This window comes from Phoenix dactylifera, chromosome 1 (assembly GCF_051530095.1).
Source record: "Phoenix dactylifera cultivar Ajwa chromosome 1, Ajwa_hap1_PhDact_Kaust_v1.1, whole genome shotgun sequence".
In the NCBI taxonomy this organism is placed as follows: Eukaryota; Viridiplantae; Streptophyta; class Magnoliopsida; order Arecales; family Arecaceae; genus Phoenix; species Phoenix dactylifera.
In genome coordinates this window covers 55,426,230-55,498,007 of record NC_143190.1, presented here as the reverse complement: position 1 = coordinate 55,498,007, position 71,778 = coordinate 55,426,230, and the positions used below count along the sequence as shown (strand labels likewise).

At 44.9% G+C, this 71,778-nt stretch overlaps 2 protein-coding genes and 1 pseudogene across 3 annotated transcripts; 1 reads left to right on the top strand and 2 right to left on the bottom strand.

The window, feature by feature from the left end:
• The first annotated feature begins 24,374 nt into the window (after positions 1-24,374).
• Positions 24,375-47,108, top strand: LOC103721814 (RGG repeats nuclear RNA binding protein A-like). The gene is made up of 6 exons (XM_008812160.6): positions 24,375-24,809; positions 25,060-25,459; positions 25,579-25,723; positions 46,269-46,427; positions 46,539-46,601; positions 46,687-47,108. The coding sequence occupies exons 1-6, from the start codon at positions 24,653-24,655 to the stop codon at positions 46,879-46,881; spliced, it is 1,119 nt and encodes a 372-aa protein (XP_008810382.4). The 5' UTR covers positions 24,375-24,652; the 3' UTR covers positions 46,882-47,108.
• LOC149768762 (uncharacterized) lies at positions 37,493-39,355 on the bottom strand. Its single transcript, XM_089925869.1, has 2 exons — positions 38,788-39,355; positions 37,493-38,705 (listed from the first exon to the last, which is right to left on the bottom strand). The coding sequence occupies exons 1-2, from the start codon at positions 39,256-39,258 to the stop codon at positions 37,791-37,793; spliced, it is 1,386 nt and encodes a 461-aa protein (XP_089781995.1). The 5' UTR covers positions 39,259-39,355; the 3' UTR covers positions 37,493-37,790.
• Positions 47,109-57,098: 9,990 nt separating the features above from the next.
• LOC103721815 (inactive protein kinase SELMODRAFT_444075-like) lies at positions 57,099-66,812 on the bottom strand (annotated as a pseudogene). Its single transcript, XR_015971245.2, has 9 exons — positions 65,221-66,812; positions 64,341-64,492; positions 64,160-64,254; positions 62,875-63,914; positions 62,022-62,182; positions 58,359-58,435; positions 58,129-58,276; positions 57,700-57,849; positions 57,099-57,592 (listed from the first exon to the last, which is right to left on the bottom strand). The product of XR_015971245.2 is annotated as an inactive protein kinase SELMODRAFT_444075-like (transcript).
• Positions 66,813-71,778: the final 4,966 nt, after the last annotated feature.

The following is a 71,778-nucleotide window of genomic DNA, read 5'->3' as shown; positions in this document are numbered from 1 at the left end:
TCTCGGCCTGGACGAGACGAGCTCGGCCTTCTGAGCTCGGCTCAGCCTGCATGAGCTCGGTTTGGATGAGACTGCTGCAGGTCATTGCTGCAGCATGTGGATGACGAGCTCGACCTTCTGAGCTCGGCAGCCTGCATGAGCTCGGTAGCTTTCTGAGCTCGGCGGTCTGCATGAGCTCGGCGGGGGCTTCGGTGATGGCGACGCTCTGAAGGAGAGCAACGTCGCGGGCGCCGTCCTGAGGACTTACACCCATGAGGAGGGAGTACATGCTGATTTCTTACTTGCTGCCGGAAGATAGAAGAGTTTGAAGGGCAATGGGATTTAATGGGACTGTACCCTTTACAACAGAGGCTTACAATTCCATTTTAAAGCTCTATAACTCTCCTCTTCCAGACCTCAGCTTTTATTTTTATTCCCCTCCAACTCGTTGGCGTGAAACTCGGGCTACTACTTCTTACTGGTTCTCCCCACGTTCCACGTCGTTGCAGCGGGAGCCGTGCCTGATTTGAGATGGCATGGGTGAAAGTTTCTTCCTCTGCTTGACGTGAACCCGTGGAGGTGGCACAGGAGGGGCCTCCACTTGTTGCAGGCTTTGGACTGCAATGGGTAGTGCTTGGACTTGCTACACTAGCGCGTCGAAGTGCTCGGGTTGGACTTGTGGAACTTGATCTACCGGAGATCTTGGTGGTGAATTCTGGACTGAGCGTTCGGGACTTGGAGCATGATGCCGAGAGGCATTAAAAACTCCTCTGGTCTGTTGGGGTATATGGAGACCATTGGTGATGAAGAGAATTGAAGGAGAATCAATTCTGCATAATTCTGTCTGGCGGACTGTCGGAGTCGACTCGAGCTACAGTCGAGTCGACTCGGGAACAGTCGAGTCGACCCGGGAGGAGAAAGACCAAAAGACCGAGAAAACCATGTTTCTGTCTGGACTGTCAGAGTCGACTCGAGCTACAGTGTTGCCCAGTAGATACAACCCAAGAGGGGGGTGAATTGGGTATTTTAAAAACTTTTTGTCTGATTAAAAGAAAACACACAAGTGTATGTGCAAAAGTGAAACTAAAGTTGTAACCACAGTCAATCGCAAACACAAAAGTTTATAGTGGTTCGGAGCTTCCACTGCTCCTACATCCACTCCCCAAACACCTTTGGGAATTTCCACTATAATCAGCGATTACAGTCCGGTAGTTTTGCGAGTGCACTACCCAACTCGTTGTTTTACACCGGGCTAACAACGAACCCTATAATCCGGTAGTTTTTCGAGTGAACTATCCAACTCGTTGTTTTGCCCCGGGCTAACAACGAACCCTACAATCCGGTAGTTTTTCGAGTGAACTACCCAACTCGTTGTTTTACCCCGGGCTAACAACGAACCCTACAATCCCCCAATTTTAACTTAGGCTTGGGACGCCTATCCCTTGTTCCAAGTCCCTTGACTGGAACAATCACAATATTGAAAAAGTTTTACAAGGATTTAAAAGCTCTAAATAAGCAAATATAACAATGATAAGCAATAGAACCCGGAAGAACCCTTTTAGCCGTTGGAAGCGTGGGAGATGATGGTTCTTCCGATGTGGATCGCGTTGGCTTGAGTGTGAGCTTTGAATCCCGAGCGGAAGAGAGTAGTTGAGCTTGAAATCAGTTGGAAAGCTTGAAGGCACTTGATTTCTTCACTTGAATGCACTAACTCCCTTGAACCTCTCTCTCTTGCTTCTCTCTTGAATGATCTTGTGTTGGGTTGGTGAGAAGTTGTTGAGAAGCACTTAAGAGGTCTCTTTTATAGCCCAAAAAGCAAATATAGCCGTTAGAGATAAAGTTAAAGAGATTTGAAATTCAAAACATCCTGCAAAAAGGTGTCAGTCGCGTCCCAGGCGCTCCGGAGACGTCTCCGCTTCAACGCGAGACGTCTCGGCTGTATGATTTTACTTTTGACGTTGTTTGGGGTCGACTCGGCGCTTTATGGGGACGTCTCGGGATGTTTGCGCTTTTTGCATGGGGACGACTCCGCGACGTCGGGGACGACTCCGCAATTTTATCACCGAAAAACAAGTCCTCTGGAATCTCCTGAGAGAGTCAACTCCGCGCTTTCTGGGGACGTCTCGGGAAGTTTGCTTTTTATGCGTGGGGACGACTCCGCGTCCTTCGGAGACGACTCGCGCGCATCTCTTGAAATCAGCCTTTCTGCCGCCACTGAGAGAGTCGACTCCGCTACTGAGAGAGTCGACTCCGACCCTGCGAGACGCCTCGCCAGGTGCCGGGGACGTCTCCAAACATGCCAATTCTTCCTATTCGTGCCGGAGACGTCTCTGGGATAAACCGGAGACGTCTCGGCTGTCCCTGATCTATTTTCTTCATCTCAAAAATCTTCAATAAATCCTCCGAAAAATATGGGAACATGCCTTGACAATTCTTAACAATATTCTTAGATAAACACCTAAAATGCTCAAGTAAATTGTTAATATAAGGGGAATTATACTCTAGTGTTTTGTATTCATCAAAATCCATTAGGAGGTCAACAATCTCCCCCTTTTTGATGATGACAAAACACTGAGTATATGCAAAATTTAAAATTTAGACATATACACAGTATTTGATCAGATGTACAAGTATTGTATTTTGGTTAGAGCTAGATATAGTATGCATAATTCAATATAGTCAACTGTCAGTTCTATCCTTATGCATAAGTATTGATCTTAGTAGCTCTTTGAGCAATTTTGGCATATCATCTATCACTTTTAGATTTGAATCAAGTTAAAGTGTAAATTGATGAAATATTGATGCTAACAACAATTAAAAAACCAAATACTTTTGACTCCCCCTTTCTTTTCCAGAAGGACAATTGTCTTAAAGCCAATATTATTTAATTTTATCTTTTTATTTTGTTGATTCTAATTAAAATTTCAAGTATTTTGCATTCCATATTGGTTCTACTCCCCCTTTTTGACAAAACTTGGAGTGCAACACATAAAGCATTATGAGCATATACTCAGATATTTCTCCCCCTTTTTGACAACATCAAAAAGATAGTGAAACATTAAGCACAAAGATAAGAATGCTCAAGGCAATAATGTTAGAAAAAGATAAATGAGCATAGATCAGAGCCATTTCGGATAATTTCAGAGCAAATTATGATGAGAGCACATCTAATGTGATTCCAAGGATAGTTTTCAACTCAAGTGTAGATGGAATCTTTCTTAAATTAATTCAAGAAGTACCACAAATGATATTCAAGAAAAGCACGAATGGAAATCTAACCTCTCTTCAATAATAAGTATGAAAGCTTGTTCATTTAAGATCTTTTGCCCAATATATTAAGTATTTTATCAACATGAGAGCAATTTAACTAATTTTCAGAGTATAAGAGCAGTATATTAAGTATGATTGCAAAGTTCTTTTATGGTGTAAAAATATTGTGGCATAAATGCCAAAAACATGAATTCATGCAATTTATGATATATCTTAGAGCATACATAAAATTCAAAGCTTTGAAAGTTCTTATAAAGACTTTAATCCTTTAAAAAGGAAACACATTTTGGTACATATAATAATGAATTGGCATAAAAATTGAAGTTCTAGAGAACAAGCCAATAAGAACTCATCAGTAAATTCTAAAAATTGGTTTTCTAAGAGATACTCAAGAAAATTCAACACATTATTCTCCCCCTTTTTCATTAAGTTAGAGGCTCTTAAGATCAACTGTTTGAATTGCAATTTGGTTCATGATTTATACATAAGATATATTAACCAAATAATAAGCCTCAAGGTGTATCATAAAGATTTTCAGATTTAAATTTCAGATGATACATATTGGAGAGCATTAGGATCACTTTTCGTTTAGTATGCTTTCTCTCTCCTTTAGTTATAGATTTATGCAATTAAGTTCCATAAGATCTCTCCTTTTGAGATTTTCTTTCTTCCCCTCAATTGATCATTCCATTTAAGAGTTTAAAATTTGAAGATAATGTTCAATAAAATTGTCAATCTCAAAAAAAAAATATTTTCTATAAGTTTCAGCTTATTTTCATAAGACTCAATGTTTGAGATAAGACAACCTTTATAGAACTCATCACAAGGTATAAACTTATTATATAATTAAGGCAAGTCTTGCAATATAAGGAGGTTCATCAAAATCAATCCATAAAAATCAAGGTATGAGATACTGAATATCTAAAGCTCCCCCTCAAAAGATGCATTCTTCTTTAATCATTCTTTTCTATGATATCGAGAATGTAGAGTAATCTAATATTATTCAAAATTTGTAGCAATTACTCTTTCTAATCCTTCAAGAACAAGTTATGCTTTCTCTTAATCTTAGAGAAAATGTATAGAAATATTAATCAGAAAATGATTCATTTGAAGCTCAGTTTCTTTCAAAAGCATTTACATTTTCTTTCTTTTAGAATCGTTTGAGTGAGCTGAAATATTTGTAGCTTTAAGATCATTCACTCTATATATATTCTGATGGAAGTCTTTAAGAATGTAGGAGAGAAAAACATATAGATTACCATTGAGGTATATATATATTTATAGAGCTCAAATTCTTAATCATAGTTTTTCAGCAATGTATACATGAAGCACAATAAATCTTTTAATATCAAAATAAAATCATATATTTAGAAAAAAAAAATTTTTTGTTTGCAATCAAGATCATCGAAAGACACATCATTTGGACCAATATTATCAAGGCATCAGAATTTCTCTATTTTTCTTAAACTGTAGTTTTTATCTATAAATCATATTGAGTTTAAGCTTTTATACAAAATCAGATTCTGAATTTCATAAAGATTTTCAATAGAGGCTTTCAAAATCATAATTTGAGATATGTATCTTCCACATTGTAGCTCATCTTAAATCATTACTATTGAAAACACATATTTTAAACATATAAGAGCATATTCAGAATATTTGTATTTATGTTGAGTTTTGGTATGAATTAGAACATTATATACCAAGGTTAGGCAAGTTGAAAGATAAAACAAAATCAATTCATTTTGCCTAATTAGAGATATACTTCTCTTCTCCTTTTTACAAATTTATTCAACTTTCAGATTTCAAAGATGATTGTGAACGACAAATTTAAAATTTCTTTTCAATAATACCATAAAATAACTTCATATAGTATTTCAAACATTCAATCAAATTATCCAAGCATGGAGCATTACAAAATATTGAGAACTCATAATTCAAGACATCATGCTACATGCAAAATATATTATGTGTTAAGTCATGCATTAAAATAATAAGAAAAAGAATGTCAAGGATCAAAATCAATTCTTTTCAAATAAACTCTTCCTATTTAAATATAATTTTGCACTGATTTCATCTTTGAAATGTGTTTTCAAGTGATTAAAGCTTGACTTGATTCTTCTTATATACTTTCATTTACTTTGTCATTCATTTTTACTTTCTTATGCTCTATACTCTATTTGCTCCCTATCCGGTGGAGTTGGAAGGGGCACGAGGTACTACCACTAGCCTCCCTCTTGTGCCGTCCCTAATATGCCCTACACCAAATAGTTGGATCAAATAGTGCCGGGTACTACCACTAGCCTCCCCATTGGCACTATCCCTATGATGAGCAATATAGAAAGGTTAAAATATTTACTTTAAACTCTCCCTCTATTTAAGTATAATTCATTACGGATTTTATCCTTCCAAAAGAATGCTCATACAAGTCTTACAAATATGCTGAATATATTACGCTTGTTTTGCTTTTTCTTAAGATTGGAGTATTTGCCTTTACTTAGATTTTACTTCTCTTGAATAATATCCATTATCTTTTCTTTATCTCTCTTTCTTTTTGTTATTCTCAAGTAATTTACTTGAAAGAGCAGAATAAAGAAATAATCAAATGTATCATATAGAGGTATATCATGCAAACACATTTTCATTATGCTCAAGAATTCATAGCTTCTCACAAGTCATTTTAAATCAAAATTTTAAGCATAAACTTGTGTAGTTCATGGTTATGACATAGGTAAAGATATATTTTAGTTTGGGCAAACCATGAAACAATTTCTAAAAGCACAAGTCAATCAATACATATATAGACATGATATCAAGAAATTAATAATTAAAGACTTTAATCATGCCATAGTAAGATTTAAGTTAATGACTTTGCTCAGCTAATTTATGAGAGAGGTATCTAAAATTACCGAATCATTCTGCATTCTTCAAGTCAAATACCTACTAGATTTCTTATGTGTAACCTTTTGGCTGAAGAAAGTCCTCTCTCTTGTTTGCATGTGAATGTTGATTGTACCTTTTATGGAGGTGTCCTTTAAGTTGAAATCTCTCATTTTCTTGCTCAAGGATCCTGCAAACTCCTTTTCTTTCTTGAAAGAAAGTCATTAGTTTCTTCAAGATACAAAACATTCATCTACCATATTTTTAACTAGATGACTCAATACAAGATATGACACTAGTTGAATGTTGAGTCACTTTACTCAAGAGATTGCCTAAGTATAAGCAAGCACATATCACTTGAACTAAAGAGATAGTTTCATTAACCAAGATGGTTCAAGGACAAGCATGTGAGGCAATAGGAAGATTTATCAAGGTCAAATCAATTTCTTATTTTCAAAATCAATTTAGTTTAGATTTTATTTGCTTAAGATAATTATCAATAAGACACGCTAGCTAAGTTTTAATCAACTTATCTTAAACAGTTGTTTCTATCAAAATTCAGATTATGATTTATTTGTTATCAATAAATTATGATTCATTAGAGTTAGATTGAAATCTTGCACATAATGAGCATACAATCTGGTCTACTAGCTGTATGATAAAATAAGTATTCTATCATGCTTCAATACAGCTTTAAAAACAATAGATCTACCTTGCTCATTCTTTTGAAATTCTACAAGATGAGGTCATAGAATACCTTCTTCATGCCAATCTTCTATAAGAGTTTTCTTGTGGACTAACTTTGGTCAATGAAGATCCTCTTTCTTGTTTCTCTTAATTTGGAGTTTGAGAGAAGATGTTAATTCATTCATCATATATTTTTCAAACTCACCTTGCATGAGCTTAGTAAAATCTTCATATAAATCCTCGTTTGTAGAACCAAAAAGTGATATCATCAATGTATACTTTGAGCAAATAAGATATCACAAATTCTTCTTTTTAATGCATAGATTTATCACTATTACTTTCTATCAAAAAGTTACTCAAACTTTTATGTCATGTATATTGGTGCATGTTCCAAATCACATATTGCTTTATCATATTTGTAATGAGTGTTTTCTACACATTCATTTGACAGACTATAAAGCTCATGAAGCAAGCAAATGATAATGGTGATCTTTACTTCTAATCATGCAAGAATTTCATCAAGATCTAATTCATCTTTTCTTGATTGAATCTTTTAGTAGTCACCAATTTTTCTTCATTAAGTGCATTTTTGAAAACTCAATTTGGTTCTAATTATTAACAAGTTTTCAGATTTTATCGACAAGATTTCAAATTCTCTTTCTTTTAAAAATGATTTAGTTTAACTTGACCAATTCTAATCTTGTTCATTCTTCTTAAGGTATTTTAGTTTTAGATTGTTATATGTAAGAAAAAAGATCAACATATACATATATAATCTGATTTTAGTGACTTGATGAAAGATCATTAGTCTCATAAAATGAATTGATATTTCTACAACTAGGATCTTTTCATTGAATATTCTATATGCATTGCTTGATGAATGATACCCAAAGATAGAAGTATCTTTATCAGATTTGGCATTATTTTCATAAGAACATATCAAGCATAACATGTACGACTGAAAAATATGAAAGATATGCAATAGTTCATTTTCTATTTTTCACAAGATCAAATGGAGTTTTCATCAAAAATAGACCTAATAGAAACCATATATATGACAAGCAATGATGATAGCTTTTAACAAAAAAAAAGTTTTAAGTAGATGACTATCATACAATATTGCCTTTTTCATTTCTTCAAGGATTCTATTAATCCTATTTTACTTATGGTGTTCTTGGTACAGAAGCAATTGTATTCAATATTATTTTCTATGCACAACTTAATAAAAAATTGGTTTTCAAAACTATGCCATGATACTTCGTTATTTTCATAGTTTGCAAACCTTTTTCATTTGAACCCTTTTTGTGAGTTTGTGCCAATGTAGAAAATATTTCAATTTGAGTGCCAAGAACAAAGCCAATGTAAGCTTTTGAAAACTTAGTGTTGGAAACAACATCTTTAGATTTAGAGATTGGTTTTTGTTTGTTTCCTTAGTTAATATGCATAGCAAACTTTGACCTTGCAAAAGATAATCTAAGTAAACCAATGACAAGATCTTTTGAGATTAAGTACATACTAGCATGAGTTGATTTTATATCCCAAGGATGGTTTCTTTAATCTTGGTATTCATAGTGCATATATTCAAAGGCATACCAAGTGCACATTTTCATATTTATGATCGATAAACAACAATGCCATGGATAAAAACTCTCAATCAAGCATATAGAGAATTCATAGAGTTATTCTTAGCAACTTATCCAATAGTGAGTAAATCATACTATAAAATGAAGTGATTTGATTATATTTCCAAAAGTATTTTCCATATCACAAAGTTGATCAATACTTGCAATTCATATTTTAATCAAATACTAAAGCAAAAATAATGATGAGATGCAAGGGTTACTGATTTCATTATTATTATTTTTAATTACTTTTCATAAGTATATTTTAAGTTTCAATTTTTTTGACGTGTGTCTAGAACACCCATTTGTATGAAAGTTCTATTTGTTCCATGGGTATCTTGGCACACCTACATCTATATCCTCATATTTTCATTTTGGGTACCCAAGCTTGCTTGGGTCCTTGAGAGTTAGGACATATGGTTCCTTTTGGAACCCAAATTTGTTTAATTGTAATAACTTTACCACTTGATTTAATTATGTTAGAATGATAGGTAAAGTTGTTATGTCCATTCTTTTCATGTTTGAAATAAGTTATCTTATTTAATGGTTTGCTTGATGCATTGATAACCTTTTTCTCTAGAGATTTATTGTTAAGTAAAGGAGTCAAGCCAAGTTTTGGTTTATCATAAGCAACATATTGGCTTTCAAACATCATTTTTAATCGTTCTGAACTTACAGTAAATTTGTTAATAAAAGATTTTAATTGATTAATTTCTTTACTTAAGTTTTGATTTGTTTTGATTAAGCTATGATTTTTCTGAATCAATTCTTCTGAAATTAACCCTAAGCTTTTATATTCAGAGTTTAGTTTGTCATGTATTTCAGCAATAGAATTTTTTTCTTTTGAAATTTTCAGATTAAGTTTTTTAAGATTTTTATTTTTCATAGCTAATTCTTTACATTCACCATACAAATCATGAAAAGCATTTAAAAGTTCATCATAAGAAAATTCTTCTTGAAAATCATTTGATGCAAAAGTAGATTCAAATTTTACCTTATCTTGTTGTGCCATAAAGCAAAAGTTAGACACCTCTTGTAGTTCTTTGGAGCTAAAATCATCGTTGTTGCTCCTAGCTTTCATTTTCTTGCTTGACTCTTCCTTGGTCAAAACTTTATTCCTTTTTATCTCTTTCTTTCTTTCTTCTTGCTTCCTCTTCTTCTTTGTCTTTAGGAAGCTTTTGAATCTTTCGGTGTTTGGAAATGGATCCTTGTTTCCATTACCAAACTCTTTGTTTTTTGAACTGATCTGCCTTTCAGACTGTTCTTCTCTAGGAGTCGACTCGTACAAATTGGGAGTCGACTCGGCTAATGTGGAAGATTCTGCAATCTCATTGTTAGTACGCAATTGAAGCACATGTGAGCTAATCTGAGATTTATCATAAATAATTGTTAAAGTATCCCAGATTTCTTTAGCAGATAAGCATGCAGAAATCTTATGAAATATAGATTCATGGATAGCACAATATAGAAAGTTTATAGCGTTAGCATTCAATTGTGCTAACTCTTTTTCATTGACATTTTGAGAGAGTGTGTGAGGTCCATCTATAATGATATTCCATATTTTATAGTTTTGTGATTGAACAAAAATTTTCATTCTAGCTTTCCATTGAATATAATATGTTCCATCAAACAGTGGAGGTCTGTTTATGGAAAGTCCCTCGGCAAATAATATGTTATGTGGGGTTGTCATAATCTTTAGCTCTAGTCGGTTAAGACTATAATTTATAGAAGAGCACCTGCTCTGATACCAGTTGTCAGGATCAAGCGCTACCATTACACCAAAACCGACCGATGTTAGTGAAGGTGCAACTCTATTTCCTTAAACTCCACCAAAGGCAGCGCCACGAGTCGACTCCGACCAAGGCCTCGCCCAACCTCGGACTCCGACCTGGCCTCGCCATGGGTTCAGGGACCCCTCAGGTATAACCCACCTACTAACCAGGCCATCGCCGTTGGCAGGCGGCAGGACATGCTGACAGTGACCCTCCCTGTGCTGCTCAGGGACCCCGCGGGTATGGCCCGCACAGCGGCCGAGTATGTCCAACATTTGTTGTCAGGATCAAGCGCTACCATTACACCAAAACCGACCGGTGTTAGTGAAGGTGCAACTCTATTTTCTTAAACCCCACCAAAGGCAGCGCCACGAGTCGACTCCGACCAAGGCCTCGCCCAACCTCGGACTCCGACCTGGCCTCGCCATGGGTTCAGGGACCCCTCAGGTATAACCCACCTACTAACCAGGCCATCGCCGTTGGCAGGCGGCAGGACATGCTGACAGTGACTCTCCCTGTGCTGCTCAGGGACCCCGCGGGTATGGCCCGCACAGCGGCCGAGTATGTCCAACATTCCCCCCCCCCAACGCGATGCCTGGGTTTCGAACTCGAGACCTCTGGCTCTGATACCACTTGTTGCCCAGTAGATACAACCCAAGAGGGGGGTGAATTGGGTGTTTTAAAAACTTTTTGTCTGATTAAAAGAAAAGACACAAGTGTATGTGCAAAAATGAAACTAAAGTTGTAACCACAGTCAATCGCAAACACAAAAGTTTATAGTGGTTCGGAGCTTCCACTGCTCCTACATCCACTCCCCAAACATCTTTGGGAATTTCCACTATAATCAGCGATTACAGTCCAGTAGTTTTGCGAGTGCACTACCCAACTCGTTGTTTTACACCGGGCTAACAACGAACCCTATAATCCGGTAGTTTTTCGAGTGAACTACCCAACTCGTTGTTTTGCCCCGGGCTAACAACGAACCCTACAATCCGGTAGTTTTTCGAGTGAACTACCCAACTCGTTGTTTTACCCCTGGCTAACAACGAACCCTACAATCCTCCAATTTTAACTTAGGCTTGGGACGCCTATCCCTTGTTCCAAGTCCCTTGACTGGAACAATCACAATATTGAAAAAGTTTTACAAGAATTTAAAAGCTCTAAATAAGCAAATATAACAATGATAAGCAATAGAACCCGGAAGAACCCTTTTAGCCGTTGGAAGCGTGGGAGATGATGGTTCTTCCGATGTGGATCGCGTTGGCTTGAGTGTGAGCTTTGAATCCCAAGCAGAAGAGAGTAGTTGAGCTTGAAATCAGTTGGGAAGCTTGAAGGCACTTGATTTCTTCACTTGAATGCACTAACTCCCTTGAACCTCTCTCTCTTGCTTCTCTCTTGAATGATCTTGTGTTGGGTTGGTGAGAAGTTGTTGAGAAGCACTTAAGAGGTCCCTTTTATAGCCCAAAAAGCAAATATAGCCGTTAGAGATAAAGTTAAAGAGATTTGAAATTCAAAACATCCTGCAAAAAGGTGTCAGTCGCGTCCCAGGCGCTCCGGAGACGTCTCCGCTTCAACGCGAGACGTCTCGGCTGTATGATTTTACTTTTGACGTTGTTTGGGGTCGACTCGGCGCTTTATGGGGACGTCTCGGGATGTTTGCGCTTTTTGCATGGAGACGACTCCGCGACGTCGGGGACGACTCCGCAGTTTTATCACCGAAAAACAAGTCCTCTGGAATCTCCTGAGAGAGTCGACTCCGCGCTTTCTGGGGACGTCTCGGAAAGTTTGCTTTTTATGCGTAGGGACGACTCCGCGTCCTTCGGAGACGACTCGCGCGCATCTCTTGAAATCAGCCTTTCTGCCGCCACTGAGAGAGTCGACTCCGACCCTGCGAGACGCCTCGCCAGGTGCCGGGGACGTCTCCAAACGTGCCAATTCTTCCTATTCGTGCCGGAGACGTCTCTGGGATAAACCGGAGACGTCTCGGCTGTCCCTGATCTGTTTTCTTCATCTCAAAAATCTTCAATAAATCCTCTGAAAAATATGGGAACATGCCTTGACAATTCTTAACAATATTCTTAGATAAACACCTGAAATGCTCAAGTAAATTGTTAATATAAGGAGAATTATACTCTAGTGTTTTGTATTCATCAAAATCCATTAGGAGGTCAACATACAGTCGAGTCGACTCGAAGCATCGTCGAGTCGACTCGAGCTACAGTCGAGTCGACTCTAGATCGTGCCAGTTTTGTCCAGACGTGCCAGAGTCGACTCGAACCACAGCCGAGTCGACTCGGGCTCGCGAAAAATCGTACGGACGATTTTCTTTTGGTGTTTTTGGTGGCGTTTCGACGGCTATGATCATCTGAAGGTTTTGAGACTATATATAGGACTCATGAGAGCCCTAGGAGGTGAGATATTCAAGGATAATTTTTGAGAGAGACTCTTGTTTTGTGCGGCTAGGGTTCTAGAGAAGAAGAGGATTGGGATCCTACTTCTTGTGCAAAGGGAATTCTGTGTGAATCTCTTGTAGAGCGATCGCGTGTGATCGTTCAGGTGTGTGCTATCTCTGTAATCTGTTCATCCTAATTGAGATTTGGAGCGGTGGAGGACGTAGGCTACTTGTAGCCGAACCTCATTACATCTTTGTGTTTGCTTTGCTATTTTCTTCCTATTTCTTCTTCTTTTGGTTTGATAATCCGCTGCGGTGCTCAAGTGTTTTACCCTATTGATACCACGGGGTAATCTTTTGCCCTTCGTAGCGGAAGCGAAGCGGTGATCCTTGAGTCCGGTGTCGAGGGAGCGAGAGAGTGCTTATCCGTTTGCTTCTCTCTTTGCTTGTCCGACGTTGGTGGTTGTACCGGTGTGAGTGGGTTCCAGTGCGGGTCGCTGCCAACAAGTGGTATCAGAGCTATTGGTATTCTGCAATGGCGGATGAAGGGAAGTTGCGAATTGAGAAGTTCAATGGCACGAACTTCGGATTTTGGAAGATGCAAATAGAGGATTATCTTTACCAGAAGGATCTCTATTTACCTCTTGGAGGTAGAGCGAAGAAACCAGAGAAGATGTCCGATGAAGACTGGGAGGTCCTCGATCGGAAGACGCTCGACACCATTAGATTGTCACTTGCATCCCAAGTGGCATTCAACATCAAAAACGAGAAGACGACGATGGAGTTGATGGCAACATTGTCGCGGATGTACGAGAAACCCTCAGCATCAAACAAGGTATTTCTCATGAAGAGGTTGTTTAATCTTCGTATGAAAAATGGCGGCAGCGTAGCAGAATACTTCAACGAGTTCAACGGACTCACGGCCCAGTTGGAGTCAGTGGAGATTAGTTTTGACGATGAGATTCGGGCATTGCTAATCCTCTCCGGACTGCCTGATAGCTGGGAGGGCCTGGTGATGGCGGTGAGCAACTCTTCGGCGATGGAAAAGTTGATCTTTGATGACGTTGTGGGAGTGCTTCTGAGTGAAGAAGCAAGAAGGAAATCTTCTGGAGCTACGGAGTCGTCTGGAAGTGCACTAAACATCTCTAATCGGGGAAGACAAAAGAAGGACGGTCGATTTCGAAGCGACTCGAAGTCGAGATCCAGCAGGTCTCGAGCACCTCAGAACAAGGGAGCGAAGTGCTGGAACTGCGGGAAGATGGGGCACTTTAGGAGGGACTGCAAATCTCCTAAAGGGAAGCAAGGCGACCACACCGAAGGAGTCAGCAAGGATCTGGCAAATCTTGCTGAAAACGGTGACATGGATGCCCTCGTTCTATCTTTATCTACCGGTGACGAGTCTTGGGTGATAGACTCAGGCGCGTCTTTCCATGCTACATCCCAACGGAAGCTTCTTGGAGGATATGAGAAGGGAGGCTTCGGCAAAGTCTACTTAGGGGATGGAGAGCCTTGCACCATACAAGGAAGGGGAAGCGCGGAAGTGAAGTTGATTTCTGGATCTTCACTTGAGCTTGAGGACGTACGGCACGTGCCTCAACTGCAGAGGAATCTGATTTCTGTTGGACAGTTGGCGAGCCAGGGGTACAAGACTATTTTCACAGCTGATCAGTGGAAGATATCCAGGGGTTCGTTGATGGTGGCTAGTGGCAAGAAGGTTGGGACACTTTATATCGCCAACGGCACGAAAAACTCTATTGGAGTTGCTGCAGCAGATGTGGACGCCAAGTTATGGCATTGCAGACTTGGGCACATGAGTTATCAGGGACTGGAGGTGATGCACCAGTTGGGAAAGCTGCAGGGTCTCAGGAGTGTTGAGATGGACTTCTGTGAGGATTGTATTCTCGGAAAGCAGAAGCGTGTTTCATTCAACAAAGAAGGTAAACCTCGGAAGCAAGAAAAGCTAGATCTCGTGCACACGGATGTGTGGGGGCCTGCACCGGTTTCTTCCATTGGTGGATCTCAGTACTATGTTACTTTTATTGATGATGCTACCAGGAAGCTTTGGGTGTTCTTCTTGAAGCACAAGTCAGAGGTATTTGGGGTCTTCAGGAGATGGCAGGCAATGGTAGAACTCGAGACAAGAAGGAGGTTAAAATGCCTGAGATCAGACAACGGTGGTGAGTATTGTAGCAGAGAGTTTGAGGACTACTGTGCAGAAGCTGGAATCGTCAGGCAGAGGACAGTTCCAGGGACACCACAACAAAATGGAGTTGCTGAAAGGATGAACAGAACAATTAATGAGCGTGCCAGGAGTATGAGGATACATGCTGGATTGCCACAGCAGTTTTGGGCAGAAGCAGTTAACACTGCTGCCTACTTGATCAACAGAGGGCCATCAAAGAAACTTGAATTTGGAATTCCTGAGGAAGCATGGACAGCGAAGAAGATTGATTTGGCGCACTTACGAGTATTCGGTTGTACCAGTTATGTCCATGTTGATTCCAATCAAAGAAGCAAATTAGACGCCAAATCAAAGAAGTGCATTTTCGTTGGATACGGAGGTCAACAGTTTGGGTATCGTTTTTGGAATCCCGAACACAGGAAGATCATTCGTAGTAATGATGTGGTATTTAATGAGAAAATGCAGCAGAGCACTGAATCAGAAACAAAACCTGTTGAGCCGTGTTTTATGGATCCTGAAGAGGAGTCTACAAATTCTGGTCAGAAGACTCAGTCAGAGCAAGAACCTGAAGTATTGGCACCCTCTCCACAACAAAGAAGGTCCACTCGTAGTACTCATGGGAAGCCTCCTCAAAGGTATGATGGGACTCTTAGTTATTTGCTGCTCACAGATAATGGCGAACCTGAATGCTTCACGGAGGCATTGGAGGTTGATACCAGGAAGGAGTGGGAGTTGGCCATGGATGATGAGATGGAGTCATTGGAGCAGAATCAAACGTGGGATTTGGTGGATCTGCCCAAGGGGAAGAAAGCACTGTCAAACAAATGGGTTTACAGGCTGAAGGAAGAGCAGAATGGGAAGAAACGGTACAAGGCCAGGCTGGTTGTAAAAGAATTTCAGCAGAGAGCAGGTATCGACTTCACGGAGATCTTTTCTCCTGTAGTCAAGATGAGTTCTATTCGGGCGGTGCTGAGCATGGTGGCAGTAGAGAATCTTCACTTAGAGCAGCTTGATGTGAAGACAGCTTTTCTTCACGGAGATCTCGATGAGGAGATATATATGCAGCAGCCGGAGGGATACATTGCAGCTGGCACGGGTGACTTGGTTTGCAAATTGAAGAAAAGCCTCTATGGTTTGAAACAGGCGCCCAGGCAATGGTATCTCAAGTTCGATAGTTACATGCTTGAGATAGGATACAGGAGATGTCAGGAGGATCACTGTTGCTACTTCCGGGACTTCGGTACATCTTATATTATCTTGCTATTATATGTTGATGACATGTTAGTTGCAGGAGCTAGCATGCATGAGATTGCAAAATTGAAGCTGAAGCTGTCAAGAAAATTTGCAATGAAGGATCTAGGAGCAGCGAAACAGATCCTTGGGATGCGGATCAGCAGAGATAGGTCTAAACATATCCTTAGACTATCTCAGGCGGAGTACATCAGCCGAGTACTCAAGAGATTCTGCATGGAGGGTGCCAAACCTGTTGGCACACCACTAGGTGCCCACTTAAAGCTTTCAAAAGGACAAAGTCCGAAGACGCGGGTGGAGGAGCTCAATATGTCAAAAATCCCGTATGCATCGGCGGTGGGGAGCTTGATGTACGCTATGGTCTGTACGAGACCTGACATTGCTCAAGCAGTGGGAGTTGTGAGTCGCTTTATGAGCTGCCCAGGCTTGGAGCATTGGCGTGCGATCAAATGGATACTAAGGTATCTGAGAGGCACGGAGCACATATCAATGTGCTATGGAGGTTCTGAGATCCGGTTACAGGGCTTTGTGGACTCAGACATGGCAGGGGACTTAGACGGCAGGAGGAGCACGACAGGGTACTTGTTCACCCTGGGCAGTGAAGCCGTCAGTTGGATTTCCAGGTTGCAACCAGTTGTTGCACTGTCGACTACGGAGGCGGAGTATGTGGCAGCCACAGAGGCGTGCAAGGAACTAATATGGCTTCAGGGCTTGATGAAGGAGCTTGGAAAGGAGCAGAAGGATTGCATGTTATATTCAGATAGTCAAAGTGCAATTCATCTGGCAAAGAATTCAGCTTTCCATTCAAGGACGAAGCATATTGACATACGGTACCACTTCGTGAGGTCATTGCCCGAGCAGGGACTCGTCAAGTTGGAGAAGATTCATACAAGTCAGAATCCTGCAGATATGTTGACGAAGGTCGTCACGGTGGAGAAGCTGAGGAGTTGTTCAGCTTCTGCTGGTCTTCATGCTTGAAGACGTTGAGGAGGCATCGTACCTATCTCACTAGGATGATTCAGTTTCAGTGGGAGCACAGAGGAGAGCCAAGTAACAAGAGGATATACCCAAGGTCTCCAAGTGGGAGGTTGTTGGGGTATGTGGAGACCATTGGTGATGAAGAGAATTGAAGGAGAATCAATTCTGCATAATTCTGTCTGGCGGACTGTCGGAGTCGACTCGAGCTACAGTCGAGTCGACTCGGGAACAGTCGAGTCGACTCGGGAACAGTCGAGTCGACCCGGGAGGAGAAAGACCAGAAGACCGAGAAAACCATGTTTTTGTCTGGACTGTCAGAGTCGACTCGAGCTACAGTCGAGTCGACTCGAAGCATCGTCGAGTCGACTCGAGCTACAGTCGAGTCGACTCTAGATCGTGCCAGTTTTGTCCAGACGTGCCAGAGTCGACTCGAACCACAGCCGAGTCGACTCGGGCTCGCGAAAAATCGTACGGACGATTTTCTTTTGGTGTTTTTGGTGGCGTTTCGACGGCTATGATCATCTGAAGGTCTTGAGACTATATATAGGACTCATGAGAGCCCTAGGAGGTGAGATATTCAAGGATAATTTTTTAGAAAGACTCTTGTTTTGTGCGGCTAGGGTTCTAGAGAAGAAGAGGATTGGGATCCTACTTCTTGTGCAAAGGGAATTCTGTGTGAATCTCTTGTAGAGCGATCGCGTGTGATCGTTCAGGTGTGTGCTATCTCTGTAATCTGTTCATCTTAATTGAGATTTGGAGCGGTGGAGGACGTAGGCTACTTGTAGCCGAACCTCGTTACATCTTTGTGTTTGCTTTGCTATTTTCTTCCTATTTCTTCTTCTTTTGGTTTGATAATCCGCTGCGGTGCTCAAGTGTTTTACCCTATTGATACCACGGGGTAAACTTTTGCCCTTCGTAGCGGAAGCGAAGCGGTGATCCTTGAGTCCGGTGTCGAGGGAGCGAGAGAGTGCTTATCCGTTTGCTTCTCTCTTTGCTTGTCCGACGTTGGTGGTTGTACCGGTGTGAGTGGGTTCCGGTGCGGGTCGCTGCCAACATGGTCCTTAGTTTTATGGCCGCAACTCGGTCCCTTCCTCTAGCGCCAACTGTTGCTGGAAATTGGACCCGAGGGCGACCGTCAGCTGAGAAGGAGGAGCTCCGGTGTTGGAACGGCAGGAGGAGGTGGTTCGTCGGTGGATGACGTCCTCCGGGAGACCTGCAAGAAGCCGGTGGCCGGGGTTTCCGGCGCCAGCCCTCCGATGCTTAAGTCAGAGGGAGCAAATATGTGGAGGGAGAGAAGAATATCTTAAGAGTTGCCGAGTTTTTCCAACCCCTTTCCCAGAGGAGGGGTTTTCAAAGAGGGGCTTAATTTTGGAGAAGGAGATGGACTGTAAGTAAAAGTCCCAAGCCTCCCTTGGGAGGAAGAAGCCCCTTTTTAGAGGGAGAAGCTCCCCTTTTATAGGGGGAGTGCCAGAATTTCCTGTGATGTGACTGGACGAATTAATGGGTTACCGTCACGATTCGACGTGGGCGTGGAAGTAATGAGTTACCGTGGATGGCCCGTTTCCATCGTGGGAGGAGATGGCGTGCAGCCAGAGCTTGCTTGTGGCGCGCAGTACAGTCCAATCTTGGAAATGGTGAGGCGTTGACAGTTGTGGCAGGGTATGGTCCCTGATTGATATATCGTAGCGTGGCCGGCAAGTAAATCATGGTGCGGTGAGGCTACTACAGGGCATGGCCGCAGCATGTGGACGACGAGCTCGGCCTTTTGGGCTCGGCCTGCTGTGCTCGGCCTTCTATGCTCGGCTTTCTGTGCTCGGCCTTTTGAGCTCGGCAGCCTGCATGAGCTCGGCCTGAATGAGCTCGGCAGCCTTCTGAGCTCGGTAGCTTTCTATGCTTGGCCTTCTGATCTCGGTCTTCTGAGCTCGGCAGCCTGCATGAGCTTTACAGCTTTCTGAGCTCGGCAGCTTTCTGTGCCTGGCCTTCGGAGCTCAGCAGCCTTTTGAGCTCGGCCTTCTGGTCTCGGCCTTCTGATCTCGGCCTTCTGAGCTTGGCAGCTTTCTGAGTTCAGCAGCCTGTATGAGCTCGGCCTGAATGAGCTCGGTAGCCTTCTGAGCTCAGCAGCCTTTTGAGCTCGGCCTTCTGGTCTCGTCCTTCTGAGCTCGGCAGCCTTCTGTGCTCGGCCTTCGGAGCTCGATAGCCTGCATGAGCTCGGCAGCCTTCTGAGCTCGGCAGCCTTCTGTGCTCGGCCTTCTGTGCTTGGCCTTCTGATCTCGGCCTTCTGTGCTCGGCCTTCTGAGCTCGGCAGCCTGTATGAGCTCGGCAGCATTCTGGTCTCGGCCTTCTGAGCTCGGCTCGGCCTGGATGAGACTGCTGCAGGTCGTGGCTGCAGCATGTGGATGACGAGCTCGGCCTTTTAAGCTCGGCTCGGCCTGCATGAGCTCGGCCTTTCTGTCGGATTTGGGTGCTTTAATTGTATTTGTGGGATGATCCATTTTTCCCCCAACAAGTATAATATTATTGTAATGTAAAATAATATTATTATAACATAGCAATATGACATTGTATAGTATAGCATAATAGTAATATAATTATTAGAGTAAATTAATTTTTTATAATATGACATAATATTAAATTATTTAACATAACATATTAATGTATTATGATATAATGTAATATATATTATATTTATAACATAATACAATAATAAAGGTATAAAATATTATAATTATTAGTATAAATTAATTTCTCATAATATAACATAATATTAAATTATTTAAAATAACATATTAATGTATTATGATATAATGTAATATAATATAATATTTATAGTATAATACAATAATAAAAGTATAAAATATTATAATTATTAGTATAAATTAATTTCTCATAATATAACATAATATTAAATTATTTAACATAATATATTAATGTATTATGATATAATATATTATAATATTATATTTATAGTATAATACAATAATAAAGGTATAAAATATTATAATTATTAGTATAAATTAATTTCTCATAATATAACATTATATTAAATTATTTAACATAACATATTAATGTATTATGATATAATATAATATAATATTATATTTATGGTATAATATAACAATAAATATATATAATATTATAATTATTAGTATAAATTAAATTTTTACCCTTCTAATGATATTTACCTCTTTAACAAATTATCTCTTTACTTTAACTATTTGTAATGGTGACAAATTCACTGTACCTATCAATATCATAAAGATCATATTATTTGCCACTCACTCATTATTTTTCTTTTTATCTATTTATTTCTTTATACATTTATCATATATATATAATTATTTATTTATTAGCTTATTCATTGAAATATATTTATTTATTATTTTATTTATTTATTCATTCATTCATTCATTCATATACATATTTACTTATGCATTTATTAATTAATTAATTTATTTTTTCTTTTCTTTTCTTCTCTTTTTTTTCCTTTTCTTCTTTTTTTTTCCTTTTCTTTTTCTTTTCTTTTTTCTTCTCTTCTTCTCCTTCCTTCCTCTCCCCCTTCTCCTTTCTTCTCCTCCCGTGCGGCCAGCGGCGCCGGAAGGGGGCCAGGCTGCAGTGGCCGAGGGAGGGAGCCGGGCCGTGGCCGGCGACGCCTGCGGCAGTCTCGGTGGCCGCGGCTGGCCCCTTGCGAAGTGTTCTCCTCCCGTGAAGCTGACGGCGTCGGAAAGGGGCCGAGCCATGGCGGATGCGGGAGGGGGCGGGGCATGGCCGACGACGGCCGCAAGAAGCGGGAGGGCGCGTCCTTTTTCTTCCTCTTCTTTGGCACCTCCCCACCATGGGGGCGGGGACATCCGCGGCAACTGACCACCTTCTTCTTCGGCACCTCTCCATCCGTGATGGGGACATTGTGGCCAACGGCGGCTACGAAAAGAGGAAGACCGACCCTTTTTCCTCTTCTTCGGCATCTCCCCACCGTAGGGGCGGGGGCATGAGGGGCGGCAGCGGGGGAGAGGGAGGGGGTGGGTGGGAGAGGAAGAGGGAGTGAGATGAGTATTTTGGGAGGAAAAAAGATTTTTAAATGGGGGTATTTTGGTCAAAAATAAAGTTTTCTGACAAAACTCAAAACAGCGTTTTCAGAAAGCTCCAAAATGGAGTTTCTGCCAAAATGTTATTTTCAGCTTTCTAAAAACGTTGAAATAGTTTTCCGAAATTTTTACCAAACGCCATTTTTTTATGTAAAAGTGCTTTTGAAGGGCCAAAAAGTGCTTTTTGGCACTCCAAAGCTCCCCCAAATGGGGCCTTAGTGCTAAGCGTTGATTAAAATCCTAGTAATTGATCATTTTGTTATCATCGATACGATGGCCATTTGCACCAGGGCAGCATCCAATTAAACTCATCGAGCACAGCTAACTTTTCTAGCTATGCAGTTATACAATGAGATATTTTTTTCCTTCACTTGTTTTTTTTTTCAAGCTAGAAAGAAATATGCAATATATAAAGAATAGGCTAGATATCCCTCCTCACAGACCCAGGACTCATAATATATGTCTCCAGTGTAACCACCAAAGAAACGAGAGATGGATTCATTGGATGGTTGGCGGTGCAGACGTGTGCCATCCTCTAGTTTGAGACATTCGAGCTTTGGTCTGTGATGGGGTGATCTTTCACCATGCATGTCTATAGAGAGGCTAACGGGACATCGAACTGGATAGAGTACGTGGCCAACGACTCCGATGACACTCTTTAAATTGGAGAGAGAGAACTGCCTAATGCACTTCGAGATATGCCGTATTTTAACTTTTTTAGATGTATCTGTATTAGATCTGCATGAATGATCCATTTCAGAAAAAAAAGAAGAAGCAAGAGGCAAATCTACACCCTCAAAACACTACATTTCCTCTTGAAATTTGTTATATAATTAGTATTAGGAAATTGCATTTTCTTCTTTATCTATAAGCAAAAGGGGAGAAATGAAAAATAAGAAATAGTGTATTTATTAAGTTACAGTTAAACAATAATTTTGTTTTGTTAGAGTGGATGATACATATAATTCTAGTATGGATACATCCAATAAGATCAGAAAAAAAACAAATTCTGGAGCGCTCTAGGCAACTCCCTTCCCCAATTCATAAAGTGCTCCTAGAGTGACTAGCTACATACAAAGCCACCCATTCTGCGGTCTCGTTCGTCTCTTTAAAGACATGCTTTGTCTGGAAAGCCACACCACCACTCAATATAGTCCGAATGTCCTGAAGCAGGGGATGACCCCCTCCAATGCCTAGGCTTGTTAATGAGCCGAGCCGAGCCAAGCCCGAGCCTCATTTCACAGAAGCTCGGGCTTGGTACTGAGCTCTGTATTGGGCTCGGGCTTGAGCTTGTAAAGCTCGTTTTAATTACGAGCTCAAGTTGGGCTCGGGCTCGATAATAAGGATATAGTATACATTAAACACCACAAAAAATTAACAAAAAAAAATCACAGCCTCTATAGTAAAAATAACAAAAAAAAAAACTGAAACTTTGAACCAAATAAAAATACCCTAAAAATCACAGCTTTTCTTCTTCTAAGGAGTTTCTGAGAGTCCAACGACGCCGGTGAAGCAATCGCAGCGGTGCACCACCACCGGAAGATATGGCTAGTGGGAAGGGAGAGGGGGAGGGAGAGCTCGGAGCGGGAGATATGCAGGGGCTCCCATCCAGTGGCGGCGGCGGCGGCAAGCGGAGAAGAGAGGGGGCGAGGGACCACTGTGTTTTGGTCTGGGAAGCTATCAACTTAGGATTAGGGTTAGGGCTAGGGTTTTGCTTTGGTAGTGTTGCCTGTGAAGGAGGAGAAGGAGGAGTTGAGGCAGCCAGCGGTGGCGGAGGTTTTAGCCGCCGCCGCTTGGTCATAGCTTCGGCAAGAGGGTTTCGCACTCCGAAGACGAAGAGGAAAAGAGATGGAAAAAATAAATGGGATACCATCTAGTTGGCATGAAGAGCCTTCCCAAGCGGGCCCGAGAGAGGAGAGGGGGGGCTCAAAAAGGCTCTAGGCGGTAGGCAGTGTTAAGTCACGAGACCAAACCGGCTCGTGAGCTTCTCGGGCTTGAGCTTGGGCTCGAGCTCGAGTTTAAACGGGCCTTATTTTAAGCTTGGCTCGGGCTCGTTTGACTAACAAGCTAAACTTGAGCCGAGTTTTTACCGGTCCGAGCACGAGCAGCTAGGCTTGTTAACAGGCCTACCAACGCTACTAGTACCATTGCAAATCTATCCAATTACAGTGGCTGGCTGAGTCTCTCAAGTATAGCAGAGCTAGCCTACAACACTCATCAAGCATGCCAGGCTGGCCCATACCTTTTTTAAATTAAATGCAATGTTTCTGTGCTATTCTACAGCGGGCCTTTTTATCCAACGCGTTGCACGCTTATGTTACCGTGCGGTAAACGGTGAGAGCGGAGAGGTTGGGGGGGTATTATATTTTATGCGGGTAAAGGGTCATTTGTGCGAATCCACTAATGGATCATCCACAGATTGCTTTGAAAGCTGTGCAGATGGACCGTTGATGGAGTTCCCGGTGATTTGAGAGCCGAGTGGTCGACTCGTGGGAAGGAAGGTGAATCCTTCTTTCGTCCATGACCATAAGATACCAACTTCGATCCCACGCGGAGAGTTATCTCAAGGCAAAATCCACACCTGTCACCAAACAGGCAATCCACTCAAAAAACTACTATGCGGAACGTCGCACGCAGCAATCGTAATAAAGTGTTGTAGCACGTCGACCATTTAAAGGTTCTCTACCGTCTGATCGGTAGACCTTACGCTCGTGACTTTTCCCTTGCGCGTTATTATGTACGCCGAAGGACAAGTTACCTACCCCACCAAACCCCATCGCAGTATTATAACCGTCCGATGGACCCATCATATATTTGGAATCTCATCCCACAGATTTCAACGCCACGGCCAGGATTCGCCTCTGACGAGCTCACCGAGGCTCCTATGGATAAACGTCTCCTTAAACTTCAATGACCAAAATACCCATCGAGTTTTGGTTTTTTTTTTTTTTTATACTAAAACCGATGGATCATCTCATCATCCGAGTACGGATACACTCAATAAAATCGAAAAACAAAAATACTATAAAATGTTAGAGCTAACTTTCCATCTTCAGCCCATAAATACTATAGTGACTTGCTACATAATTTTACGAAAAATATATTTAGCTTGGAAAGCCTCTATAACCCCTACACTAAATATTTTGGAGTAATGAGTAGGCTTAACTATTACCCTCTGGCTCCTAGAGACCCAAGAGTTTCAATTCAACGCACCCAACGATCGCGGCATTCTTCTCAAAATATGATAAATGTAGGGGTGTTTAAGTCATTTCGTGTAATAGAAGAATAAATTAATAAGTCCAGGTAGAGGAGAAGGGATTAGGCCTCCTGGAAGGACTCCACTGGAGTGCGGCTAGGGTTTTTCTTCTGTCGCTTCTTCATCCACTTCTCCTCTCTGCTCTCCGCAAAACCCTAGCTTTCTCCTTTCCCAACAGGCCTCTCGAAGCCGAATCTAGGGTTCCATGGACATCGAATCGACGAGGACCTTCTGCTCCTCCTTCTAGTGCCTAGGGTTTACTTCAGCTCCTCCGAGCGCCGCTCCCAGAGTCACAGCGAAGATGGCCACCGCGAACCCTTTCGATCTCCTCGGGGACGACGAAAATGACGATCCCTCGCAGCTGATCGCTGTCCAGCAGCAAAAGATCGCAGCCAAGAAGCCTGCCGCCCCCGCGGCGGTGAAGTTCCCGACGAAGCCCGCCCCTCCGTCTCAGGCCGGTGAGTTCGATTCGGATTCGGCCCGATTCGTTGATATCGTTTGATTGGCTGATCTTTACTATTGAATCAATCCGATCCGGGTTTCTGTATACGTCTTGATCCGATTTTCTGGAGGCTTTCTGTTGCTATCGCGAAAGTTGGCTTCTTTTTTACGAATTGAGATCGTATTGCATAAGTCCTAGCTTTTGGTAGGAATGTTTCCCTTTTTTTCCATAGTTTTCTTGTTTTTATCTGGTTTATTTTTTAATAGCGAGAGAGACTAGGAGCAGCGCCGCACCTACACGCGGTGGAGTCGGCCGAGGTGGGCCCGGGCGCGGTAGAGGTGGACGCGGAGGTGGGACGGGCCCAAATCGGGATTTTGGAAATGGGAACGCCAATGGATTTTCAGGGGGCTATGGTGGTGGTGGTGGTGGTGGTGGAGGTGTGGAAGGTGATGGTGGACGGCTTCCTGAGAGGGACCGTGGGCCACGTCCACCATTCCGTGGAGGCCGTCGTGGTGGCTATGGGAACGGTGAGGCTGGAGGTGACTCCGAACAACCCCCACGCAGGATGTATGAGCGGCGCAGTGGTACGGGCCGTGGGTATGAGATGAAGCGTGAGGGATCCGGGCGTGGGAACTGGGGAACTGCTACTGATGACGTGATTGCACAGTTAAGATTGGTTTTATCTTTGTCTTCTGTTTAATGTGTGTTTTCTTTTATTTGTTTATTTGTACAACCATAATGGTGTTTGTCAATTTGCTTACGGTTGGCAATGTATGATTGGATAGGGCTACTGAAGAAAATGTGAATGTTGATGATAAAATCCTTGCCAGCGAGAAGCAGCCAGAGCATGATGATGTACCATCATCAGAGGCAAATAAGGATAAGGATGCCCAAGCAAATGAGGCAGAAGAAAAGGAACCTGAGGACAAAGTAAGCATTTCTTTACATTTTTTTTGGGTGTGGGGTGATATTCTTACTATATCTTGGTAAAGAAGGCCTTTTTGTGACTAATAGTGATGTGATCGTCTGTTTTGTCGACATAGATGTCGGGTGATATTTTTACTATATCTAGTGAGGTGATCGTCTGTTTTGCTGGTACATTCATGTATTTATGCATGTATGTACGCATGTATTTATATATGTCCTGCCTACTGTGATCAGTTATTGAGAAGGCTAAATCTTTTTATGGTGGTTTGTAAATAATAAGGAAGTTCATTAAAAATATAGCCCACCTCTACTTAAGCTATAGTTGTAGAACAAGAAGAAGATATTGCAATTAAGAATTGTTTGACATCTTGTATTGAAAGAAAGGTTTAGGGACTTCTATAAGTACTCTAGCTTTTTTCACATGTTGTTGTGCTGAGATATTAAGTGGTAATTTGCTTTGTTGTCATGGTTAAATAGAAATTTTTTTGTTAGAATAGAATGCTAAGCTGAAATGTTATTTTTGGAATGGGAATGTTTTTTTTTTGGAAACATTGTAATGAATCTGAGAAAAATTTGCATCCTCAAGAGTTTTGAAATTGTTCTCAGTACATAAAAGGTTTAAAATGTTTGTTTTGATGGTTTTGCATTGCGAGAAGTTAGTGTTGTAAATGAAATTGTCATCAGCACATGAAAAGTTTAAAGTGTTTGATGGTTTGTTTTGTTAAATGTTGAGGTTGAAATAATTTTTAAATCATTATCTTTAAATTTTGATGGTGGTTTATTCCATCATGATTATTAGTTATACAAGAGTATATTGGTTCGTTGCTACTTGATGTTTGCTGGTAATATCAAATATGTTGATTGAGGATTTGTAGCATGTCATGTGCTTTTAGGAGTCACCTTGGCTGTAACTACATGGATCAGTGGAAAAAAAACTCAATTTCCGAGTGAATCTTTTGTAGTGTTGTGCATCTTTTGGACGAACCATTTTATAACTAAGGCTGTCATTTATTCTGAGTAACTTGAATATTCCTCGTACTTCACTTGAAATGCAAACTTGATTGTGCGCGAAGTTAATTGAGACAAGCACAAATTCCATTCTCAGGCTCAAAATTAATTTCAAGCCAAGTTGAGATATGTCAGTTTGAATAAGCTTTGTCCTGACAAGGATCGGCTTTGGGTGTAAAATATATTGCATGTATAAAAGTACATGTGCCATCAACCACTGAGAATTTGGAATAGATCTAATGGCTGATATTTGGGTACTTAAGGTGAGGATGCCAAATCTTATCAACCTACTCTTCTCTTGCTCTCTCCTCTTGCCTCACACCCATCTGCCACATGTAGAACATTATGTTTCACATAGTGGTGATGTTTGAATGTGTGGTCGATTATTGAGTGCTCAATTAATAAATTGCATTAATTGTTAAGCTTTAATTTAAAAAGGTTAAACTTCTTGAGTGTTTGATTGATTCCTTTCAGAATCAGGTTAAACTTTATTTTAAGCTTAAATTGAGCTTTAAATCAAGTTTGATCAAAGCTTAAATCAAGCTTGACCCAAACTTGGTACAAGCTCGAATTGATTTTCTATATAAGGTCATTAAGCTGATGAGAACATGCTTGATTAGGGCCATTCTGATAATAAACAAGCTAAGCTTGTTGCCAGACTTTAGGTGCAAAGTTAATTTTAGCCAAACTCATTTACATCCCTAACAGTATAGATCAGTGTGATATCGTACTTTTGTTTTCTAAGTGGATCGTACACTGTAGGAGATTATCTAAATTGCAGCAAGGCCTAGTACCATATGCAACACCTCCATGAGTCAGCTATTAAAAATATATCCTTCAATTTTGGGCTGAATACTTGCATCCAGTAAAAAATGAAGATGCTAAAGATAGCTAAAGTAAACTTAAACTATTCCCCTTTGGTCAAAGTTAACATTTTGAAAATGTTTGCACATTAATTTTGGATTAGTTAATTGAATGGTTTTTATATAAAAGGGGCGGTCTAGTGCATGAGGCTTTGGGTATGGCGAGAGTTAGATGTACACAATCTTACCCTTATGTGTAGAGAGGCTATTTTTGTGTTTCTAACTTGTGACTGAGTTCTAGGTTCCTGTTGTGTCAAGGCTCACCCTCAATGGTTTTTATATATGAGTTTAATAATATACATGTGGTTGTTCTTAAATATCAGTGATGTCCATATGGTGCTGAAAACTATAGTGTTGTTTTGTCCTCTTGCCAAACAAAACTCATAGTGCATTGCTTTGTGGGTGCATGCATGTGTAAATTAATGAGTATGATTATTTAAAAAGAGGCTGCTTAGCCTCAAACTGACAAAGTGGTACATGGTAATGTAAGCCTTTCATCTCTTTTCTTAAGCTTGCACCTAATCATGACTGCACTGTGCCTGCCAACATGCACTAACATGGACATCTCCTTTTTTATTATTAAATGCTTTTTTGTCATTAGTTGGATTGCTAGTTTGTCTAAAGGAAAGAATGATATTTTTTAAAAAAGGTATTGTTATGGGGGAATTGAGCCGCCATGCCCCACGTGATCGGCACGCGTATCCAGGAAAGCTACGGCTGCCCTATGATCCAGCACTCCGACCCCGAGTCGGACCTCCTCGGCTCCGCAGCCCGACCCCGGGTCGGCTGCCCTATGATCCAGCACTCCGACCCCGAGTCGGACCTCCTCGGCTCCGCAGCCCGACCCCGGGTCGGCTGCCCTATGATCCAGCACTCCGACCCCGAGTCGGACCTCCTCGGCTCCGCAGCCCGACCCCGGGTCGGCTGCCCTATGATCCAGCACTCCGACCCCGAGTCGGACCTCCCCGGCTTCGCAGCCCGACCCCGGGTCGGCTGCCCTATGATCCAGCATTCCGACCCCGAGTCGGAGATCTTTTGATAACGACAGGCTATTCTCCAGAGGCACGCCGCGGCCTCCTGCTCCACTACTCCCTGCAACGGCTGTACCCGATGCTGCCCACGATCTCCTGTATCGACCGTACAAAGCGGAGCTCCACTACGCCCTGCCATGACCGTACCCGGCGCTGCTCCACGACGCCCCGTAACGGCCATGTCAGTGGCCATTCTATCGTGCCCCACGACGACAAACCCCCCTGAGAGACCTCCCAGCCAGGTATATATGCGGCTGGGGGGAGAAGGGGGGGTAAGCAATACCTCCCAGAGCACTCTCTCCCACTTGTGATTATCATCTCTCCTCCTCCAATCTCCTCTGACTTGACCGTCGGAGGGCCATCACCACCCTGGTGGTGGTGCAAGGCTTGTTTGCAGGTTCCTTGGCGGAAGGTGGAGCGCAACCAGCACCAACCAAGACAACTCAGGCGGAACCCCGTTCACACCGTCGTGTCAATCGTTCTCGGTTTGGACCACCAGCAACAGTTGGCGCTAGAAGGAGGGCCCAATCTCAGAACGATCGTAATGGCACGGCGAGGTGGTCGCGGAGCTTCCAATGCTTCCGGTCGCGGAGCCTCTCGCGCCTCTGGCCGGGAGGCTGCTGCGTCCCCAACACACTCTCAGCAGCATTCCACCGCTTCTCCTCCCATTCAGACGGTCGAACTTGCTCAGTTCGACCAGCTAGCCCAGCAGGTTCGCACCCTCGCGGAGGCAGTGCAGAATCTGCAGGGTGTGATCTCTCGGGTGCCGCAGCGGGCTCAGGAGCCGCTGCTCCCCGAGCACTCGCCTCTTCCTCACAACCCGCGCTCCTTCCTCTCCCATGGAGAGGAGCGCCGGCGCGGGGAGGATTCTCGAGTGCGGTCCATTCTGCCAGGACCTTCTCATCGGAGCTGCGCGGGGTACGAGAGGCGGACCCGGGCGCGTTCTCAGACACCCCAGTCCTCGAGGGGCCCGCACTCCAGTCGGTCCCCCTCGCGCCGCTCCTTGTCTCCCACCCACCGGTCGCGCTCCCTGGACCGGCGGGTGGACGATCTCCACAGACAGCTCCAGGTCCTGAAGGGCCACTCCAAAGATCCCTTCGCCGACTTGGAAATCTCCTCCCAGCCGGCGCTTGCCTCAAGGATCCTGCGAACCCTAAACCCACCGGGGTTCAAAATGCCGGCGATCGAACCCTACGACGGGGCGGCGGACCCACGGGACCACGTGGAGAGTTTCAGGACTCTTATGCTCCTCCATGGAGCATCGGATCCTCTCCTCTGCAAGGCCTTCCCGGCGACCCTCCGCGGCCCGGCAAGGGCGTGGTTCGCCGGCCTGGAGGCTAATTCCATCCAGTCCTTCCACCAGTTCACCCGTCTCTTCATCAGCCATTTCGCCGTCAGTAGCCGGCGAAGACTGGTCTCCGACTCCCTCTTCGATGTCCGGCAGAACGAGGGAGAGAGCCTGCGGGATTATCTCACCCGCTTCAACAAGGCAACACTGGAGGTCCGGAATTTGAGCCAGGAGGTGGCTCTCTCAGCCCTGAAGCGAGGCTTCCGGAAGGGCAGACTCACCTTCTCCCTGGACAAACGTCTGCCGCGGAGCTTCCCGGAGCTGTTGTCTCGGGCAAACCAGTATGCAGACGCCGAGGAGGCAGCCTCCCACCGGAACAAGGAGGCCGCCGAAGCCCCTCTAAAGCCTGGGAAGAAAAGGCGAAAAGAGGCACCCCAGAGGAGGAGCCCGACGCCTCAACGCCGGCGCAGAAGCCCGTCACCAGCAAGGAACCACGGCGCCACACGCCCTCGTTCTCCGCACCGACGCTTCAACCGGTACACCCCACTCCTGGCCCCCCGGGCCCAGATCCTCATGGAGGTCAAGGGGCGGGAGGACCTCCCGGTCCCGAGGCAGATGAAGAAGATCCCTGGGAGGAAGCCTTCTCGGGCGTACTGTGAGTACCACCGAGACCACGGCCACGATACCGAAGACTGCTTCCAGCTTCGGGACGAGATCGAGGCTCTCATTCGCCGAGGACGTCTCGGTCGATATGTAAACGACCGACGTCCCCCCGCAGACCCGCGTCCAGCCAACCCGGCCCCTCAGGAGCCTCGGGAGCAGAATCGACCCGTTGCGGGAGTGATCCACACCATCACTGGGGGCTGCTCTCGGCCCGTGAGGAACGCAGGGGGCTCGGCGGAAGTATCAGGAGTGGCCGTCGCGAAGAGGCAGCGGGTCGGAAATGTAATCACTTTTTGTGATGAAGATGTAAAGGGGGTTCAGACTCCCCACGACGACGCCATGGTGATCTCTCTCACTATGGCGGACTATGATGTAAGGCGTGTTCTTGTGGATAGTGGAAGCTCAGCTGATATTTTGTATTACGAGGCCTTCCAAAAGATGGGCTTTTCCCGACAATTGTTGCACAAAACATCCACCCCCCTCATAGGATTCACTGGAGACGCTATCTCGGCCGAAGGTGTCATCGAGCTGCCTGTGACTGCGGGCATTGCACCCGCAGAAGCCACGGTGCGGCTCGGGTTCTTGGTCGTCCGTGTCCCCTCGGCCTACAACGCTATCCTCGGACGACCCGGACTGAACGCCCTTCGCGCGGTGGTTTCTACCTACCATTTGCTCATGCGGTTCCCCACAGCGGCCGGGATTGGAGAGGTCCGAGGTGACCAGCCGACCGCACGGCAGTGTTTCCTAGCAACTCTCAAAGGGAAGAAGCCCATGGAGGCCCTAAGCGTCGAGTCACTTGACGCCAGAGACGAAGTGGCCTTGCGGCACGGGGAGCCGGCCGAGGGCGTAATCGAAGTTCCCCTCGAAGAAGACCGCCCGGACCGCACGGTCCGGGTCGGTGCCAACCTCGACTTGGAAGCTCGGCTCCGGTTAGTGGAATTCCTCCGAGCCAATGCAGATGTGTTTGCCTGGTCGGCGGCCGATGTACCTGGGATCGACCCGGAGGTCGTTTCTCACGCCCTCAACGTCGACCCGACCCACCGACCAGTAAAGCAAAAGAAGAGACACTGTGCCCCGGATCGGATCCGGGTGGTCGACCAGGAGGTAGACAAACTCTTGGAGGCAGGTTTCATAAGAGAGGTGAGCTACCCCGAGTGGCTGGCAAACGTCGTACTTGTCCGGAAGGCGAGCGGGAAGTGGAGGATGTGCGTCGACTACACCGACCTGAACAAGGCGTGCCCCAAGGATAGCTTTCCGCTTCCACGGATAGACCAACTGGTCGACGCGACTTCCGGATATCAGCTACTGTCTTTTATGGACGCCTTCTCCGGCTACAACCAAATAATGATGGCTCCACAGGACGAGGAGAAAACTGCCTTCATAACAGACTGGGGGCTGTACTGTTACAAGGTAATGCCCTTCGGTCTGAAGAACGCTGGCGCCACTTACCAGCGCCTCGTCAATAAAATCTTCAAGGAGCAGATCGGCCGGAATATGGAGGTGTACGTGGACGATATGCTGGTAAAAAGCCGCCATGCAGACCAGCACATTGCAGATCTGGAGGAGACTTTCACCACCTTGCGAAAGTTTCGCATGAAGCTAAACCCAGCGAAGTGCGCTTTTGGTGCTTCGGCCGGGAGGTTCCTCGGTTTCATTGTCAACCAGCGCGGGATCGAGGCCAACCCGGACAAGATCAAAGCCATCCAAGATATGTCCCCTCCGACCAAAGTGAAGGAGGTTCAGGAGCTCGCTGGAAGGGTCGCCGCGCTCGGACGATTTGTGGCAAAGTCGGCCGAACGCTGCCAACCATTCTTCAAGGTGTTGAAGCGCCCAAAAGACTTCCTCTGGACGGCCGAATGCCATGCGGCGTTCGACCAGCTCAAGGAGTACATGGCGTCTCCTCCCCTGCTGTCCAAGCCGCAAGAGGGGGAGATGCTCTACCTTTACCTGGCGGTCTCCCCAACCGCAGTCAGCGCAGTACTGGTTCGGGAAGAGGCAAGACTTCAGAAGCCTGTATACTACATCAGCCGAGTCCTCCGGGATGCCGAGACGCGGTACACGAAGGCTGAGAAGATCGCCTTCGCGCTGCTGACTGCGACCAGGAGGCTTCGCCCCTATTTCCAGGCTCATTCTGTCACCCTTTTGACCGATCAACCACTGCGGCAGATTCTCAGCAATCCAGAGAATGCGGGACGGCTGGTGAAGTGGGCAGTAGAACTTGGTGAGTTCGACATCCGCTACCAGCCCCGACCAGCCATCAAGGCCCAGGTACTCGCGGACTTTCTCGCTGAGTGCACTGTGCAGGAGGCGGAACCTAAGCCGCCGGAGACACCCGGCCTCGATCTCCCGATCTGGACGCTCCACATTGACGGGTCGTCGAACCCTGAAGGTGGAGGGGCTGGGCTGGTCCTCACCAATCCCGATGGAGTGATAGCCGAGTATGCCTTGAGGTTCGGATTTCCAGTGACCAACAATGAGGCGGAGTACGAGGCCCTAGTCGCGGGACTCAAACTCGCCAAGGAGCTCGGCATCCGGCGTCTGAAAGTCTTCACCGACTCCCAGCTGGTGGTCGGGCAGGTTCGAGGGGAGTTCGAGGCGCGGAGCCCGACCATGCAGAGCTACGTCCGGAAGGTGCAAACACTCATTCCCGACCTCGGCAGTGTTAACATTCAGCAGGTCCCGAGGAGCGAAAATGCCAGGGCCGACAGGTTGTCCCGCCTAGTGGACGCAGACGCGCACAACTTGTCGAGGGCAATCTACCTGGAGACCCTGGATGCCCCGAGCATTGACGGGGCTGGAGCGGTGATGGCAATTGATCCGGAGCCGTCTTGGATGGACCCGCTCGTCGCCTACCTCGCCGAAGGAATCCTCCCTGAAGACGAAGATCAGGCCCGGCGGCTTGTAAAGAAGTCCGCCCACTACGTACTTTATGAAGGGAGGCTGTATCGGACCTCGTTTACCGCCCCCCTCTTAAGGTGCCTCCGCCCCGCGGAAGCGGCCTACGCCCTCGGCGAAGTCCACGAAGGCATCTGCGGATCGCACTTGGGGGCTAGGTCCTTGGCGCATAAGATCATGAGGCAAGGCTACTATTGGCCGACCTTGATGGAGGACTCGAAGGACCACGTGCGGAAATGCGACGCCTGCCAGCGCCACGCCAACGTCCAGAGAGTCCCCTCTGTCCCCTTGGCGCCAATCACCGCGCCCTGGCCCTTCGCACAATGGGGAATGGATATCCTCGGACCATTCCCCGTCGCTTCGGCCCAGCGGAAATTTTTGATTGTCGCCATCGACTACTTCACCAAGTGGGTGGAGGCAGAGCCACTGGCCACCATCACGGAGGCACAAGTCCGGAAGTTCGTGAAGAAGAACATCATTGTCCGATTTGGAGTACCTCGGGTCCTCATCTCGGATAACGGTCGACAGTTTGATAACAAGCACTTCCGGGACTTCTGCGAGGAATTCGGGATCGAGCATCGGTTCACATCCGTGTCGCATCCCCAAACCAACGGCGAGGCCGAGGTCACAAATCGGACAATCCTCCAAGGTATCAAAGCGCGGATCGGCCGGACGGGGCAAGCTTGGGTCGAGGAACTCGAGAATGTCCTTTGGGCGTATCGGACCACACAACGGACTCCTACTGGAGAGACGCCTTTCAGCCTAACCTATGGCACGGAAGCCGTTGCCCCCGTGGAGCTCGGACTCCCCTCGCCTCGGGTGGCCGCGCACCGACCCGAGGCCAATTCAGAGCAACTCCGAGGGAACTTGGATCTCTTGGAAGAGGCAAGGGAAATGGCTCAGGTACGGATGGCAATGTATCAGCAGAGGGTGGCCCGATATTACAACTCCAAAGTCCGACCGAAGCTTTTCAGAATTGGAGATCTGGTGCTGAGGCGAGCTAAGGCATCTCAACCTACGGAAGGTGGGAAGCTAGCGCCAAATTGGGAAGGCCCGTATAAAGTTCGTTGGGTAAACCGACCAGGCTCCTACCAGTTGGAAGCCCTAGATGGCCGAGAAATTCCAAGGGGCTGGAATTCCGCTAACCTGCGGATGTATTACCAGTAGAACAACAAGGCCAGAAAGACAATTTAAAAAGGTGCAATACTTTTCATTTCAATAATTTCTGGTTACAGTGGCGCGCTCGTGTGATTACAAGGAATTCCCAGAGGGGAATTAGGGAGTAAAGAAAGTAAAGAAGAGGTGGGGACCCAAACCCTCAACCCAGGGCGGCTGCAGTCCCACCAGAAGTGGGTGCTTCTAACCGGAGGCGCCATCCAGCACCTCACCAAAAAGAGGAGGAGCCGCCGCAGAAGAAGCTCCCGCTGCCCCCAGGGGAACGCCGCCTCCAAAGGATATTCCCATCTTCCCCAGTGGTAGGGAAGAGAAGGGATTCGAGGGGGAAGAGTATATGGAGGCGCGGTCCCGGATTGAGCGTCCGGCGCAGAGCTCAACCGGGAGGCTGAACTTCAAGGAGGGGAGATGTGATCCCGGATGAAACGCCTAGAGCGGAGTCCCGCCGGGGAGACCCTCCTTGTTGATCCCAGATGAAACGGCTAGTTGGCTGAAGTTGTAAGGGGAGCGCCTCCCCTTTCCTTCGACAGGAGTCTCTCAGTCATATGCCAAGGAGGAGGTCCGCGATCCATGGCAACCTGCAGCTCCGGCTTGGCAAATTCCATCGTACCTGCACCTGTATTTATAGCCAAGCTGCGGCCCCCTGGTAGTTCCGATACGGGTGGCTCCAATAAATGCAGGCGCACTGAATCCGGAGCCGTTCCGGCTCCCGAGGCGTATCTCCGCGATTTCCTAAGCGTCATTCTCCTTAAATCGCATTCTTTGTGCAGGACGATCCGGGTGACGTATACCCCTAGGTCCACGTGTCTCCGCTCGCGCCCAGGCCGCATCCTCCTCGAAGAACCCGCGTATCGCGGCCGCTCAACTAACACTCCTCACCAGCAGCAACTGGCGATCCGATTTCCCAGGTAACGCATTAATTAGCGTTTAATACCCTTCTCGTGTTCCCCCCAGGCAACGCTTGGAGGAGAGGAGAAACACGGTCGCGGCTGGGCACAGAGAAACCCCGATGGGCGGCGAGCGACAAGTGGCCGACCAACGAGTGGAATGTCCCGAGGCTCGGCCCTCGGATGCCTGGCTAACCCGATGATCATCCCGGGAGCAGACTAGCCGGAAGCCCCGACCGGTCGCCTCGGCTTGCGCCAGCCTTGGCCGACCAACGAGTGGAATCTCCCGAGGCTCGGCCCTCGGATGCCTGGCTAACCCGATGATCATCCCGGGAGCAGACTAGCCGGAAGCCCCGACCGGTCGCCTCGGCTTGCGCCAGCCTTGGCCGACCAACGAGCGGAATTTCCCTGAGGCTTGACAACCCTCAGATGCCTGGCTAACCCGATGATCATCCCGGGAGCAGACTAGCCGGAAGCCCCGACCGGTCGCCCCGGCTTGCGCCAGCCTAGGCCGACCAACGAGTGGAATCTCCCGAGGCTCGGCCCTCGGATGCCTGGCTAACCCGATGATCATCCCGGGAGCAGACTAGCCGGAAGCCCCGACCGGTCGCCTCGGTTTGCGCCAGCCTTGGCCGACCAACGAGAGGAATGTCCCGAGGCTCGGCCCTCGGATGCCTGGCTAACCCGATGATCATCCCGGGAGCAGACTAGCCGGAAGCCCCGACCGGTCGCCTCGGCTTGCGCCAGCCTTGGCCGACCAACGAGTGGAATCTCCCGAGGCTCGGCCCTCGGATGCCTGGCTAACCCGATGATCATCCCGGGAGCAGACTAGCCGGAAGCCCCGACCGGTCGCCTCGGCTTGCGCCAGCCTTGGCCGACCAACGAGCGGAATTTCCCTGAGGCTTGACAACCCTCAGATGCCTGGCTAACCCGATGATCATCCCGGGAGCAGACTAGCCGGAAGCCCCGACCGGTCGCCTCGGCTTGCGCCAGCCTAGGCCGACCAACGAGTGGAATCTCCCGAGGCTCGGCCCTCGGATGCCTGGCTAACCCGATGATCATCCCGGGAGCAGACTAGCCGGAAGCCCCGACCGGTCGCCTCGGCTTGCGCCAGCCTTGGCCGACCAACGAGAGGAATCTCCCGAGGCTCGGCCCTCGGATGCCTGGCTAACCCGATGATCATCCCGGGAGCAGACTAGCCGGAAGCCCCGACCGGTCGCCTCGGCTTGCGCCAGCCTTGGCCGACCAACGAGAGGAATTTCCCTGAGGCTTGACAACCCTCAGATGCCTGGCTAACCCGATGATCATCCCGGGAGCAGACTAGCCGGAAGCCCCGACCGGTCGCCTCGGCTTGCGCCAGCCTTGGCCGACCAGCGAGCGGAAGAATTTCCTGAGGCCTAACCCTCGAATGCCTGGCTTAGCGCCGGAAGAATTTCCTGAGGCCTAACCCTCGGATGCCTGGCTTAGCGCCGGAAGAGTTTCCTGAGGCCTAACCCTCGGATGCCTGGCTTAGCGCCGGAAGAATTTCCTGAGGCCTAACCCTCGGATGCCTGGCCTAGCGCCGGAAGAGTTTCCTGAGGCCTAACCCTCGGATGCCTGGCCTAGCGCCGGAAGAGTTTCCTGAGGCCTAACCCTCGGATGCCTGGCTCAGCGCCGGAAGAGTTTCCTGAGGCCTAACCCTCGGATGCCTGGCTTAGCGCCGGAAGAATTTTCTGAGGCCTAACCCTCGGATGCCTGGCTCAGCGCCGGAAGAGTTTCCTGAGGCCTAACCCTCGGATGCCTGGCTTAGCGCCGGAAGAATTTCCTGAGGCCTAACCCTCAGATGCCTGGCTTAGCGCCGGAAGAGTTTCCTGAGGCCTAACCCTCGGATGCCTGGCCTAGCGCCGGAAGAATTTCCTGAGGCCTAACCCTCGGATGCCTGGCTTAGCGCCGGAAGAATTTCCTGAGGCCTAACCCTCGGATGCCTGGCTTAGCGCCGGAAGAATTTCCTGAGGCCTAACCCTCGGATGCCTGGCTTAGCGCCGGAAGAGTTTCCTGAGGTTTAACCCTCGGATGCCTGGCCTAGCGCCGGAAGAATTTCGGGAATCAAAAGTCAGCAAGAAGCAACCAAGAGCTAAAAAAAAAAAAAAAAAAAAAAAAAAAAGAGGACGAGGGCGAGATGAAGAAATATTCGACGTGCATTAATTTTCAGGGCCGAGGCCCATACAATTGGGCAAAACGCCGACATACAAAAATAAAAAAGACAATGAAAGGTACAAGAGGTCAGCTTGGAGGAACTCCCGGGTCGGGAACGCCGGGCTCGTCCGCGGGAGGCAGGGAAGCAGCAGGAGAACCAGCAGGCGATGGCGCCGGAGAGGAGTCCAGGAGGGAGATCTCGCTCAGGTCAACTTCGGGATACTTAGCCGACACCCTTGCCAGGCCCTCCTCGAAGCCCAAGGTGAAGGCTTCGGCCCCCGCGTCCGACGCGTCATGGACAAACTCGTCAGACTGGCGATAGGTCCGCACTGCCTCCGACATATCATGGGCGAACTCGGCGGACTGGCGATAAGCCTCTACCGCCTGACGCCCGATTTCCGCCCTCTTCTCGGCCAGCTCCGCCTCAGCTCGCTCCATAATCTGAGCCTTGGCCTCCAAGACCTTCGCCACAATCCGGCCTTCGGCCTCAGAGGAGACCCTCAGCAGATCAGCCTGAGCCTCTTTATGCTTCGCCTCGGTAGCAACCCGAGCGGCCTCGGCTTCCTTCAGGCGCGAACGGAGCTCTTGGACGTCCGTGCATGACTTCTCCAGGGCCGACTCCAGTTCGCCTAGTTTGGCTTCAAAAGAGCGGATTCGGTCGCAGGCGTTGTCGGCAGACCGCTGGGCCTTCTCCCACCGCTCTCGATAGTCCGCGATCTTCCGGGACTGCTTTTCAGCCCGTTCCTCCGCCTTCTTGACCCTGCTTTCGAGGCCCGAGGCGGCTTTGAGTTGCTCCCGAGCCTCTGACAGTTGCTCCTCCAGGGCGGCGAAGCCGAGTGCCCGCTCTTCGGCCTCCCGGAGCCTCGCCTCGAGGTCCCCGGTCGTCCTGCCTGCCGCAGCCCGGCCTCCCTCTTCCATTGCTTTCAGCCGGTCCTCGGCCTTCGCCAAAAGCCCCGCCTGTTCCTTGTAGCACTCCTCCAGACGGATCATGTACTGGGCGAGCTAAGAAATAGGAAAAATAAGGGAGTCAGGCGGAGAACAACAGAGCCAATAAATGGTGAAAGACGGCCAGAAGAACACTCACCGACATGAGACAGACGCAGCTGGCGGCCCCGACGTCAGAGACATCCAACTCCCGGACCCGCCGACGGTCCTTCTCCAGCAACACTGTTTCGATGAGATTTCGGGCGCCATCGGTAGTGAAGGCAGACCCCGATTTCTCCCCGGAGCCGGATGGTGGTTCTGCAGCCTTACCCTTATCCATCGCCTGGGGAAGAGTCCGGCTGATCACGCTCGCGGCGGGGGTCGCCCCAGGAATTGATAGGGTCCCGCTCGGCCGGGGCCTCGGCGCGTCCCTCCTCGAGTCATCAGGAGCCGACCGAGTCGAAGGCCGGGTTGGGGACCGATCACGTCCGACCCGTCCGTCTTGAGCAGGCTCAGGTGGCACCTCCGGAGTAGCGGCAACCTTACCACCGGAGGGCTGATACAGCGTCAGCTGCCGGTCGGTGCCCACGACATCTCCCTGACCGGTGGGCCCGGACTCGTCGGTCGGCATCGGAGGTATCTCCTTACGGGACTTCTTCGCCGGTGGGGCCCCGCTCGGAAGAGCTCGTTTTCTCCTCCGGACTGCTTCCAGCAGGGACGCCCTACCAACAGCCTTTGACTTCACCGACCGCATGACGTCGTCGACCTCTGCAAGAAGGACGGGATGGTCAGGGACTGAGAAACCGAAAGGAAGAAGGAACGAAAGAGAAGAAAAGAGCTAAAGAAACGATGGCGGACTCACGGTCGGTGGGGACCGAGCTCAAACCGACGTTCACCAAGGTATCCTCAGAAATGAGGCGGCCCACCGGGGGAAGCTGGCCCTCGGCGACCAACCTCTTCAAGGCGGCGACGCCCTCGGATTCCTCCCTCGACAACTTCGACAGGCCAATTGGGGACTTCACCGGCGTCCCCCAGATTGCCCTGATTTTCCAGGAGGGGTCTGCATCAACGAAAAAGAAGCGCTCCTTCCAGTGGTGAATGGAGGTAGGACCCTCCTTGACAAGGCCGCACCCTCGCCGCGCTGCGAAGCACCACCACCCTTTGTCCTGGGGGTGGCCGCTCAGGCCGTAGAGCTCCCAGAAAACGTTCAAGGTGGCGGGAATCGCATGCAAGCGACAGAGAACCTGGAAGACCGTCAGAGCACGCCACGAGTTCGGCACCAGTTGCGTCGGTGCCATTCCTAAACCCCGGAGCACCTGTAAGACTAGGTCTGAAGGGGGAAAGCGGAACCCGGCCTGGAGGATGCCCTCATTGATGGCGATCTTCCCTCGAGGAGGATGAGACATCCTCTCCTCAGGCCCTGGGAGCGTGACATTGCAGGCCTCGGGAAGGTGGTACCGAGCCACAAATCCGTCTAAGTCCTCGGCGACCAGTTTTGACTTGATGCTATCTGCTCCCACTTCGCCCATCCCTAATGGCCAATCTACGGTCAGGACGGGGTCAAGAAGGAGGGAAAGGCCGGAACGACTGGGGTGCACTAGTACAAAAAGAAAAAGTATGAAGAGCTCAAAGTAGAAGAGTGGGAAACTCACTTGAAGAGGAGGAAGAACGGCTCCGAGAGCGTCAAAGGAAAAGCAAGCGAACGTTTCGGCGGCAACAATGGTAGCGCAAAGGAGAAACTCGAAAATGTCCGTAAAGAAGAAGACGGACGGGGGAGGGCCCCCGATTAAATAGGCGAAAGGGCAAGTGACACCTCGATGACGCCAGAAGACGCCTGGCCGCCGAAGGGTCGCTCGCACCCCAAAGGCGAATCGACACCATTAAGGAAGGATGTCCGCCGAAATCCTCAGGTTGCCAGGTCAGCAGCAACCGCCATACGCCATAAAGAAGGCGGGAAGCTTGAAGCGCGCGCGCCTCTCCGAAGGATGGCGGCAATCTCGAAACATCACTCCCTTCACCTGTTCCCCTTCTGGTTCCAGGCTCGGAAGCGGGGGGCTACTGTTATGGGGGAATTGAGCCGCCATGCCCCACGTGATCGGCACGCGTATCCAGGAAAGCTACGGCTGCCCTATGATCCAGCACTCCGACCCCGAGTCGGACCTCCTCGGCTCCGCAGCCCGACCCCGGGTCGGCTGCCCTATGATCCAGCACTCCGACCCCGAGTCGGACCTCCTCGGCTCCGCAGCCCGACCCCGGGTCGGCTGCCCTATGATCCAGCACTCCGACCCCCGAGTCGGACCTCCTCGGCTCCGCAGCCCGACCCCGGGTCGGCTGCCCTATGATCCAGCACTCCGACCCCGAGTCGGACCTCCCCGGCTTCGCAGCCCGACCCCGGGTCGGCTGCCCTATGATCCAGCATTCCGACCCCGAGTCGGAGATCTTTTGATAACGACAGGCTATTCTCCAGAGGCACGCCGCGGCCTCCTGCTCCACTACTCCCTGCAACGGCTGTACCCGATGCTGCCCACGATCTCCTGTATCGACCGTACAAAGCGGAGCTCCACTACGCCCTGCCATGACCGTACCCGGCGCTGCTCCACGACGCCCCGTAACGGCCATGTCAGTGGCCATTCTATCGTGCCCCACGACGACAAACCCCCCTGAGAGACCTCCCAGCCAGGTATATATGCGGCTGGGGGGAGAAGGGGGGGTAAGCAATACCTCCCAGAGCACTCTCTCCCACTTGTGATTATCATCTCTCCTCCTCCAATCTCCTCTGACTTGACCGTCGGAGGGCCATCACCACCCTGGTGGTGGTGCAAGGCTTGTTTGCAGGTTCCTTGGCGGAAGGTGGAGCGCAACCAGCACCAACCAAGACAACTCAGGCGGAACCCCGTTCACACCGTCGTGTCAATCGTTCTCGGTTTGGACCACCAGCAACAGGTATAATGTCATATTATATATTTTAAATTGAATGCGAATGAAGTAAAAGCAAGTGGTCCGTTCTGCCTGCATTAATAATGCCATGAAGAGATGGAACACCTTATAATGAAAGCAAGAGAAACCAAAGACCAATCTGAGCATGTTAAATCGACTTAATCCTCTTAAAACAAACAATCAGCTTTCATTGGTATCAGTGTTTGTTGAAATTTATGAATAAAAACATAAGTCTCTACATGTAACTTAATTTAGCAATTAGTACTCTACATCAACTGATGCACATCTAGGCAATGGTAATACATGGTAATAGATGAAACTCTAAAACCTGATGGGTAGTGTATGGCACAATATAACCCATACAACAATTCAGACACTTGTCTTGCATGCATAATGATAGCAATAATGAATCTTTAAGCTTATCTGATCAAAAGAATAATTAAGTTGTTCTAACATCAAGTTATGAAGTTTCTTCTTGTATACCACTCTAACATTGCATATTTATGAAATATATGCTGCATGGTTTTACATCCCAAAAGCCAGAAAAACCTAAATGAGTGTGCTATCAGTGCTCTAGATAAGATTATTGCAAATATCAAAGTTTGGGATTTCTTGAGTGCCAGCACCCAATGTATATGGATACAACATAACATTGCAGGGCACTAAACAATGGAGTGCTCCACTTATGTGGGCCAAAAGTGTTTCCACCTAGCGTGACCTTTGGAACATCCTATCAAAATGTAACTATGTATGTTCAATAAAATGTAACTAATAATGAAATATACAACATAACAAAGTTTGACTCTTTCTAAGGATCATTTTCATTGGCTAATAACTCTTCCAACATTACTAGAAATCATCATTGTCATCATCATCATCCTTTTTCCAACTATTCGGAGTCCAGCCTTATGGATCCCATTCACCAAGCATTCTTATCTAGGGCCATGATGTTAGTTTTTCCATATTCTTGTAAACTCTAGCCATGTTAATGCATGTCTTTCCCTTTTGTTTTATAACCTCAATTTAAACTTAAGTACCTCTCCTTATAGGAGACTCGGACTTTTCTAGTGATAATAAACATCATATATTATATTCTTCCAAACTTGTTCGAATGAATTTGTCTTCACTCCTTGTAGGACTTAGCTTGAAATTCTATACTCTTTCAAACTTTAGTCTTTGCTTTTCTTAGCTCTCAATTCTATGCTAAGTGTCTCTATATTACTCATCAATAAACTCAGTGACCTGGACATTTCAAGTACATGACTCTTAACTGACTTAATCCAATTTTCCATCCTCCACTCCACTGCGTAATGCTGCCTATATTTGTTTTCCATTTGGGGATGTTGGTTATGAATTATGACAATTCACCTACTTGTTAAAATGAAAAAAAATGAAATATTGCATAAATTTGCCTGACACTAAGAAGATTGAGAATTTGGGATTGTGTTTTAACTAAGGTCCAGGTTGGTTTCAGATAGGTTGGTTTTAGACCTTTTTATATTTAAATTTTTTTCTCTGTGATAGTGGGCGTTCTGACTGTGTAGTTTTAGTAAGTGAATAGATCATATGTCAGTGAAACTCTCCAATATTCTCTCTTATATCTGAATTTGTTTTGTTATCTTGGAGCTAACATTTCATGAATTTTTGGTATTGATACCGTAATGATTGGCATGGCTACAGCCTACAGCATTTGAATTAAGTATATTTGTTTGGCAAACAAGAAAATATCTTATGTGGCAAAATTTGAACTAAAGAAATAGAGAAATATTGAAACAAGCAGTCAGAAAGTTTGTGGATAGTTGGCAAATCCTTTGCTTTAGACTATGAATCATTTGTTGCAGTTGATCAAATTTTACAAAATTAAAATTTTATAAAATACCTTTTGTTAGCATTGATTAAATAACTTTTTAAGTGAATTTAATCAGTTCATCTGAGAAAAATAATGCCAATGGCTTTTGCTGTTGCTTGTTCTTTTGCTCGTTGCGCTTAATCCATAACTTGTTCTCCCTCGGGCACGCTAGCATGCTACAACTTTTGATGCTGGAGTTTGCTAAGTGGGGGTGAAGCAAGCTGAACCTCTGATTGTCCCAATTAAGTTATGGTAAGCGGAGTGTCATAATCAGTACTCTACACAGTGCATTGGCTTTTGCTCCTAGCCCATTTCTGCCTTGCCATATATAAATGTAGGGTGTGAGTCTCAGTTGCAGTCTCATCCTGTCCTTTGAGAGAGCAGGGTGTCGTGCATCCATAATCCATGCTCTCCTCTGTAGCTCCATTCTGTTGCATGTGTAAAACCATCCAAGGTCTCAATATTTCTGGATCTTCATGAGCAAGTTATTCTGTTGCATGCTAGATAGGTTTTCGGAAATCATTTACTTCCAATTTCTATTAACACTTCATATTGTTTGAAAGTTTTGATTGAACTTCAGGTTGCCCATCACTGATCCATGTATTAGGTTAAATAATTTTGTGTTGTAAAGTCTTTTTTTTTAGGAGTAAATTTTTGCTGATTGTTTGTCTATACATACATGCATGCATGCATATATGTTTTCCATGTTCTGGTAATTCAAATTAAATCTATGATTGTTTGTTACTGATGCAAGTGTTGATTAAAAGGCTTTCTAATAAAGTCAGATATGAGAATAAGCCATAATTCTGTTCCTATCATGGCTTTGAGACTACATGTAGTAGTTTTCTATCATAGGCACAGTAAAATCTTCCAAGTATTATTCTCTGTTTGTTAGCTCCAATTTCCTTGCCATTTACAAATATAGGGATAAGCCGCTACTCCAGTTCCCCTGCCATTTACGAATGTAGGGATAAGCCACAATTCTGTTGATATATTGCCTTTGAGAGAATTGGGTGGCTTGCTTTCATGCATTTTTGTGTTGCTCAGTTCCGTTGCAGGCATAGATAAAACCTCCCAAGGCCTTATATTTACTTGTGCAGGAGCAAGCTATGTTGTTGCTTGCAAGAAGGGGCTTTTGGAAATCTTTTACTTATGTATTTTGTAATTACATTCAATTACTTTGCTGATTTGAGTTAAGGTTCTTGTTTTATCTGGTCTATTGGAATAGGGATTAATCAACTTTCTGATAGATTGGATTGGAGATCTCTTTTTTTTGTGGCACTAGCTGTCATGCTGTTGCATGCAGAAGGACCTCTGTCATTCTTTTACCTATATATTATAATGAAATTCCAATTTATTTGGGATTTTGGATAAAATTAAAAGTTGTCTATTGCTGGTCCAAATACTGGGCAAGTATCTTCTTGATAGAGAGAGAAGGATTTCTTTTGGTGTTTCAATTGTATAACCAGTAATTAGAATCTTCTAACTAGAGATCCCACCTGTTACAGTTTTGTGGCTCCTATCCTGAACCCATCTCTGCCTTGTCGTGTACAAAAAGGTAATGCCGAGCCTCACTTCTGTTCCTACTTGCCTTTGAGAGAACTGTGTAGCTTGTTTAAGTAATACTGAACCTCACTTCTGTTCCTTCTTGCCTTTGAGAGAACTGTGTGGCTTGTTTGCATGCTCTTCTGTGCTGCTCGGTTCCGTTGCAGGAATAGATAAAGCCTCCCATGGTTCCTCTTAACATGAGATTGTTGCTTGTGCCAAGAGCCTTGGAAGAAATTCTGTTCGTTTTGTAAGCAGTTTTATCTAATTTGGGAGTTTGAGTTAAACTCCCAGTAATTATGGTACTTGTGGCTGATCCAAAGGGTATTGCTTGAGGTAACACGCACAAGAACAAAAAGTTTATGCAAGCACCCCATTTCACCCAGCCAATAGCTATTCCATTCACTGTGGCAGTATCAAGGTTTTGACAAGCTCTTTTATCATGTATCAATTCAGGAAACTGCCATACATATAATAATTGGTACATTATTTATATATATATATTATGCCTAGTCTAATTCTTTTTCCTTTTCTCTTTCTTGTGATGGAAGTTGGATGGAGGATTTTATTCATTTATCTTGCAATTGGATTTATTTCTGACCTAAAACAGTTTCTCCATTCATAGCTTTAAGTTGATGGCTATATATGATTTACTTTAGTAGTTCAAAGAGAATCTCAGTGACTGTAAGCAATGTTTTTTATCAAATGGTTATTACTTGATGTTTGTAGTGTAAGTGTTGATTTTTGCAGCATCAGACGACCACAAGGTTACTCGCCATTGGTACAGAGAGTAACTGATGCATGGTCCACATAATGCTACATGATGCTCAAGGGCATTGTTTCCGGAATTCCATTCATTCGTTCTCTGGGTGTTTGAGCTTGGTTTATGCAACTGGAAAACCTTGTTCCAGGCCCGGACGCAGCTTCATATTTCAGATGTTGGTTGGGTATAGAGAACCACATGTTAACACTTAATGTTTATCGGGGTTCAACCTCTTATTGTACGTTCCCATGATTTTATATGCATTCTGAATAATAGTCATTGGAATTTGAGCTCCTGTGTTTTCAAGCAAATCATATAGGCATTGTGAATATTTTTTCTTGAATCTTCTCATATGTGGAAACCCTAGGGTGAATATTTTTAAAAGGATTAATGATGCTGGAAAATGGAAATGTTTATTTCCTCCATTCTTCTATATTCGTGCTTTTTTTTTTCTTTTGTGCCAGAATTCTCTGATGTTAGAGTTTGTTTTACAATTACTAACTTGGTATATACATTTTTTCCCTGCCTTGTTGAATTGGTTGCATAGGAGATGACTCTGGAGGAGTATGAGAAAATAAGAGAGGAGAAGCGAAAAGCCCTACTTGCATTGAAGACCGAAGAGAGAAAAGTTGAAATTGATCAGGAGTTGCAGTCCATGCAACAGCTTTCATTAAAAAAAAGAAATGATGATGTATTTATGAAGTTGGTAAGTTTGTAGCCCTTTGTCGCATGTTTATTCTTCTAACAACCATTATAAAGCCTCACCGAGTTTCTTTAGAATTTTTAATCACATTTTGATGTAACATTTCCTCATTAGGGCTCTGACAAAGATACGGGTAAAAAGAAAGATGTTGCTGATCGTGATGAACGGGCTAAGAAGGTATAAATTGTCTATTTGTGCAGAAATCTTTTCTTGCAATAATATCTGCTCAGGAAATTGTGACTGATGGAGCTTTCTTTGTTAGCCTGTGAGCATCAACGAGTTTTTAAAGCCAGCTGAAGGAGAAAGATACTACAGTCCAGTTGGCCGTGGACGTGGCAGGGCACGTGGCGACCGTGGACCATTCAGAGGTGGTTTTGGAGGTGGTAGGGGCTCAGGTGCCCCAGCTGCTGCCCCTTCAATTGAAGATCCTGGACAGTTTCCCACTCTTGGGAAGTAGAGAGCTTGCTGCATGATCAGTTGTGCCTTTCTGCCACTACCAAGTTAATCTCTTCCTAATTTGGATGTGACTTGCAGGATTCAGTAAAATAATGATGTGTCCCTGTTTTTCATAAGTTCTCTTTTGTTCCCAACTATTGTATATGTGAGTGAAATTGGAAGTCATCACTAATATTTCTCTGATCCAGTGTAGGCCTTACCACTGTTATGGCATGTTATTTCTATCAATTTTGGTCATGCGTCCCATTTGCGATCTTATTCTCAGCATATTATGGAATATGCCGTCCCACTTGATATAATTTTATTATGTTTGTATTTCCGTGCCCATGAAAATCTTGGGAGTATGATTATCGGGTCTTATGTCCTTGGTTTTACTTGTTCCTCCAGTTAACAAAGAAATGAATATCTCAGGAATACAAGGCATTAATAGAGCGCCCAAGCAAAGTGTCAAGGCCTCAGCCAATCATCTTAGGCATGGACATGCTGCCTCTCCCGACTAGATGTATAGCAGTATTCTAGGGTTTCTTTTACTGTTCCAAGCAGCCTCCAACTCTCGTCCTTCAAGTGCGATGCAAAGGTAAGAACTACTTTTATGTGCTGCGGCTTCTGCAGGTAAGAACTACTCATGCGGCAGAATATAATGGGGGTGTTGACAGGTAAATCTGGTCAGGTAACGTTAGCCATATCCTTATTGTATTGAGAATGTGATGTCATGGCATGGGCTTATTCTGATGTTTAAGACTCTATGCTGCTTGCGAGTCCTGTTCTTGGTTATTTGGAGCATATGTTTGTCAGTATTTTTGTTGCGGTATGCCTGCCAGTATGAATACGAGTTGTTCTGGACTAATGGAATTGAACCTAAGACGGGTAGCTTTTGTTTCTTCATTTGAGGAGTTGATGGGTGAGAATCGGGTCCATGGCCAGAGCTGCTAGACATCCTAGAGACTTAGCTAGTTTGGAGTCTGCTCATATCTTTTTGTAATTCTTTTCTCGGAAGATGTTGCTTTTTTTTTTTTTTTTGGTACATCGGTGTCTCACACACAATGGGTGTGACAGCACCAATACGTGAGTATCCCAAATAAAATTTTCGAAGCGATGAGACGTAAAAGATGCCATCCAGTCCGTCGCACTATTGGCCTCTTGGAGGATATGGATAGCCTTGTGAGAGGTGCACTCCTCTAATATATTGCGCAACCCGCCTGCTGCATCACCCGCACTTTGTATCTACTCAAGTACTTTGTGGTTGAATTCTCTTTCAGAATAATACGATCTGCGCTCAACGCTCTTCTCGTATAGGAGATGCCCTCCCATGCGACCCTATCCTTGGCACCGACTACAGACTGATCGAAGATCTGCCGGTCTTTAGCCGCTACAAATCTGGCCTTCTGATCCTTCATAACAAATCCGGCATCTCTCCTGCCAAAACCAAAAACCTCTTTTAACGCTGCCATCGAAGTTGACCTCGAGAAAACTAGGGATGAGAGTGCTGCTTCTGTTTGTCATTGGATTGGACTATTATTAGCTGCGATGCGGTGTATTTATAAAAATGTTCCGGGTGATGGCCTATGTATTTCTCTTGTTCATGCAATGGAAAGTAGCAGCAAAAATGGTCCATGTATGATATTTTGATAGCAGGAATCCTGGTTCTGGTGGTGGGGAGCTTTGCACAGATTTCCTAGTCTCTTTTGAGGACTCGTGAGATGTATTTTGTTACAGTGTCTCTTGATGATTGCTCTCATCTGTCAATGGGATATTATTGCTCATTGGATGTGACAACAATAGCTATTCTTGGTAACTACGCATCATGTTGACAACATACCGACCACTCGAGCAACGAGATGGTGAACGATTGCTAATCATGGGCCAACGCCAACCAAGGGTAACCTGAACTCCAAAATTTTTTTAGATCGGCAGGAATGCTGACAGGCAATTGGTCAAGACCAAGATCTTAAAAAACGCATTACCTCAAAACTATCGAAATAGATGTAACAATTATAACTATTTATTTTTAATATCAAAAAATAAATACTGAAACCATGGTTTTTACAACAGTGTTGTAACAGGTAAAGAATGGAAAAATAATGATGTTATTTTCCCTTTCACTTTTTATTAGATAAAGTGAAAGTAATGATCATCATCGTTATTTATATTGAACAGTATGTATTGGAAAATAGTGAAATAACGGATTCAATATTTCTCTATATTATTTATGGCTGTTGAAATTATGACAACAGCTATTGTAACGGTTGTAATACCGTTATTTTAAAACCATGGTCAGACTTAGGATAGCTAAAGTGCCGCGGCTGCCCGTTTCACCGCAGGATTTGGAAGGTTGGCAAAAGCCAACCAAGGTGGCCAGACGGCAGTCGCCGGAGAAGCTAGCTCAAGGCGGCTCGTCCGTGGAGATGGACGGAGGCCTGAGTCAACCAGGTGAGCTGGGTGAACCCAGCAGTGACTCGGCGAGGGGACTCGGTGGGGGGACTCGGCCGCCCTCGTTGGGCCAGGTGGACCTGGGAAAGGCTGGGCCGGGCTCAAGTCCGCTCAAAAGGGCCCGGAGTCCGCCTAAGGCCCACCGGGCGCTGCCAACGCGTGGGCCGAATCCGGCAGCCGGGACGCCTCCTGTGACCGGCCCGAATGCTGCACCGAGACGGGATCTTCCCCCTCGGGGAGATGGGTTCCGCTCGGCCGGAGGTGGCCGTCGGCGGAGCAAGAGTTCGCCGCCACCCCTTGTGGCGGCGGACATGGTTACGATGAGGCAGGCGGAGGAAGGAGGGAGCCGACGGCAGGGGGAGAGCATACCTTTGCGGCAGGGGCTGGCCCGAGCGGCGTCGGTAGCGGCGGAATTGCTGGCGGCGGTGACCGGAGAACCGGCGGGAGTGGTAGCTGGACCGTCGTCTCAGGTGGGAGTCGCGGAACCCATTGAGCACGAGGAGGCCACTCTTTCCAGTGTGGTACGACCCATGGCCATGGGGGTTTCAGTGGAAAGGGAGGAGGACGTTTTGTGCCGTTTGGTACACCAACCTGGCGATAAGAAGGGTGCTGGGAGCTCCCCTTCCCCTTCCTTTGATGCCCTGGTGGGAAGCAGGGTCTGCGGCCCAGGATTGGAGGAGAAGGCTTATTGCGGTGCTGGTAATGGGGAAGAATTCAAGATGATGTCGGTGGATTCTGAATCCCAAATGGCACAGGGGCTGAGGGGGTCACACCAACAGGCTGTTCAGCAGCTGCTGGCCACTGCTAAGGGTGTGATGCACAGTGACTTGGAGCAGGGAGGTGCTGTGCTGTGTAGTGAGGAAATGGAGTTGGAACCTAGAAGCGGCAGCGGCCCGGGGGAGGTGGGCTGTGCCGACGCACCACGTGCACCATGAGAGCCCTCCTTTGGAATTGTCGGGGTGCAGGTAAGCCCTCCTTTGCCCCGGCTTTCCGCAGGTTGGTGCAACAGCACAAACCTGAAATTTGTGTTTTGTTCGAGACCCGGCTCTCCGGGCAAAGCCTTCAGAAGGCCCGGGCGGCGATACCGAGGTCATGGGATTTTTATGCAGTGGAATCTCAAGGACTGTCGGGAGGTATTATAGTGACTTGGGCACAGGGTGACTACCAAATTGATGTTTTCAATGTTTGTAAACAGGAGGTCATCTTAGTGATATCAGAGGATAATAGGAGCCCGTGGGTCCTAGCAGCTGTGTATGCCAGTACAGATTATAGAGTGCGGAGGCGGTTGTGGGCGGAGGCGTCTCAGCTTATCATTCAGGGGTATCCCATGTTGGTGGCAGGTGATTTCAACAGTATCACGGATCCCCAGGAGAAGATGGGGGGGAGGGCCTTCACTTATAAGAGGGAAATCAGAGAGTTCCAAGATTTTATAGCGTCAAATGGACTGATAGACTTGGGATTTTCGGGACCAACATTCACATGGTGTAATAATCAGCAGGGGCAGGCACGGGTTTGGAAGAGATTGGACAGAGTCTACGCCACAGCGGGGTGGGCCCAGTATTTTTCTGACTACCATGTCCGTCACTTGCCGAGGATTGCGTCCGACCACTGCCCCCTACTGGTGAGTACCGATACAGCTGTCTCATTTCATTCCCCTTTTAGATTTGAGAAGTTCTGGACATGTTATCCTCGGTCCTGGGAGATTGTGAGGGAGGCATGGGATGTACCGGTGAGAGGGGATGCTATGTATCGTGTGTCTCGCCAGTTGGAGCTGACCAAAAGAAGGTTGAGGAGGTGGAACCGTGAGGAGGTAGGGAATATCTTCAGGAGGATTGAGGAGTCTGAGGAGGCTATTGCTGGATTACAGGCTCAGGAGGCCTTGGGAGGGAGTGTGGCAGAGGAGGAGATGGGGGAGCTTAGATCTCTACTATCCTTACATGATTCTCTCTTGCGACAGCAGGAGATCTTTTGGAGACAGAAATCGAGGGTGCAGTGGATCCAGGAGGGGGATCGGAATACTAGGTTTTTCCACCAGTCGACAGTGATCAGGAGGCATCGGAACAGGATCAGGGTGATTAGGGATGAGGATGGGCAGTTAGTGGAGGATCCAGATTCGATTCGGAGGGTGCTGGAGGGTTTTTTCAGGGCCAGATGGTCTGAGCAGATGGGTACTGGGAGCTCAGGGAGTATCATACCGCCAGTGGCACGGGTGGCAGAGGAGGATATGGTCGCACTGACTAGGCCGGTATTGGATAGTGAGATTAGGGAGGTGATGTGGTCCCTTGAGGGGGACAAGGCGCCGGGTCCGGACGGCTTTCCACCGTTATTCTTCCGGAGGTACTGGATGATCGTTGGTCAGAGGGTGACGGCGGCCATACAGCAGTTTTTCAGCACAGCAGTGATGTCTACAGATTGGCAGAGGACCCTAGTCACTCTGATACCGAAGCGTCAGGATGCTTCGGAGCCTAGTCACTTTCGCCCGATCAGTCTCTGTACTACCTTGTACAAAGCGACGGCGAAGTTACTAGCTGTCAGATTGAGGATCATACTTCCGAGATTGATCAGTCCGGAGTAGGGGGCTTTTGTCGGAGGACGGAGTATCACAGATAATGTTCTTATTGCCCAGGAGTTCATGTATGATCTTGGCAGGGCGTCGAGTAGGAGAAGTCTGATGGGGGTCAAGCTTGACATGGAGAGGGCATACGATAGGATGAGGTGGAATTTTGTACAGCAGTCCTTGCAGGAGTTTGGATTTCCCGAGGCATGGATCAGATGGATCATGGGGTGTATCAGAGGCCCTTCCTTTGCCATTTTGGTAAATGGAACGCCATCACGGTACTTTGTGTCCTCTGGTGGGCTGCGTCAGGGTTGTCCCCTCTCCCCTCTATTGTTTATTATATGTGCAGATGCGCTTTCCAGGACCTTGCGGTATGCAGTGACCACCCAGGAGCTGGAGGTTTATAGGCCCGTGCCGGATGCCTCCCCGATTTCTCATCTACTATTTGCCGATGATTGTCTTCTGTTGGTCCGTGCGACTAGACAGGCAGCAGGGATCATTTGGACGATCTTGCGGGATTATTGCTCTATGTCTGGTCAACGGGTTAATTTATCTAAATCAGCAATTTGTTTTAGCCCGAAGACCAAACCAGATGTGAAGACCGCTATACTGGAGATTCTGGGGGTGGGAGAGCAGGAGGGCACGTTGAGGTATTTGGGAGTCCCTATCTCTGGTCAGCGTCTGCGCAGCAGTGATTGCACCTCTCTTGAGATCAGTATCCGGCATAGGCTGGAGGGGTGGCAGATACACTCTCTTTCTATGATGGGCAGGATTATACTGGTACGGTCAGTTCTTTCCTCGATCCCGATTTACTTATTATCTAACTCTCTTATACCGGTAGCTACAGTTAGGAATATTGAGCAGATCTTCAGGGATTTTATTTGGGGTAGGACTGGAGGCAGAAGGGGTATCCATCTTATGGCTTGGGAGGTTGTATGTCAGCCGACGAGATATGGTGGTTTGGGTGTGCAGTCTTTGGTGGCGAGGCGTGAGGTTCTAGCTGCACGACACGCTGCTAGAGTGGTGTTGGAGCCCGATGGCATGTGGTCTTCACTTATGAGGGCCAAGTATGGCGATCCAGTGCCGGGTGCCCGGTCGGGGCGACGCCACTCACCGATATGGAGGGAGATTTGTGCTAGAGCAGGGTTGGTGTTCCCAGCGATTAGATGGGCCATTGGTGATGGTCGATCTATTGATGTGTTGGAGGACCGGTGGGTGACGGAGCAGCCTATGAGTAGACTTCCGATTACAGTGGACACATCGAGGTTAGCCGGTCTCAGGGTCAGTGACTTGATGGAGCCGGAGGGGGACCACTGGAGGATGGAGCTGATCAGGGAGGCTTTCGGGGAGCAGTTGGCGGAGAGGATCCTGGCCCTACCTATTTTTGCCCAGGGAGGGGCGGATAGATTAGTCTGGATGCCGACAGGGCGATCGCAGGTGCGAGCCAGGGATATCCACACATTATTGAGCCGAGAGCCAGCACGACAGATAGAGGGAGGATGGATCTGGAGGATGTGGATTCACCCGCGTGTGGCACTCTTCATCTGGAAGGTAGCGTGGGGCTGCCTACCGACTAGGAGCTTACTGGCGCGGCGAGGGGTGAGGATCACTCAATTTTGTGATGAGTGTACGGAGACTGAGGAGACGATGGATCATGTCCTTTTGCAGTGCCCCAGAGCTAGGGGCATTTGGAGCCGATCGCCCACATTGCTACCCCATTCAGTCGAGTCGACTCAGGGTTTGATTCATTGGTTGAGAGTGGCTATACAGCGGCCTAGCACAGTTGAGGCCGGGATCCAGGGGGCATATTTGGCTCATTCTATCTGGCTGGATAGGAATGCCGGCATTTTTGAGGGTAGGCGGTTTCCCCCGTGGATGGTGGTGGACAGAGCCATGCGTCTTGCTAGGGAGGTTTCTACCGCTGCTATTAATTTCTCTTCTGAGGTGGCCAGGGGCACCTGGGGTACTCTTTCTGCTGTCACAGCGCCCAGGTTCGCCCTAGTCTCTTGGGTACCCCCACCCCTTGGTCATCTCAAAGTGAATTTTGATGGTAGTAGGTCGGCTGATGGGGTGTCAGGAGGAGTTGGCTTTGTTATCAGAGACCATCTCGGTAGTTTGATAGCAGCTGGTGGACGCCGCGCGCCGGGATTTACCGTAGTTGGTGCGGAGCTGCGGGCAGCTTGGGAGGGGATATCCTATGCGAGGCGGGTACTGCGTGCTGAGCACATTTGCCTTGAGGGAGATTCCTCTGTGGTGATAGAGTGGATTCGGGGAGTGGACAGATATGGAGATGATCATCCTCTCATCCGTGAGATTCGGAGATTGGCTCAGGAGTCGAGCGTTTTCCAGGCCTCACATGTTTTTCGGGAGGCGAACAGTGCAGCAGACTGGGTCGCCTCCTTTGCCGCTCGGCACTCCGGAGAGGTCATTTGGACTTCGTTAGGAGATATTCCTTCTACGTTGCACTCTTTACTTTATTTTGATATGGCTGGATGTACTCAATTTAGAGCTATATGAATTGCCGTTTTCACCCAAAAAAAAAAAAAAGTCCAGCACGAAAAAAAAGAGATCTATTTCATGGGCCAGCCCATTAACAGTCATCAGCTACTCTTGGTGGGCCACAGCGCTCATATCAGGTATTTCCCACGGGCCTATTTCCCTCCACTGGTCATCTCTCTATGGGTTTGTGTTCTTTTTTTTTTCTTCTTTTTTTTTTTTGTTTTAACGGGTTGATTATACAATGCATGTACGAACACATCTAATAAAATCAGAAATACAATCTTATGAAGTGCTTCAACTTCTCTCTTGATCATAGAGTACTTTCTGAATGATTAGCCATATAAGCAGCCGGCAGTCTCGTTGGCCTTTCTAAGATGGAGGGACAAACTCTTAATCATGGTACAGCAATCAAATGGATGCTATTCTCTTAATCACGGTCTGATGGACCCCACGTGTCTCCGCTGTTCGTCTTGCCGTGCCTCTTCTGGGCTTGGGATCGTTAAAAGGGCTTCAATGATAGAGCCAAGGGTCCCATCCCAGCCAAGTATTGTCTCATCTGATTCGAATTTTGGCCTTACGAGCCCAGAGTTAGCCAACCGTGAAGGTCTTTTTTAAAGCCCAGATGTCTTATCTGTACTGATATAACCTTTGGTTCCGGATAAGAAACGAAAAGGTCAGGTAGAGGAACCAAGGGGTCCAGTCACATGTTTGGCATTTACAAGTTGTGTAACTTTTGGACGTTTCCAAGATGCACCATGACATGCAACCGTAACCTGAACAGTAGCCTTCACAGGCCATTGGGCTTGCAATAACCATCAGTTATGATGATATGGACCACATTCTTCTTCTTCTTCTTCTTCGATTCTTCATACAATATGCGTACAAATATATTAAAAAAAATTAAAAAATACAAGCTCGCGGAGTGCCAGTGTAGCTCCCCCTTTCCTGATCACATAGCATATTCTGAATGGTGGGCCGCGTAGGCAACCATCTACTTAGCCGTCCTGTTAGTCTCTCTAAATACATGCTTGGCCTCGAAGATCACACCATCCCTCACCATCATCCCAATATCCCGGATCAGGGGGTAATCTGTGCTCTTACCACTCGAACTTCTCCGAATCCACCCAATGACCATAGCCGAATCATCCTTCAGAATGATCGAACCGCTCCGCAGCACTAGCCACGCATATGGACCACATTCTAGTTAGCTAATTTACATCAGAAATAAGGACTTGTCAATTTCTTTCTATAAAATATTGTTGTTAATAACTCAAATCCTCTATGTTCGTAGTTGTAGAAAATACTTATGATTGGAGTATGTGACAGACTTTTATTGGCCACGCAATTTAGAGCTGCATATATTTAAGTTGTAGGAAGGATTTGTTGAGCTAATGGATTTGATGTTTAATATCAAGTAATATGTCAGCTAAATATTTTTTTAATAAATGCACTTTAAAATCATTGACATTTGGGGTAGAAAAACTGACAGACTAATAAATTACTCATTTTATTGGAGTGCATGGAAGCACAGACTTTGGCAGTTGGCTTTCATGTGAGGTATGGGCGGTGGAGGGCAGGCAAACGGAGGATTTTTTTTTATCTTTTAGCCGCATCCATCTTTTCAGAGCCTGAAAAATTATTCCCTCCGCTTGTGGCCAAGTCAATGCAATCTTGTCAAGTAAATGAGCAGAGACACTGGCTATTGGGTTGGCAGCTTCCGAGCTTTCATTTGTTACATCAGAGTGATTCCCTTCTGGTGATTTGATATTTTGATGATTTGATGCTTCAGAGCAAGATGAGAGAAAAAGGTATTGAAAGACAAAGGCTGTACTAATATTATTCCCGGAATAGGGAATGAGTCGAATATCTTTTAGCTCGAATATCGGACAAAGACAAAGGCCAGAGCTTGCTTGTCGCGGGAATCGTCGAGCCGGCAAAACTGCCATCGTCTTTCCAAAAAAAAAAAAAAAATTTTAAAGAACGGAAAATCTGATGTTTAACCTCAACTTGGATCGCTGATATATCAGTGGCATGAGGATTTAATAGACAGTGCAGGAAAAAAATTTGATCATTGAGATCCTTCCCCTTGGACTGGCTGTCATTCAACATTCAACAATCTTTCTTAACTGCATTTATATCTAAACATGTTATGAGCTTATATCTAAATGAAATCAGAATCGAAATAAAAATTTGAATATTAGAATCAGAATTAGAGGCATTTACATTCTTCTCAGGCAATGAGATTTTTCCTAACCAAAACGACTAGAATAAAAATCATTCCTATTCATATTTCTATTTCCGAGCTCAACTCTTTTCAACCAAATATAGTCTTATATGTAATTGCTAACTTGCTTATAAGTGTACAAAAGAGAGAACACCATGTACACCTCTAATGGTATGCAAATCACGAGCTTATGCACAGGGACTAAGTACAAAATACCAGCTACGCAAGCGCTAAATATATAACAGAGCAGTTAAACAAAGGCCTGGAATAAGGGTTGTCTTGAGGCATCATTCTTCAGAAACATACAATCTCAGCCAATCTTTAATTTGTGATCTGGTAATAACATTCTCGGTTTCGGTTTATGCATTTTGCTCAACATCTATATTTTTATCACTCCAGAATTCTGATACGTTAAATTCAAGTACTTGGATCATTTCATCAAAAATCTATAGCAGCCAGTCCAAAAGAAAATAAAAAGCAAACAGAAAAGGAGTGCTGTCCAGGAGCATGGACCAAAAATAACAGCAATTAACCCAAAACCGTGGCTCCCAATTCTTTCACAAAAACAGCAGCTATCCTGCATTGTGTAAATTGATAAGCCTAATGACACTCCTATACAATAGCACCCTAACAATATATCAGCAACAAATTGATGAAGCCCATGCTGAAAAGAAGCAAGCAAAGATAGATAGGAGAAGATAAGAAAAGAGAGAAGAATACACATTGCATCTGGGACGCCTTCGCCTGCTTGAGAGCTGATCAACATCTACGCATGAGGCCTTCCTCTCTCTCCCCCAAGCTGCCTTTATAGCCTCATAGGAGTGCTTCCCACTAAAACCCTCCAAAGCCTCCTTGCCGGAGGACTGTGCCACTGTAATGTGGGTGCTGCTGCTGCTGCTGCTGATCGTGCCACATCCGCCCACTCCTGTTTCCGATGTCATAGTCAGGCGTTGAAATGTAACTGGGTTCCATGACCATGTCACCCTCCAATATACGAAGAACCTGTTTTTTTTTTTTTTTGAACATGATAACCAAGAATTATTTACGCATCAGAAAAATGGTCCACCATTCCCTGCTTGTGTATCACAATTATACGAATTCAGACTTGCCTGCGACATTCGGGGCCTTGCATGAGGATCACGCCTTATGCACAATGATGCGGCATGCAGCATGCAGTAGACCTCATGTCCAGAGTAATGGTCCCGCAAACGAGGATCTATGAGCTCTTCGATGGAATAATCTTCCAATAAAGGGCGAACCTGCTCAAACAAGTTATGGCATATCAAGAATTAAATCCAAGGATCATATACACAAAAGAGAGTCTGCAATAGTTTCTTTATCAGAAAAGATAAATAGTCTGCTAAGCATCTACATGAACCCATGTTCAACGAAAGGCACATTTCCAGAGCAAAATTAAATCAGCTATTGCTACCACCAAGGCAGCAGCTATGGTTCTATCCAGTTGAATATAATGGATCAATGCACATGGATAGAAATATGTTTGTTCCCCACCGACGTGATGTTAATATGCATATTACCCATTCAGTAAGGCACTGCTGACCCTTTGGTCGGTTAATATCGACAGCTTTTCGTCCTGTGACAAGTTCCAGCAGTACCACCCCAAAGGAAAAAACATCAGCTTTTTCCGTAATTTGGCCGCTTTGTGCATACTCCGGCGCCAGATACCTGCAATTCAATCAGAGTTGATTTAGATATACACCGTTTACTGTCAAAAGAATGAAGGTGTATCAGAATGATCAAAGTTTACCCAAATGTGCCAATCACTCTTGTTTCCACGCCTTGGTCCCCATCAGGCTGCCATCTCGCTAGGCCAAAATCTCCAACCTTCATAAAAATCATAACAAAAATTTTATGCCATTACGCCCAACTATTATCTCTAAAGTCAAAAGTCAAACACAACAGAAGTATAGCTTTTTGATACAACTAACCTCAAAATTAAATGCTTTAAGAATGTGAAATAACAAAAACATTCTTCCATTCCTTGTTTGCTTTTTACCTTTTTTTTTTTGTGTGTGGGGGGGGGGGGGGTTGGATTACAGATAAATGCACACATTCAGTCATTAGTCTGTGGCAAAGAAATGTGATGTTGGAAATGTCATTGCCCAATTAGAGGCATTTACACAGACAATGCAACATTTGTAATATATTAACCCACCCTTTCTGGGTTCGCCATAGAAAAATAGTTCATACTTTTGACTCGTGTCAAATTTGCAATCCTGACATAATCCTTATTCCAATATTATACGTGTGAGGATGATGAACCAGCAAAATCAAGAAGAGATGGGCAGCTAGATATGGATACACTTTCGAATGGGAGATAGGGGTCAACTACTCTTTTGACGAGGTCACATTCCATTGTTTCAATTGAAAAAATGCAATAGAAGTCATTCGGTACTCGCATAAGGGATTCAAGTTCCTCTATTTCAAAGAATGAGATATTGGAGAATGGTTAGTGGAAACCTATGCAAGGGTGAAAGTGATGAAAAATCACTTTATGGCATAAAAGCAATACTAGCATTAAAGGATCTACTCTTAAACAAAGAAAACACCACACAAGGAGTCTATGTATGTCTGACATAAACAGAGTTCATGGACAGATTTATTTAAAGAAAAAGAAAATATGAGAAGAAAACATAATGAACATGTGAATTTCGAAAACCTACAAAACAAACTTGATGCACCATCTTTCTCCAACAATCACTGGTTATCATTTTACCAAGCCTAGGTGATATTTGCCTCCAACTATGTAGCAGTTGGAGTCTAGGAATTTGATGGTAACTTGCTTGAAAATCTAGAAATGTTCCGTTAGTGCAGATTAAGAAAAAAGAAACAATAACAAAAGCATGAGTTATTATTGATTATTGATGTAAGGGACGACATCTAGTAGAGCAGATGCAAGTTCCACAATGCCATAACTTATTTTCTTGCAAAGTCTAGGTGAGAGGTGACTTGAAGAGGATAGTTCGCTACCATGAGAAGATCACTATAGGAACCCTCTGTAATATTTAAGTGAAAACGGAGATCAACATTTTTTCGGAGATTTTTTCCTTTCAAAGGAGGCATTAATACATACTCTAGTTTGTTTGATAGTTATCTGTTTTTCGGAAAGATTGCTGCTAAATGTACCACATGGGACAAAAGCTACCATGATGGTTGACAAACTTGCTAAAGAGGACGTGGTAAGTATCACGAGCATTAGTCTGCTACAGACATAAATCCAACTCAGAAGCACAAGATTTAGCATTAGACTCATTTTCAAATATGTCCCATAACTATTATGATGATGAGCTTCCTCATTATTACTGGACAAAGTCATTTCTACCACAACAATTCCAAAAGGAACAAGTTATCTTGATTCTACTCCTGATATTTTTAATTTTATTTCCCTTTTCATCTCAAAAATAACTACAATGTTCAAAGTGCTTCAAAAGTTCAAAGATGATCTTTATTTTGTTAGTTATTATGTATTTCATCTTAAAAAGGGCACTCCAATGCAACAAGGCTCCTACTATTGCAAGGTCTGGGGAGGGTAAGACATACGTAACCTTACCCCCACGTGTGGAGAGGCTATTTTCTTACTTCAAACCTAGGACACGCAGGTCACAATGGAGCAACCTTATCATTACGCAAAGGCTCACCACCTTTTTATGCACTTCATCTTGTGATCATGTTTACTTGGCTTGCTCAAGTTACCAAAATCAACATTCATGCATACAAATAGGAATGAAAACTTTTATTGGTTGGTTATAAGTGGGTGTGAATGTTTTTTTGGGATGGGATTGATGGCTAGAAGGTAGAGGGTGAGCCTTGGCACAAAAGTAAGGTTGCTCCACTGTAATCTGATATGTTGGTTTCGAAATACAGAAACAACCTCCTGGCATACGGCGGTAAGACTGTGTACATTCAATTCTTCTCAAACCGCACAATGGCAGGAGCTTTGCATGTTGGGACGTTCTTTTATTAGGGCTAGAAGGTATCTCCTTTAGTTGATGTTATCTTTACCCTCGTCATCCTAGCAAATGCAGTAAGCCAAACTACTTTCAATCTTCTAAACATGACCCAAAAAAAAAAACCTTTTCCTTCTCTAACCAAGTACCTACTACCTACCTTGTTCAAAAATCAATAATTATCCCCACTACATTTAATATAGCTTGATTTTAGAATTAGACAGGAAAAGAGGAGATCTGGTTTTCTGTGAAAACATTTGACATGTTGAAATATTTTCAGATTTATGCAGAAATTTCTGCACTGGGGTGAAATGCACAAACTATATAGACGATTTCTCAACCAAAACTAGACAGAATCAAAGAAAGGTGGAGGAATGAAGCTAATTAATTACGTAATATGCATATGATTAAACCAAATAATTGAAATATCACTCAACTTCTGAACTCAAAATAAACCATATAAACTTCTTTTTTAGCTCTGCCAATGGAAAAAGGAATCTTCCTAAACCATATAAGCTTCTATTACCATCTCATTCCCAATAGGCCTGAACTATGAAAGCAATAAATGATGCATGATCAAGAATGTACTAGAAGCATCTATCAAGTTCAGACATGGTAATAGGTTTCTAAATTGGAATAACCTCCCTAAGATGAACATTCTACTTAAATTTGTGGATTGGAACATGCAGAACCCGTGAAAATAATAAGATTGCCCATTTTGAGATGATCATTCCTGCCTCTAACTTTGAAGAATCCTCAAGGCATAAAAAGAATCGAAACAACTTACTGAATTGTAAAATTCCTCTCCGTACTGCAACTCAGAACATGCATATCATTTAATGCAATACAAGCCAATTAAGAACTAACTTCCACATATCTGTTGAAGGATCTAAGTTCAGGAAAAAGGAAATTTGATAAAGTCCAGGATGCAACTGATGATCGGTGAAGATTTTTGGGGAAGGCTGCTACGACAACCATCATGGTTTCACACGGGAAAAAAAAAACTCCAACAGAACTGGTAGAAAATGCTTGTTGTTCATGATTATGACTATAAAGGTATTAAGTATGCCCAACTGCATTGGAAAAATTTCGGAAGAAATGTATTTGCTATGTAACATTGACAACTAAAAACTGAATACCGGGCTGGCCAAAATAAATGAATAAATAAATTCAAGAAAAATCATGACATTGAGAATGACCATTGGAACTCTACAGAGGGCTTTACAATAAACTGTAAACAAACACAAAATGAACAAAATAATAATTGAATTTGATACTTCTAAAAAGCAAATGAAGAGTAACTTGCACAAATGATGGATATATTCATTGACTATGTGGAATAAAGATGTTAATACGAACTTTCAAGGCCAAGTTAAACCAATGACCAATGAGTTAAATTGTTTCAATATGGCTTCAGCACAATAATCAATGACTATAATCTGTGTAGTTCAAGAAGGTCATACCAGTGGTTCAAAATCATGCGTAATAAGAATGTTGTTAGGTCTCATATCCCGGTGGACAATGCAACCAACTCTGCACTCTTCATGAAGGTATCTCAAACCTCGTGCTGCTCCCACTGCAATCTTTTGCCTAGCAGACCAATCTAATGGTTCTCTCTTACGACCTACACACATTGAAATATTTAAATTAGCAACCGCTTTCAAGCAACAAACATTTATCATCTCATGTTATAGGCATTTTATCTTTCTGTCCCTAAGAGGATATTGCAGCTGGGGAGACATGCGTCTCTTTTGTATGAAGGTCATGATAACCCATTTGTTTTTTAATCTCAGCCAATATATCAGTTTGCCTGTATTGGGTACCCATCAATAGGGTTCTATAAAATAAAGTTTGTTATCTGCACCAATTAAGTTGAAAACCATGGAATTGGTGAAACTATATCAACATATCGGCCAAGAACTTTTAGTCTTTCTTTTTTGTGTTTAAATTACTATAGGTTTCTTATGTCCTAAAAAGTAATAGCGTTCAAATTTGTTATAGGCTTCTTATTTACTAAAAAGTAATATCAATACATAAAGTGCTAGTTAATCTGGTTTACTTCATAGGCTAATATTACGATGATATTGGAATGTCTAGGTCATTTAGAAATTTCTACAGCATTCCATCTTGGCCAGGATAAACCATGAAGTCAGTCCATTTCAGTGTTGGTCATGCACTCAAGCAACTGAGATTTAGAGATTATAATGCTTGGTAAGAAATAGATAATCTCCAACACTTATTGCACCAAGTACCTATTAAAACTATACTCCTTATCTACCTTGTAAGAATCAGTAGCAAGTAGATGAGAGGAATTACCATAAAGATGGGAATCCAATGACCCATTGCAGATATATTCATAAACAAGCAACCTTCTCCTGTCCTCAACACAAAACCCAATTAGCATGACAACATTACGATGCTGTGCGCAGCTTAGAACTTCCACCTCTGAGCAGAACTCCTGATCCCCCTGTGAACTAGCTAATTTGTGCTGTTTAACAGCAATTGCCTGACCATCTGGCAAGACCCCTCTATGAACAGATCCAAAGCCACCCTCAGCCAAGAAATTTGCTTGAGAGAACCCCCCTGTAGCAAGTTCTAGTTCAGAATAACTGAACCACCTAGGAGGCTTTCCAAACACAGGTGCCTTGTGCTGACATATTGAACATAGAGGAGGTGGCCCTAGGGGCACATTTTTGGATAGTGAAATTGCTCCTCTAACATTCCCATTGCACTTTAAGTTCGATCGGCACTTCAGAGTGCCAATTCCAGATTCTTGATCAAGTTTAGAGAATTTTTCCAACAAAGTTTTTGCTTTGGAGATACGTGTTTTGCTATCAACTTGTCGTGATAATTCCTCAACTTGTTGCGAAGATGTGTGTTCACCACAGAGAATCTCAGCCATCCAGGGCTGAAACCCTAAGGATGTTGAAGGACTTAAACTGTCACTGTCAGAATCAGAGCTGGTCACATTTAAATTCCGGATTTCTTTGGTGGTTAATTGTTCCTGCCTCTTAAGACCGCCATTAGTTTCAGAAACACAAAATGGTGAAGTTCCAGGATCAGAGCTTGACACTGAGGATGTTCCAGCTTCAGTAGCAGTAAACGATGTCTCTACTTCAGGGCTGCTAGTTGGTGTCACAGTTGGCCCTCTAATGGAATTCCGAGAATCTCTCATATCCTTTGTAGTTTCTCCAGCAGATTTATCCAGTTCAGAAGGCAGTTGACAGGACACTTGCAGCTCTGCCTCAGAAGATCCTATGAGATTCAAACGAAGAACTTTCGGTTGAGAACGTTTCATGACCACTATGTTACATTGTAGCTCTTCCATGCAGCGCTTCTCCTCATGCTTCAGTTGTCTGTGAACAGAAGTATGAGAAAGTGAACAGAGGTTGTATAAGAAAGAATGGATCAGGTCAGCAAATTAAAGACTGAACAAAAGCAATAATACCAGTGGATGAAAAATTACAAACACATTAAATACTAACTACTACTATAAAAGATATTCATGATATTGACAATAGAAGCACGTCATTAGCTAAGACAACTATTCCTGCTTGCATTGAAAATACCAAACAAAATCATTTAACAGCTTAATCATTACTTGTCCAATACAACCCAGTTTGCTTGAGCTCGCTTGCATTCAGCAGCCACAGCACCACAAGTTGATCCAGATACGACCTTTACCTTGATATTTATCTATAAAACATTTAAAAAAAAATCACATAACAGTTCAAAAGAGAAGTGAACAATAAGAGCGCACAGCGTTTTCTTATGTATTTTACCTTATTGGGATCATAAACATTGCAAAGTCGAAGCACCATCTGAGCACATGTATCTGTAATATCAGACTTTTGCTCTAATGTAGTTCCATGTGACTTCCTGTGACCACTGGCACAGTCCCCTGCAAATCTTGGAAAGCCCCATAGTTTTCTACCTGAAGGATGGAAAAAAAAACAAGCTCGTAGGTTTTCCTATCATCAGCTAATAGGAAGATATATGATTATATTCAGAACTAAAATTAGTTTGGCAAGCAACAGACATCCTTAACAGCATGAACTACTTCACCGTACAGAGCGATCGTGTAAATTAGCAATAAATTTCTAAACCAAAATCCTTCTTCTCAAAACTATTCTTGACAGGTCTGAACTCTTGAGAATGCAATTTGTAGTTAAGCACTCGTACCAAGTTTTTCACCAGAGCAAGAACAAGACTCGCCACGGTCTCAAATTGGAGAGACAGTATGACCTGGTGAAAAACTTCAGCAAATACGTTTATCAATACTTACAATGTGAAAGCTGGATGTGATATCAACATCTCAGGTTTGTTAAATATCCACATTTTAGCAACTTACGAAACCAAACCTTGTTTTAAAAAATACTGAACACAAGGTTCCAAAGAAAGGGGAAAAAAAAGTTGATTTTTATATGTAATTCACGACAAAAAACATTTCAAAAACAGAGGATGCAAGTTAAGTCAGCAACCATCATAGTAACCATAACCAGACCAGCGACCGCATCAGCAGGGGTCACCGAATCTCCCTCAGAATTCGTCGTAACAAGGAAGTTAATGAAAGACCGAGAAGAATTACGAGGCAAAAAAGACCAAGAAACAAACAAACAAACAAAAAAGAAACAAGATAGGGAGAGCTTGGAGAAATTATACCTGAACTGTGTGGTGGAACTACTACCAGAAGTGTGATTGAGTCACCAGGTTGAACAACATGGGTCAAAGCCCATTCAAGGGCCGTCTTTGAGATGTCCTTTGAAACCTTGACAGCAACCACGACCTTCTCGGTAGCATCAAGGCCCTTATCACTCTTCCCCCGCTTCTGTAGCAGGCTAGAACTCATCTCTCCCCCTCAAAATTCGAACTTTAACCCTCTCAACTAGATTTTTGCCTTCATAACCAACTCACAGAGACAGGCCTCCTAATATGAGCAACAATAAAACAAATAAAGCAGAGAAGCAAGAAAAAGTGAAGTGCTTGATAAAATGAAGCTCCTCATCAAGACAACACTGTTCCCACCAGGCTAGCGTAGATAACAGACATCAGAACGCACTGTTGTTATCACTGTATTGAAGCAGTCAAGAAGGAAAGGACTCTTTTAACTGGAATTCCAGACAGCCAAATAACCTTACTCTCTCCCTCTCTCTCTCTCTCTTCTTTTGTTGACTATTTCTTCTTCCTGTTTTTTTCTATGCGGTACTCTGTTTATCAAATTTCTCGAAAATTTATATCAATGACTTTGAAATAACCATCAAAGACCTGCAAGAGACCGTTCTTTTTAGCCTCCATCAGATTCTATATCTTTCAATCCTCCAATTCCGAGTTCCTGGAGAAAATAACTCCGCATGCAACAAAAAATCGTTGATTTTGCTGCTGCTTGAAAGAATGGTCCTCTTTTTTTCAACAGCTAAGCAGTGGGGAATGGGCCATGAGATATTAGCGGGCATCCAAGCACTGTTCCCGTGAATGGACTGTTCCTTTCGCGAGAAAACGACAGAGAAAAGGCTATCCAGCCACCTTGAATTGTAGCTAACTCCAGGGCCCTTGAACCATAGGGTCAAAAACCCTTCAAGCTAGAAAAACTAGAATCTCCGAAAATCCCTGATTTCTACCTTCAAATCAATCGATTCATTACGAATTCATGTAAAGACTCAAGAACCGCAATAGCAGTAATCTAAGAGGATCCCCGTCTGCAATAAATGCACCCGGACCTCCAAATCGAGAATCAAGAACGCCGCCCCATAAAAGCAACGAAATTTCCTAGATTTCTTGCTCGAATAGCCCCCGGAACCTTCCAAAACAAAACCTCCGAAAAACCCGGGCTTTCGGTCGCCAAACCCCTCAAGTCCTCCATCCCAGAACAAGCAAGCACCACCCCATTCTGGATCCTAACCAAGGAAAGCTCTCAAAACGGAGCAAACGACCAGCTCGCCTCCTCGAAGGAGCACCCAGAAATGGAGATACGACCCCTGGCGCCCAGAACCAAGAAAGCTCCGAACTTGGAAGAGGAGACAAGGGGTTTGCGGTCCCTGAAACCCCTAACCCTAACCCTAATCGTTAACGCCGAGAGGAGGAAGCGAGAGGTGGCTTCTTCTTCTTCTATTCCTCAGACTACGAAGATGACATCATGAATCCCAAACACCGCCTTCTTCTTCTTCTTCTTCCAGCTCTATTGCTGCGGGCTGCGAGACAACCACCTTACGGAAATACCCCTGATTCTCTGTTATTTTACGTAAATAACCCTGCCCGTCGCCCCTACCCCCCGGCTCGCATTTATAGCGATGCCATCTTGGGAGGGGTGATACGTTAATAGATCTGGGCCGTTGAAATGGTCCTGATGTGTCATACGGCTGGAGTTATGGAGGTCCAGTCCTTGGTTGTAGACCTTTTGATCAGGTGTTATAAGCACAGTAAGCTTGGCTAACAACTGTGGACTTAAAACACAAGATGTAAAGGAGCTGTTGCTGGTTGGCATTTTATCCATTGGAATGTAGTTAGTATGCAGAAATCCAAAAGATAAAATGGCTTATAAGTCGCTATCATGGGAATAAAATTTTTTATCTTCATATATGTTTTTAGCATACTTATGGCTATATGATGTTTTATCAACTCATTGTTACTTTCTTGGTGAGAAATTTTAAATGGTCTCTAAAAGAATGCTACAAAAGTGAACATGGTAAATAGTCTTCCACACACTAGATTTTGGTGTTTGGCATAGTTTTTATTAAAATGAATCTTATTGGAAAGATTGATCGGTATTTAGTAGTTCAATCTTATCACGACTAATGAGAAATAAAATAATATTCTTCTTTTATATATGGCGCAAAAAGCTCTAAAGATTAGCACGATATTGTTGTCCTCTAGATCTTTTAGATACGTATCTACTATTTCATTTTTAATGTCAAGATTTATATATCTAGTATTGCTATCCTTTTTATCATCTTTTATTTTTCTTCTTGCTTTGTAGCGCAATGCTTCGCTCTATTTCTCTAATCTGTCAACTCTATTTACTTTTTTTATAAAAAAAAATAGATAAGAAGGGAGGAATCCAGAAATCACAAGGTTTCGGTACCATTTTTAATCCTGCTCCAGCATCATTAATCATGATGGATCTAAAGAAATTTACTTTCACAAAGACCGAAAGAGGCTACCAATGAACAAAGAGTTGTAAATTGGTAATTGAAGAGACGCCTATTGCTCCTCTAACCAGTATCATCTATAAAAAATCCTTCTTGAATCATGGTCATTCGTGGAATGCCCCTCATTTAATTCTAATTAGGGCCATCAATCATGCTCTCCCTATGAGGACCCACGCGGTCGTATGTTTAGTCCTATATGATTATTCACCGAAAAGATTTAGATACTTATATAAGATTAAGAAACTCAAAAAATATCTTTTAACTAGCTATTTTGGATGAGATCTTGAATTGTTACATTTCTTTTTTACTGCTCATTTTATTTTATCCGAGCTTTTTTCGTGGCCAATCATCAAACGGCCTACTTTTATGTGTCAACATGCATTGTACGTATCGTGCTTTAATTGTCATGATGGTCACAATGGAGGTTATTCTTGTTGTAATAAGATATAGAAGTAAAGCTAAAACTAATAATGTAATCTACTAGATTCACATCGCATGAGGGGCAAAAAATGCTTGAGTAATATAAATAAAAAACATACTATCCTTATTCTTGTATGTAAATTATAAACAACATATAACATTATATAATGAGGGGCATTATAGTTATAATCGAGCCTTCAAAAACTGTTGTAACTGCTGTTTAAATGCCGCAACGGCTATTATTTCAAGCGCTGCTCCCTAGTTATCCTCTCCCAAATTGAAATGGTGAATGATTGCAAATCTGAACCACAGAGATTGGACCATAAAAATCATCATCATCGGAGCTATCTTTGATCCCTGTTCCAAGTCCCTTGTCTCATCCGTACACCTGGCCACTGGCTCGTAAAGTTGTAACAGGGGAGGTGGTATGACTAAAATCTGAACCATCCAAAGATGTTGGTATAATTCATCATCTCTATCTTTGATCGTCCAAATGGTAAAGCATCTGAACACTCTCTCTTTTAGAGAGCAGTTTTGAACCAGAGGACTTGTGGGATGTGTGTGACAGATCTGAGCCACAGAAATGGGATGCAGGTAGCTGTGGTCCTGTGCAAGGTCACTGATCTGTGCAGTGTATCTGATGATCATACGTCTCTATCTGTGATCAGATGGTCCAGAAGCGTACACTTGGGTGCCTGTCTAGGGTAGAAGGAGGTTTGCGCCCATGGTGGCTATCATGCTCTAAATCCATTATTCAGGTCGGTCACGTGATACGGCCGCGCACTCCCTATGATATCATCCTAGAAAATATGCTAGGCTTGAAATTTTATCACAACCTTAAAATCTTTGAATAAAAATTATCTTATTTTATAACAAGTAACAAACTTGTATAGAAATACTTAAATTATTCATCCAACAGGAACAATGATGCTCTATATCTATTCATTTCCTTCCCCTTCGATCTCAACTATAGCCAAGCAACCATGACCAAGTATTGCACAACTTGCAACTCTGAAAAAAAATGTAAGGAAAGATATGAGCCTTTTCAACCTAGTAAAAATTTTGAACCGCTACACCATAAGTAATAAAAAAATAATCAAATGAACAATAGCAAGTAAACTGAATACCATATCAATTCTCAGAAAGCTAATACAAGTAACATGCTCATAAGTCCTCATTGTCATCTTATCAACAAAATACATATATATACATATACATATTTCTTATATCATATCATCCATTTCTCACTAATTTGATTTCCAAGTTTTATAGCAATATTTTATCGGCTTTAGCCTGATCAAGTTCATGTCTAAGTCTAAGACTGACAAAATCCTACATACTATCCCATGCATAAACTCATGGAGGTTATCCCCCATGTAAGCCTGTGGAGTCTATCTCATGCATAAGCTCATGGAGATTATCTCATGATGAGGTTGGTTCAAATCATATCTTATCCATTTGATTTACAAGTTATACTTGTCAAATCAATTTCCACTTGCACAGTGCATTTCTTTGCTTCTCAACCCACCATAGAAGATCCGAGGGATAACAGCCTTTCGCAGCCCCCAACGGCAACAACAGTGGCGGTGAGAGCCTCAAGCGACAAGTCGTAGCCGGCGGCGGTCGGCAAACCAAAAGAAAAGGAGGGAACAGGGATAGCCCATTCCAGTGGTTGGATATCCAGCACGATGGGGGAAGTTAGGGTCTTCTTCTCCACCTCCAACGATCGGTCAACAAGGACAATTGGCCTGGCCTCTTCAGGCCGGCCCATTAGGCCGAAAAAGGGTTGGGCAATTACAGTGGCCGGTGGAAGAAAAGCTGGGATCATGAGAAAAAGGCAGGCAGCGAGTGAATCATAACCGTCGGTTTGTCGTGATGGTAAACGTTGGACTCTGGCTCGGGTATCAGGGGCCCCTGGCCGCTATCAGCGCCTCAGGTGCGCACTCAATTGCCTGTGCCTCTGTACGGCAAGATCTGCCGAGTTTGCGACTAAGCGTGTGCTACATGTACAGCATGGGCCTATGAGGCTAAAAAGACGGCCTGATAACATCGTATTTATTGGCCTCGAAAAGAGAGAAAAAAGTATCATGTTTCTGGAAACGCCTTTCCCATCTTTATTCTTCTTCTTGTTTTTTTTAATATATAAATAGTGCATTCAATGTCGCAAGAAATTAGGATACTAAGATCAAGCACGCTACTAAACTTACGCGTTTTGTATAAAATTTTATAAAAAAATATATATATTAAAGTATTAATATTACTTATTGAAGCATTACTTTAAATATCTTACAATATATTATTATAAAAAATATTAACTTATAGAATTTTAAAATGCCTGTCAATTTTTTCCGGCTCATTTATATATCTTTAACAAGACTGCATTTGCATACCTGTAGTTTTATAATTAATGGTTTTTTTAATAAAATTAAACTTATTTGGCTTTTTCAGAATTTTTGGCGTGGTTTGTTGCATATTCATATACTTCATAATAGGTTATCGTATTAAATTACAACATATACTTATTTTTATGTGTTTTTTAGAGGAAAAAAACGATTCCCCAATCCGTTTCACATATCTTCCACTCGTTTCCTTCTGCGCACTACACGCCACCAATTCCCGCCCACAACGGAAGTAGACGTTGGGAGGGGCAGGGCTATTCTCGTAAATTAGTGAATAGACGATGGCTTTTAGTCAAACAGCTTTCCATATTTTGAACTGGCTTGGAGGGCGGTGACGCGAAAGCACCTGGTGGGGGCTTCCACCAACCCGCACGTCCAATCGCCGTTAACCTCCTCCAGCCAGCTCAACGGCGGAGATCCAAACGTCCGTCCCCACTCTCCGTTATCTCTCTCCGTCATCGCCAGCTGGGCCACGGACCACGCTATCTCGAGCCGATGGTCCGGCTCCACCACTCCACCAACGGTTCCCGTCTGACATAACGGCTGGCGTTTTTTTTTTTTTTTTTTTTTTGCTAATGCGGATGAATCATACCCGACGGGTACGGATACACCCAATAAAGTCAAAAAATAGGATACCTCGGAGTGCCAAAGGCAGCTCCCCATCTCCAGACCACAAAGTGCCTCCGGAATGACTAGTACATACGCAGCCACCCAATTTGCCGCACCATTGGCTTCACGGTAAATATGTTTGGCCTGAACGGCCCCTCCACCTCTAACCATAAACCAAATGTCTCGGAGCAAGGGATGGTCGCTACCGCCATCCCGAGGTCCCCCCAACGGCTGGCGTTTCTCGGACCACGACAGAGCCGTTGTGGACGGCCCCGTGCCACGTCACGAGCCCCCCCCCCCCCCCCCCCCCCCCCCCCCCCTCTCGAAAACGGCGAGGGCCAACGGCGACGTCGGATGCCTGACGTCGTCTCCTGCCTTTGGCGTCACCGGCGGATCGTGTCCAGGACTCGAGCCTTCCAAACCCAAAGGCTTCGAGATGCTCCACGTCAAGAGACCTGTTAATAGAATACAGCAGTACATGAGAACAACATTAATTAATGCTTCATGTTAATAGAATATTAATTAATGCGTCGTCGGATGGATTTTACTGTTTTATTACTTAAAAACAAAATATGTCCATACCAAACTTTATAATACCAAATATACCATATCATATCAGTACTTATTAATATTATGACATTGATATA

Excerpts from the sequence above, each read along its gene's own strand:
- LOC103721814 (XM_008812160.6), top strand. The coding sequence starts at position 24,653 with ATGGCCACCGCGAACCCTTTCGATCTCCTCGGGGACGACGAAAATGAC. Across the intron at positions 25,460-25,578 it reads ACTGATGACGTGATTGCACA|GGCTACTGAAGAAAATGTGA; the intron begins GTTAAGATTGGT and ends ATGATTGGATAG. Across the intron at positions 46,428-46,538 it reads ATGATGTATTTATGAAGTTG|GGCTCTGACAAAGATACGGG; the intron begins GTAAGTTTGTAG and ends TTTCCTCATTAG.
- LOC149768762 (XM_089925869.1), bottom strand. The coding sequence starts at position 39,258 with ATGCCGACCGACGAGTCCGGGCCCACCGGTCAGGGAGATGTCGTGGGC. Across the intron at positions 38,706-38,787 it reads GCTGCGTCTGTCTCATGTCG|CTCGCCCAGTACATGATCCG; the intron begins GTGAGTGTTCTT and ends CCTATTTCTTAG.